The following is a 72,089-nucleotide window of genomic DNA, read 5'->3' as shown; positions in this document are numbered from 1 at the left end:
ATACCCTGAATTCCTGAAATGTGTCCTTGGTCTGACAAATTATCAGCACTCAGATCCAGGGAAGGGCAGTAATTAACTTCTGTTCCATATGCCTGAGGTGGGGTGGGAAACAACTGATGATCATTAATGTTTAACCCATACATCTGGTCCATTCTTAAAAATAGCCAGAGGACAGGAGAAAGTGTGGCAACTTAATTGGATTAAGATAAACCATAAAGATGTTAAGTTAAAAATAGTAACCTTTAAGGTGATTTGTTAGAAGTGATGTATTTTAAGAACAGGAGCCAGCCAAAAGTTTACAGATCAATACTAGGAAGGATATAAACTGCTGTAAATTCTGCCTTGTCAGGGACTCTCTATCCCCTCCCAGTGTCTATGATGAGAGCTTCATACTCTCCTTTCCTCTAAAATAAATGCTATTTGCTTATTACCATGAGTGTAGGTGTGTCTGTGAAGTTCATTCTTCAGGTGTGCAAACAAGAACTTGGATTCCCATTTCAGTTTCCTTGTGATATTAAAAAAAAAAAAAAAAAAAGAAGAAGAAGAAGAAGAAGAAAGAAAAGAAAAGAAAAGAAAACTTAACTTCCCAGCAAAAGAATCCCTAAACTACATACAGAGTAAAATTTTTGACTCCAGTCTCACCTGTAATATCTGCATTGGTCTCATCTGTAATATATGCATTATTTCATTTGTCTCTTTTATACCAGTTTCTTTTCATGAAGTCAAGCATAGATGTAATTATAAATTAGTATTTCCCTTTCTGAACTTGTATTAGAAATTCTAGTGCCCTGCAACCAGAAGATTATTTCAGTATCTTAACAAATAAAGGTCAAACATTTCCTCTTTGATATGCAAATACACATACACCAACACCCTAATGCACATATACACATACAGCCACTAGAAGCTTATATAGTTTAGTTTAAGATTTTTTTTTTAATGAAAGGAGAAAATAATGTCATATGTTGTATCTGTTTTCTTATTTATCAATGTTCTATATTAGAAACTCCAAGTCTGTCTACCCCAGTTTATGTGTATAGACCCAAGAAACAATATATATAAATATATATATATATATATATATATATATATAAAATCTTAAACTTTTTAGACACATAAAATTTCTTGAAGATCAACAAACATAGACTAAAATGTAATAAATAGTCAGTTTTATTTTATTATATAAGCCTATAAAGTTAAAAGTCTGTAGAAGCTGACATCTCAATGTTCCATAGTCTTTACTGAGCATAGCAAAAAATACACAGAATGTCAAAAATATTTGGACATATTCAAAAAATGATCAATATGACTTCATTTCCAAGCATAAACCAAAGAAAAAGACAGGGTGTCACCAGGAAAATAATCCAGTATGGTTTTCTCTTGCTCACTGAGTGGCTCCTCACACATACAAATTGCACATTTAGTTGGAGGCTAATTATTTTACTATATTGTAGTGGTTTTTGTCATACATTGACATGAATCAGCCATGGATTTACATGTGTTCCCCATCCCGATCCCCCCTCCCCCCTCCCTCTCCACCCAATCCCTCTGGGTCTTCCCAGTGCACCAGGCCTGAATAAATGGAAAAAAAAAATTTTACATTTGGTACTTTTATTGCTTTCACTTTTAAGATAAAAGTGATAAAAGTAAAATTTCAAATTGCCCTGGCTCCTGAGAGCATTCAACCCAGAACACACCTTGCCTCCCCAAAACCCTCCCTCAAATCACCTAGGACAACCTTAGACACCACACAGAATGGTTGTACATAGGGTGTGGTGTTCAGGATGAAGCAGTTGATAAATCCTATTTTATTAGATTATAAATATGTTCCTGTTTTCAGGGATTTATCAATCATATGCATTGAGTGGTAATGAATATAAACTGTTGTCCTCTATAATGAACCAGATTTATTATAAATTAATAATTTAGTGAGAAATTCTAGCCACTTCAGTGGCAGCAATTAGTAGCCCATTAGAAGCACCTGGGTATTGTAACTGTTGGGTAAGGCTTGTTGATGTCATATTTCAACAATTTCTCAGGTGATACTGATATACAGAAAATCTGAGTGTAAACTTGTTTAAGGGGACGCTTCAAGTTTAATTTAAGTCATTCCCCCACCAGATCTGCACTTTAGCTCCGTACCTGCCAAGGCATTTCTTGCTGGGATGCAAGATTCTTGTTGCCAGACTTGTTTGCTAAATGCAGAGTTCTTTGCCTGTAAAAACATCTGCAAATCATTTTGAAGGAGTCTTTGTGGACTGAGTCTCTATCAGATAGTTTCTGTAGAAGCTTTGGCTTCTGTCAATATTTTCTTTGAACTTCTGAATGCCAACTTTAATAAAATTACAGAACTGTCTCTTCATCTTAATAAATCTGTCTTTACATTGTTGGCTGCAGCATTGCAAATGGCTCTGCATTCTCCATGCCCTCCAGACAAAGGAGGAGAATTTTTACCCCAATTTGTGTGAAGAATAATTTCCTGAAAATATTTCTTTTCCTGTTTGGGCCCATTTAACTCCCCTATGTTCAGCCATTAAACATCTCCCAGAACCAGCAGTTCAGAGGGCTTGCTGTTTAATGAGCTGATACCTGATGGATTTTGCTCTGGGGATATTCTTCAGTTTACTGTTACTGGGTGTATTACAGCAGGTTCAGATTTTTGGCTTTCATGTCCAGTATAATCAGAGGGGACAAAATAGGAAACTGACACTTTACTTCCTTGTAAAAAATATTTTTTCATTAAAATATAATCTATTTTATTTTGTTTTTCTCATTTTCTGCCATCTCCCAATACATAAATATTTTACCAGCGAGTGGTGGCTCGGGCGGTAAAAAATACCCCTGCAGTGCCAGAGACCTGGGTTTGATCCCTGGATTGGGAAGATTCCATGACAACCCACTTAGGAGAATCCCTAAGGACAGTAGCCCATCATCAGGCTCCTCTGGCCATGGGGTTGCAAAGAGTCAGGCATGACTGACTGACTAGGCACAATATTGACTAGTATTTATAACTCACATATATATGTGATACTATAGCAGTCAACTCACAATTATAAAACAAACATGAGTATGGAAAACAGGTTCATTAACTGAATTTTTATTATTCAGTTGATTGTACCACCATAACTTTAATACAGCGACAGGTTAAATACACAAATTATATTTATATATCAAACTTATTCAAGTGAAAAATATTTCTAGAGTAATATTAAACCAAACTTCCAAACTTATGCTTGAATCTCTAAATTTGATGCCAATGTCCTCAAAGTCTTCCACTAGAAAGTCATTAAATTCTAATAATACTGCGATTTTTTTTTTCTACCCAACAGATGGAATAAAAGTGGTCCTTTGGAAGTTCATCTGTTGAAAGTAAAACATCCAACGTTATTGTGAATGCTACTGTAAGTCTAGTTTAACACTTCAACATTGAGGATAAGATGATGTTTTTACAGAGACAATGCAAATATATATATATATATATATATATATATATATATATATATATATATATATATATATATATATATAATGGAGCATTTTGAAAAAAAAATAATGCCCTTTAAATTAAAAAAAATCTACTTAAAATTTGCAAACTGGAAATTTTTATAGTATTAACTTATCAATTATTTCTTTATACAAGTAAGGATCAATTAAAATTAGAAGTTGTGTGGTATGCAAAGTTTAATTATGAATTTCAAAACTTCAAGTATTTCAACTTGTAGGAATTTTTATTAATATTCTGTATTAATTGGATAAATATATATTCAACACTGATGAACCATAAGCTGAAAAAAAGCAATCAAAGTGCCAAACCAATCAATAATGATTTGACTTGTAGAACATTTTTTTTTAAATGAATATCCTGATTGAAGGCAAAAGAAAAAAAAAAAAAAAACCTTATCTGTGAAAATACTTTGAACTACTTACATATTTCCATATAAAAATAAATAGATTTGCCTGTTTTCATTTATATGTTCATTTACATGCTTCAGTACGAAAAATAAGTAGAAATGAGAATAACTTTCCCTTAGCAGAACTAGTTCTAGGCTTCCTAGGCATTGATAGCTCTAGAAATATTGGCTTCTCAATTCAAAAACTCATAAACTTAGGGAAATTTATATAAAGAGAAAAATTATTTAGACCAAATTTTAGTTTCATTTTCACTGCAGTATATAATTTGAAAGAAAATTACTGTTTATTAAAAAATAAAAAGCCATTACTAGTAAGACAGCACTGGGAAAACAACCTTAGAAAATACTATTAAATGTATATTAAAGCTTGATTTGACTGAATATTGAAGTATATGAATATATATCAAAAATAATTTTAAGTATTTACCTAATAATTTGTTCATTTCATGTACATGAATATAGAATTTTTAAAATAATAACTTTATGTTTTAAAAATGCCTTTTGAGGGAAATATACATATACTATTGATAATGGAAAACAAATCTCTTGGTCAATAATGTACTTTACAAATTGTATATGAATTCAATTATATTTTGTATCCCCTTTCACTGTTAAAACTGTTGCTGTTTGGAAGTAATTTACCATGTGATTACCCATCTCATGATTTGAAATTTTATGAGCAACTTAGGAAGTGCATTGGCTGTGGTGTTGATGAAGACTGGTTACTCCCAATTTATTCTTCCTCCCTCCCTCAGATTTCCAGCCCCAAAAGGCAGTGCTTGAACAAATGCCTGGTACCTAGCTTCTTTTTATCTGCTTTCAGAGGGATCATCTTGCTGCATTCTCATATTTTCTTAGATTTTGGTGTTCTTAGACACTCACTATCTTTTTAGCTTCTTGATTCTTTTCAAAAGACATAATTTAACATATATGTGTATATTTATTTTCCTTTTTTCTTTCAAGCCAATGTTTTCTTTGAAGCTATTGTTCAGATTTCATGAGATACTTAGGCATTGAACTGGAAACCAAATCTACTAAAACTACACACGTGCTACCAAAACTCTTCCCATAATTTGAGTAATATTGTGGCATAATTTAAGCGAGGTCTGTCTCAGATCTTTTACTTTATATTTTTTATTTTTTTTGCTTCAAGGTAATGTTTTAGTCACCAGCAATTTTATCTTTAATTGGATATTCCTTAGGAAAGTATAGCAATCAAATATTCACTCCTAATTGCATTTATTCCACATAAGTTACATGCCAGTGAATTAATATTCTTGAAGTGTGCAGAAATAGGTAGAAATGGCACATGGCTTTTCTTATTAAAGTGTAAAAATTCTATACATCTGAGTCTCTTTTTCTGTTTTGCATATAGGGTTATCGTATAGAACAGACTTGTGGACTCTGGGAGAAGGCGAGGGTAGGATGTTTCAAGAGAACAGCATCGAAACATGTATATTATCTAGGGTGAAACAGATCACCAGCCCAGGTTGGGTGCATGAGAAAAGTGCTCGGGCCTGGTGTACTAGGAAGACCCAGAGGGAACGGGTGGAGAGGGAGGTGGGAGGGGGGACCGGGATGGGGAATACATGTAAATCCATGGCTAATTCATTTCAATGTATGACAAAAACCACTGCAATGATGTAAAGTAATTAGCCTCCAACTAATAAAAATAAATGGAAAAAAAATAAAAATAAAAAAATAAAATTTAAAAGAACATAAGAACTCAGGAAATCACAGCTGGAAAAAAAAAGTGTAAAAAATGTATGAATAAATACTTTTATTTATACATTTCATTAAAATTAACCCAATTTAATCTAAATCATTTGGTGGCAAGATAAAAGAGAATGACACCAATGTGACCATGTAGAACCCTGCAAAATGGCTAATTTACCAAAATAACAGAGTTTATAGAGTCATCCAATTAATTTCAAATATACTGCTCTTCTTACCTACTCAGAGACATTTTAGTGAAGTAATGTATAATGACAAAGTCGTTTTAAAATCAGTTAAGTACTAGAAACTACATTAAAAATTCCTTAGTTATGTTTTTTGTTTCTCTCAATAACCTAATTTAGCATTTATCAAATGAAAGTTGTGCATAATGCAACATGTTCCTTCTCAAGTTCTATGCTGAAATAAGCCTGGAACACGCTACTTGAAGATAGTTAAATATATTTCTGGGTGGTGAAATTTTTAATCACTTCAATATGACCACATACCACACTAATCTTCAAAAAGAGAAATAGAATAGGCACAGGTGCAAAAATTTATTTGACATCAATCAATTTTTCTTTTTGTCAAAGGTATAAGAATTTCTGACTCGATTCCCTACTTAGATTATCTGAAATGTAGTGAATAATTGAGAGTCTTGGAAAGAAGCTAGAATTTCACCCATATTAAAAATAGTACTGGATCAATAGAAAAACAAAACAAATAAAAAAAAACCTCAGAGGTAGATCAGATGTTCAAATCGAAGGGATCAAAGACTATACAATATTTATTAAAATATTTTAAATAATTTAGTTCATGAAAAGTAAGTATGCACAATTAGACCTGAAATTAGTGTAGAGATGTAAACTATATAAACATTGACTTTGAAGACATCACGTTGGAAAGTATTCCAACGAAGACTCAAATAGAAATCAGTATAAAAAATGTTACACACAAAATTTCTATTGAGAGGAGATATAACATATGCTTAGTTGTAGTCCTAGAAGTAAAGAATTGAGCGACAGGAGAAAAGAAACTTAGGAAAAGATAATTCCAAAAGCTTTCTAAAATAGATGAAAAACAAAAGCTAGCAGGTCAAAATGTTGAGAGAAACTGAAATAAGATACAAAGAAAGTTCTGTCTAAGTATGTCAGGGTAAAATTGTTAAAAGCAAAGGAAAAAAAAAAAACTGTCAGAGAAAAAGACACATTACATATAGAGGAATGATGACTTCCAAAATATCCTTGGGGTATTATTAAAGAAGAAAAATCAATCTAAAATAAAATACAAAGTAAAAATTCAGTCAGAATATATGTAAAATAAAGACTTTTCAGACTAGTGAAAGCAAAGATAATTTACCTTTAGGAAACCTGTGCTACAAGAAATGCTAAAAGAAAAATATTTGAATGAAAGAGAAACCATATGACATGGAATTCTGTATGTACAGAAAGAGATGAAGAGCATCAGAAAAAAAAATAAACACGTGGGCAAAAGTAAAGTAAATAAAGTCATCATTGTCTAATCTTTCTCTTCCTCACTCTCTCTCTCTCTGAGAAGGAATCAAGGCAAAAAATGTCAGACACCATATTTTTCTATTTGAATGAGGTATCCAGTGTAATCAGAACACACAGACTGTTCATGGCTAGAATCTAGGGAGAGGGAGAGAATGGGGAGAAACTGCTTATAATGCGTAAGGTGGGTTTTCTGAATGATAGAAATATTTTAGAACTAGATAGAGATGATAGTGTGCACTACATTGTGAATGCAATTGATATTACTGACTGTACATTTAAAAACTGTTAAAATGAAAAGTGTGTATTATTTATATATATGCATATATATAGTTATTAAATACATATATTATATATATATATATACACACATATATAGATAGTTATGTATAGCAGCCAAGTCATGTGCAACTCTTCACAACCCCATGGACTGCAGCATTCCAAACTTTTCTGCATATACTTATATATCTACAATACAAAGGAAAATTTATCTTAAATAGAAAGGAAATAGTGAAATATAAAGGTTTAGGAAAGAATATACCATAAAAACACTAATAAGGAAGTGTACGACTCTATTTACAACAAAAGCAACAAAAAAGAATATGAGACAATTGTTACCAGAGTTAAAGAAAGGTTTACACATGAATCAAGGGAAAGTCATCAAGGAGATAAGGCAGGTCTAGATACAGATGCACATAAAAACAGATCTTTACATGACATAAAGATACAACTCAAATAAGAAATTGACAGATATATAAACTGTTTGGATTTTTTTTAATTCTACTATCTCAGAAGTTGATGAAAAAAACTAAAACTGGCCTTTAAGAGAATAGATTTGGTGAGCACTATTAGGGAAAACACTATAAGTAAAAGTGATGGAATACACTTTATTTTCAATGGCACACAGTTGCAGAAATAAAATTCAATAACTGGACAACAAAATTAGCATCAATAAATTCCTAAGACCAATATTCTATTATATGTTTTCTTATTATAATAGTTTAAGAGAGGAATCTAAAAAAAAATTTTTAAAATTTTAAAAAATTTAAAAAAAAGAGGAATCTATAAAGATGATAATTTTAAAAACTCAAGAACATTTGGAAATTATGCAATTCCTCACCTTCTCTCTTAGTTAATGAGAGATCCTATGATAAGTTAAAAGAGAAACATAAAATTATTTTCCATTGAATGGAAATAAAAACAAAACATCACAGTTTGCTGTTTGATTTCATACTGTTGTTTATGGGATATTTTTAAGGTGAAAAGCTTACTTTAGAAAAGAAGAAAAATGAAAGACCAATGTTCTAAGCTTCAGCCGTAAGAAATAGAACATAAAAAGCAAATTAAGTGTAAGTAAATAGAAGAAATTAGTAAATAAAACTCTGAAGGTTATAATATAGGCATGAGTAATTGAAGAGTGAAATCAACAGTCAATGTCTCTTCTTAGAGAATATTAAGAAAATCAGTTACTGAATTTTGTTTCTGCAACTGTGTGCCATTGAAAACAAAGTGTATTCCCTCACTTTTACTTATAGTGTTTTGCTCAATAGTGTTCTGCAATCTTCTCTTAAAGGCTGATTTTATCTTTTTTCATCAACTTCTGAGATAGTAGAATTTTAAAAGATCCAGTTTATATATCTGTCAACTTCATATTTGAGTTTTATTTTTAATGTCATGTAAAGACCTGTTTTTATGTGCATCTATATCTAGAACTGTCTTATCTCCTTGATGACTTTCCCTTGATTCATGTGAAAATCTTTCTTTCACAAATTCCTTCTTCTGTCTTAACTCCACTCAGGGTTTCAGTGGACCAAACAACCTCCAACCACAGGTGAAGGGCCATGCACTTTACTAAGCCCACTAATTCAAACTCTGATCTCATTCAGAAACACCCTCACAGACAAACTTAGAAATAGTGTTTAATTTGGGTAATATACAGCCAGTCTATTTAATTGACACATAAAATTACCTATCACAGTGCTACCATTTTTTCCTTCAAATATTTGGTAAAATTAAATGGTGAAGTTATTTGTCTATTTTTTTTTTCTTTCTGGAAGAAGTTATTTTATAGGTTGTGCTTTTTAAAAAGTGTCAGCTTTATTTTACTTGCAAAATTATTGATATAAATGTGTTCTTACTATACTCATCCTTCCAAAAACTGTAAGATTTATAGTCATATTTACAATTTCTGAATTTCTGATTTAAATATTAATATTTATGTGTTTTTCCCCTTGATTATCCAATTAACAGGCAAATTTGGCTTTGGAGTACAAAATGAAGCAGGGCAAAGGCTAACAGGGTTTTGCAAGAGACCACGCTGGTCATAGCAAACATCCTGGACTAACAGCAAAAGACTCTACTCATGGACATCACCACATGTTCAATCCTGAAACTAGACTGATTATATTCTTTGGAGCCAAAGATGGAGAAGCTCCATCCAGTCAGTGAAACAAGACCAGGAGCTGACTGTGTCTCAGGTCATTAACTCACTGCAAAATTCAGACTTAAATTGAAGAACATAGGGAAAACCATTAGGCCAGTCATGTATGACCTAAATCAAAGCCCTTATGATTATGCAGTGGAAGTGACAAATAGATTCAAGGGATTAAATCTGATAAACAAAGTGCCTGAGGAACTATAGACAGAGGTTCAAGACATTATACAGGAGGTGGTGATCAAACCATTGCCAAGAAAAAGACATGAAAAGAGGCAAAATTGTTGTCTGAGGAGGCCTTCCAAATAGCTGAGAAGAGAAGAGAAGCTAAAGACAAAGGAGAAAAGGAAAGATATACTCTGAATGCAGAGTTTCAAAGAATCACTAGGAGACATAAGAAAGCCTTATTCAGTGGTGAATTCAAAGAAATAGAGAAAAACAATAGAATGGGAAAGACTGGGAATCTCCTTTAAAAAATTAGAGAAACCAAGGAAAATTGTATGCAAATATTGGCTCAATAGTGGATAGAAATGGTGTGAACCTAACAGAAGCAGAGAATATTAAGAAGAAGTTGGCTGCAGTGGTGCATGTGAGCCAACAATAGGTGTGACCTGTGCAGCATGCAGGGATAAGAAATCAGATCACGGTTTAATGGAGAAGTGCCAGTGGGAACAATTGAGCCAGAGAGCATGCTCTTTACCAATGACCATCAGGGAGCTATCCCTGGCATATTTATTTCAACAGGGAAGAAAAGTGAGAAAGATGAACCCTTGAGGCTTTGGAGTTGGAGAACTGACTCCAAGACCCGTGAGTAACAAATAATGATAACTCACACAAAGGAAACCACTTGAACAAGACCCAGTTCAGTTAAGTCACTCAGTCATGTCCGACTCTTTGGGACGCCATGAATCGCAGCACACCAGGCCTCCCTGCCCATCACCAACTCCCAGAGTCTACTCAAACTCATGTACATCGAGTCGGTGATGCCATCCAACCATCTCACCTTCTTGTAGAATTTTTTTGCCAACAAAGTTTTCCAGTAGTCATGTATGGATGTGAGACGTGGAGTATAAAGAAAGTTGAATGCCAATGAATTGATGCTTTTGAACTGTGGTGTTGGAGAAGACTCTTGAGTCTTCTGAAAGAAGATCCAACCAGTCCATCCTAAAGGAAATCAGTCCTGAATGTTCATTGGAAAGACTGATGTTGAAGCTGAAACTCCAATACTTTGGCCACCTGATGTGAAGAACTGACTCATTGGAAAAGATCCTGATGCTGGGAAAGATTGAAGGCAAGAAGAAAAGGTGATGACAGAGGGTGAGGTGCTTGGATGACATCACCAACTTGATGGACATGAGTTTGAGCAAGCTCCAGGAGTTGATCATGGACAGGGAATCCTGCCATGCTGCAGTCCATCAGTTCACAAAACGTTGGGCACTACTGAGCAACTGAACAGAACTGAATTCTTGGAGATAGGAAAGTGAAATAAAACAAAACCTCCACAGATACAAATTCAAAATAATTACTCAGAATATAGCAAGAAGAATGCTGGGAAACATTTCACTTTGAATGTTGTGATAAATACATTATGAGAAAATCACTTGTTTTGTTACATAGTAAGTAAAAGGAAAATATGAGAAAGTGAAACAAAGCTTCTATCCAGTTATAAATGACTTATTCTTCAGAAGCCTCTAAAATGTTTAAAAAGTGTCTTTAAATCTAGAACATCTACTGGAAGATGGAAATGTCCAATTAAGAAAGGATAAAGAAAGTGGAATGGCTAAGTTCACTATCAAATCTTCAGAGGGTTTTGCACAGCAGAAGGGCATAGGAAGAGTGAGTCTGTGAGTAATTGGAATTCCAAGTATTACTCTTTATAACCTAGGAGAAAGGGTAGAATATAATTTAATAAGCACAGAGCTGTCATTCAAAATGTCAATTAAATTAAAACATGTAAAGAATTTGTCTCATTCATGTCAACTCACATATTCATGCCTCAGAACAGTAGGTTTATAGATTAATACTTGACATATATCAACAGAGGTTATTAACAGGGAAACAGACAATCAGAATGGACCAACATCATTTGGAAACAGGGAAACAGGGCAAATGAAGAACTCAGTGAGAAACAACTCTCTCCTAGATTTCACAATCCCCAGAGATGTTGCATATTTTTTTCCAATGATAACTATATAAAATTAGAGTGGTCCTCTGTTAGATGGAGCAAATGCATTAATAAAAATTGTTCAATAAATGCTGCATACTATTATCACTACTGTTTGCAGAAATACTACTTCTATTAATACCACTGTAGCTGCCACCTGTGACACCTCTGACAGTTACAATGGTGATAACAGAAGCAATAATGCAGATTTGTGACAGATTCTTACAGGCTAAAAGTAATTAAATCACATAGCATGGCAGCACTCCTTGTCTTTCTGCTAGGTAGACGATAGTTGCAGAACATAACATGTAATCACTTAAGAAGACAAATGTACAGAAACTCATTTTTAGTTATATTTGAAACAATTTTCTATGAGTTTTGCACTTAAATGATGTTAAGTGGGTAACAAAGTCATTATTTTCTCTCATTTTCTTTTTCTCCTCTTTCTATATATCCAATTTATTTTTTTCATCCTTAACTTTCACTCTTCTTTTTCTATTGTGATATTTTAAAACTTTGTTCCTGTTTACTTTTTGAAATTTTTCATTTTTATTCTCCACTTTTATTCACTGGTCACTGTATCTACAATTCTAAACATTTCATTCAAGAGGAACTAATTTAAATTATGAACAAGCACTTTAGAGAAGAAACTATTCAAATACAATGCAGAAATATATGAGGATGACCAAAATTTGATAAGGCTTGGTATTTTGTATCTCTGAAGCCCATATTCCTACAGAGAAAACAGTACAAAATCCAATACTGATAAAGCTAATCATTTTACCCTAGTTAGGGCAGCAAAATGACTAATAATACAGTATTTTGAAGTGCCACTGAGTGTGTTCTCCCTCAAATAAGCATGGTTTTATTGTGAATCTTGGCTCTAATAGTTTGACTTCAGAGACTTTCTTTAATTGCCCAGACCTCAAAAAATATCATTTACAAGAACTGGAAATACAATATTCCCCTACTGATATCATAATATTGTTTTTGTAATGATTAGAAAAGCTGCATAGGAAAGTATTTTCCAATTTGTAAAGAGATAAAAGGAAAAATATACCCATTTGAATGTAGAGTCCAAAAGAAGAACAAGGAGAGATAAGACAACCTTCCTCAGCAATCAATGAAAAGAAAAAGAGGAAAACAATAGAATGGGAAAGACTAGAAATCTCTTCAAGAAAATTAGAGATACAAAGGGAACATTTCATGCAAAGATGGGTTCAATAAAGGACAGAAATGGTAGGGGCCTAACAGAAGCAGAAGATATTAAGAAGGGGTGCCAAGAATACACAGAACTGTACAAAAAAGATCTTCATAACCCAGATACTCACAATGATGTGATCATTCACCTAGAGCCAGACATCCTGGAATGTGAAGTCAAGTGGGCCTTAGGAAGCATCACTATGAACAAAGCTAGTGTAGATGATGGAATTCCAGTTGAGCTATTTCAAATCCTGAAAGATGATTCTGTGAAAGTGCTGCACTCAATATGCCAGCAAATTTGGAAAACTCAGTAGTCACCACAGGACTGGAAAAGGTCAGGTTTCATTCCAACCCCAAAGAAAGGCAATACCAAAGAATGCTCAAACTACAGCACAATTGCACTCATCTCACATGTTAGTAAAGTAATGCTCAAAATTCTCCAGGCCAGGCCTCAGCAATATATGAACCGTGAACTTCCAGATGGTCAAGCTGGGTTTAGAAAAGGCAGAGGAACCAGAGATCAAATTGCCAACATCTGCTGGATCATTGAAAAAGCAAGAGAGCTCCAGAAAAACATATATTTCTGCTTTATTGACTATGCCAAAGCCTTTGACTGTGTGGATCACAATAAACTACGGAAAATTCTGAAAGAGATGGGAATACCAGATGACCTGACCTGCCTCTTGAGAAACCTGTTTGCAGGTCAGAAAGCAACAGAAGTGGACATGGAACAACAGACTGGTTCCAAAGAGGTAAGGGATTACATCAAGGCTGTATATTGTCATCCTGCTTATTTAACTTATATGCAGAGTACATCATGAGAAATGCTGGGCTGGAGGAAGCACAAGCTGAAATCAAGATTGTGGGGATAAATATCAATAACCTCTGATATACAGATAACACCACCCTTATGACAGGAAGTGAAGAAGAACTAAGGAGCCTCTTGATGAAAGTGAAAGAGGAGAGTGAAAAAGTTTGCTTAAAACTCAACATTCAGAAAATTAAGATCATGGCATCTGGTTCCATCACTTCATGGGAAATAGATGGGGAAACAGTGGAAACAATGACTGACTTTATTTTCCTGGGTTCCAAAATCACTGCAGGTGGTGACTGTAACTGTGAAATTAGAAGACACTTACTCCTTAGAAGGAAAGTTATGACTAACCTAGACAGCATATTAAAAATCAGAGCCATTACTTTGCCAACAAAAGTTCATCTAGTCAAGGCAATCGTTTTTCCAGTGGTCATGTATGGATGTGAGAGTTGGACTGTGAAGAAAGCTGAGTGCCAAATAATTTATGCTTTTGAACTGTGGTATTGGAGAAGACTTTTGAGAGTCCCTTGGACTGCAAGGTGATCCAACTAGCCCATCCTAAAGGTGATCAGTCCTGGGTGTTCATTGAAAGGACAGATATTGAAGCTGAAACTCCAATACTTGGCCACCTGATGTGAAGAGCTGACACATTTGAAATGACTCTGATGCTGGTAAAGATTGAAGGCAGGAAGAGAAGGGGACAACAGAGGATGAAATGGTTGGATGCCATCACCAACTCAATGGACATGGGTTTGGGTAGACTCCAGGAGTTGGTGATGGACAGTGAGGCCTGGCATGCTGGGGTTCATGGAGTCGCTGAGTCGGACATGACCGAGCGACTGAATTGAACTGACTGAATGATTAGAAAAGCTGCATAGGAAAGTATTTTCTAATTTGTAAAGATCTCCACCAATGCAAAATAATAAGGTAGAGAGAAGTAAAGCATTTTACGTTCTTTGGTGCTCTCCACACACTTTCCCAGATAAATATAGAGTAATGTATTACTTGAACTGCCTTGTATATTGTTGGGCTTATAATGTTTAAAACTGAGTCAAATTTATTTTCAATAAAAGTAGAGTTTTGAATTAGAGAATGACATTCTATTGGATTTTTGTTTATTTAATATCAAATACCCTACTTACCATAATTGTTGTTGCCACTGTTGCTAAGTCACTTCAGTCATGTTCGAGTCTGTGCGATACCATAGATGGCAACCCACCAGGCTCCCCCATCCCTGGGATTCTCCAAGCAAGAACACTAGAGTGGGTTGCCATTTCCTTCTCCAATGCATGAAAGAGAAAAGATTAAGTGAAGTTGCTCAGTCGTGTCCAACTCTTCCAGAGCCCATGAACTGCAGCCTACCAGACTCCTCCAAACATGGGATTTTCCAGGCAAGAGCATTTGGAGTGGGTTGCCATCACCATAATTGAGTTCGTTTTAAATTTGAGAATCTATCTTTTTGACAGCATACTGAACCTTTTCAGATGCACACATGAACACACACACGATGCACAATTAACCCAATATGATCTTATGTAAATCTAGATATATAAATAGTGTATGGAATATTTTGATATGCTGGGAGAAATGCAATATTCATATATAATTTTTGTTGTCCAGTAGTAATAATGGGTTAAAAAGACATTTATTTTGGAATGACCCATTTGCAAGATTGTAAACTAATCTGTAGATTGAAACAGAATTTTCTCCCATTTTAGATGAGAGTTGATTTGTTTACATATTAAAATCATGATCTTCAATTTCTAAAGTTCTCTGTATCATAAAAATTTCAGGAACATAATCGCATTGGAATTGTGAAAAAGAGATACATCAATTGGTATTAGTTCTTCAAGTTTTAGCTTTTTCTATGTTGGCTGAATATTTTTGTGCAGGGGCCTGATCACTGTCCTCTAGGAGGACACATGGGTGTAGTCTTCCTTTCTTCTTCCCAGGCGCTCCTTTCATGTCTCTTCACAGTGCCTTATGTCTCCTTAGATCACACGAGGCTTCCCAGGTGGCGCTAGTGGTAAAGAACCCGCCTGCCAGTGCAGGAGACATGATAGAAAAGGTTTCGATCTCTGGATGGGAAGATCTCCTGGAGGAGGCCATGGCAACCCACTACAGTATTCATGCCTGGACAATTCCATGGACAGAGGAGCCTGGCAGGCTACAGTTCACAGAGTAGCAAAGTGTTAGACATGACTGAAGCAACTTAGCATTAGCATTAGAACATGTGATCAAGGAAGGCCTCTTTATTCACAAGAAAAGTATAACAGTGCTAAGCAGTCACACATCTCAAAGGGAAGGCAATTTCACAGTTTTGCTTTGTTTTTTTTTTTCCCAAATTAAAATGTGAAAAAAAAAAATTAAGACAACTCTTGTTTCTACTATTTGAATACAGGAAACTTTACTATGGCCAGGGAATGTTGATAATACACCATGAGAAAGTTCTAACCTCCTCTTTTACAGTATTAAAACTAATAATAAGAGACAGGGATAATAATTACATTAATATAAGGAAGCTCAGCACTGCACCCTATTTCAGACCAGAGTAAATTTATTCATAAATCCACTTATCTATGTTTGTATGTATAATTGCTTTCCTCCAAGGGATTCAGAGTCCCATGCTTAACTCTCTCATTGGTTTCCAAATGAGCCTTTAAAAAGATATCATGCTTAGAAGTGAAAATTTAAAAAAAAAAAGAGAAAGAAAGAAAGAAAGTTTACACATCAGCTTTGGTGTCTGCGGTAAGGAATCTTCCTGCCAATGCCAAAACAGAAGAGACTGGGGTTCAATCCCTGGGTCGCGAAGATCCCCTGGAGGAGGGCATGACAACGCACTCCAGTACTCTTGGCTTGAGAATCCCATGAAAAAGGCACCTGGCAGGATATAGTCCATGGGGTCCCAAACAGTTGCATACAACTGAAATGACTTAGCATGCATGCAGCTAAATTAAATGTATTAACACACAGTTGGCTACAAGCCACCCTATTGCTTTTCTGTAGTTGGGAATGGTGGTTTATTTGCTAAATTGTGTCTGACCTTAATCCCTCGGTCCTGTTTGACTCTTTGCAACCCCATGGACTGTGTAATCTGCCAGGCTCCTCTTTCCATGGGATTTCCCAGACAAAAATACTGGAGGGCAGAGTCATTCCCTTCTCCAGGAGATCTTCTCTATTCAGGGATCAAACCTGGCTCTCCTGCTTTGCAGGCTGATTCTTTACCATCTCAGCCATCAGGGAAGTACCTATCCTCTAATCTGTTATTGGTGATGTTTGCATTGTCACACAATTAAATAAATGGAAGCAGCACACTAAATGTAAAGTGACTGTGAAATAAACAATAGCACACCACTAGGAGGGGCTTCCTATGTGGCACTAGTGGTAAGGAACCTGCCTGCCGATGCAGAAGATGCAAGCGACATAGGTTCGATCTCTGGGTCAGGAAGATCCGCCGCAGGAGAGCAAGGCAACCCACTCCAGTATTCTTGCCCAGAGAATCCCGTGGACAGAGTTATATGGCTGTCTACAGTCCATAGGATCACAGAGTCGGACATGACGAGTGACTTAGCACACACAGACACACCACTAGGAATCGCTACAAGATTAAAAATAGTATCTGGGTATTTGAACATAGGTAATCAGTTTGTGACTGCCATTCTTATTTCTGCCACTTTCATGTTATATAATATATAGCCTTTGTGGTTCAAAACCAGCAAAATGTCAAAAATATGAGTTATAATAATATTTAATTTCTTTAGTATATAAGCACTCAGGAGTCTTTAGATAGACTGATCAAGGGCAGAGTTGGTGGCAGAGTTTTGTCTGATTTAGAAGTTTGCATTTTTTTTTCTGTATGCATTCAATAAAAAAAAATAGATTAAGTGACTGAACTTCCAGAGGCATTTCTATAGAATTGAAATAAGTTTCTGACTCCCTCCCAGATCCTTCTGTGGTCAGTAGAGTCTCCCTTGCTAATATATCTAGATATTGGCTGATATCTGCCAGGAGAGTAGTTAAACTCTTGGAGCAGTTTCTCAGTGGGTCTATGATTTTTAAGTTACTGTGTAATGAAGTGTATTACCATTTACCATATGAGGAGATAGCCTGTCTGTCAGCCAGGGAGCTATTTAAAGTTATATATAGGTCAAATGAGCCAAAAAGAGCAAAGGAAGATCAAGAATATTGAATATATCAAACACAAAAAATCAAGTATTTTAGGTATCAGATTATTTCCTCCAATGTTTGTTTTTAATCTATTGATGAAATTTATTATGAATCATTCAAGGTATTAAGAAAAGTGTAGTTCAATGGCATGCATTCTCCCTCTTGAAGCAACCATATGGTGTACAGATCTTATTTCTACAAATTATTTTATATATTACAAGCCATATTTACAATGAAAGGAGTAAATTCCAATTTCTACTTCTAGAATCAAATTTCTACTTCTACTTATGTTTTCATATCCTGAAAATCAGTAATTCAGAATTATTTTAGTAGCTAAAGCTAGCATTCATCTAATAGTCACCGTTTAAAGATGATACATAATTATGTTAAATGATGAAAACATATTTCATCTATCTTTTCAAAGGTATCTTTACTATTACGAGCTCTGTACTAGCTGGCAATATATGTTATAGAAGTGACTGAAGGATTTGAAACAGGAAATGCTTTATTTATCTTATTCTATGATTAAGTAGTCTGAAAATGAGGAACAAGTAATTACATTTTAAAATTATTTAAATAACTTTAAATTCAGACCAGATTAACATTGATATTTAAGATATTATGAATATATCTCTAATTAGAGATTCTCTATTACCTTGAAATAATTTATCAAAGCCAAATATTATTTAATGTTCTTTTTATATTCAATTATAGAACTTACCTATTGTTAATAATTTTATTAAAATAATTTCAAGACTGAATGTTTTATAGGAGAAAAACTAGTAAATATTTAAAATAAAAAATTAAGACTCCACATAAGATAGGTACTGAATGCTTAACAAGTTTTACACAAAATCTGTCACTCTAAGAATAAGACCCCTTCCCAATAAAAGGTGCCATATTATGCATGAGGGGAATGCCGATCTTATATCCAGCATTTTGAAGATCAGTTTAAACAAGCTGTTTACTCTTCTAGTCTCATTTTTTTTCCCTACTATCTCCACTTATAGGTAAAATGCTTTCAAATTATTAATAGAAACATAATACAACCTGCAGAAAATTATACAACTCTTCATGACATGTCAAGGAAGACCACATTTCTACTAACCCTGAGCTCACTGTCATATATTCTGTAAAATGGTGTTCTACACACGCTTTAATCACGAGGGGAGAAACAAGTCTAATTTCAAATTTCATATCATATTTGATATTTGGATGCTTATAATAGCACCAGGTTAGAAATAATTTATTAATTGGTAAAAGATCTAAATTAACTTCTATTTATAATATTGGATAAACCTAGCTTTTCAAAAAACGACTGATACTGGTAACTTAGAAAGCTCATATTTGTATAGTGAGGCAGAATAATGTGAGTGTGTATATAATATAATTTAATACATATGTAGCATATTTATGTATATGTAGATATAAATAAATTTGAATGTATGCTATAACACTACACTATAATAGGGGAACAGTACTTTCATCTTTCACAGTTGATTCTTAAATATGGATTTTTTGTATATTTAATAAAATATAAAAGAAAACATAGAAATAAATCAACTGATAGCAATATTAAAGTCAACTTTTTGTATAAACAGTATGTAAATATTTAATCCAGTATGCTTTTAATTTTAAAAAAGTTAAAAGACACTTTAATTTATTAAAGTGTTAAACTGTATGTTAGTAATTAAAATTAAAAAAATGAAAAAAATATAAACAAATCTACACATTATGATATCAGATAATCATTTAAGGGTCTCAGTTTGAGTTGAAATTTTCAGACTAAGTAAGATAGATACATAGATAACATCGGTTGAAGGATCCCAGGTAAAGGAGACAGAACAAAACAAGACATTAAATGAAGACAAGCAGAAAAATAATTGATATTTGTTTTTGAATGCTTTACTTAAAATGTGCTGTTGAACAAGTCATTTGACTGTATTTTTTATTTATTTATTTTTTGTCATTTGACTTTTTTTTCTTTTGATTTTAAACCTGTTTTCCCCTTGAAAAAGAAGTATAAAACTGCCTATCTTAAAGGGATAGTGTAGGATTGAAAACTAGTATACGAGCAAAGAATCTGTAAACTATAAATCCCCATATATATGCTAATGTTTTGTTATTATTAAGATTATACACACACACACACAGAAATAGCTAACTCAAACTGACTAGACTAAAAGAATTACTCTGACAATAAATAGAAAATTGTGCTGATATATAGGATACACCAGATTTTAGAGTTATCAATATTTGGAAAACACATAAATTGTGGATTTGAAATATTGGTTCAAAAGTTATAGTTCAAATATAATTTGATGATCATGTCTAACAATCTAATATTTTGAAATATATTATTCATATGACATCCTCCTGTGTGCTTTAGATATACTGATTTCTTTCATTGTGAGAAAGTATTAAGAAAGTCTATCATTATCCTAGAGTTATTAAATATAAATTTAAAAACTGGTGCTTCTGAGTCACAAAAGGTTAAATGCCTTGACCAAGGAATCATTCAGTGAGTATTAGATCTGAGACAGGAGCACACACAGCCACACTCAACCCCTTTACATGCAGTAGTTCCCCTTAGATAATGGATACAAAAAAGAAAACTGGGGCTATGCAAACATGTCTTGACCAGAAGGCAAGAGAAAAAGAATGACTTAAATTACAGGAAAACAGTTCATCAAGCATGAGTTAGGAATTAAATGAACTATAGAGCAGAAGAGGTAGGTGATGTCCCCTAACACCTTCCTCCTCCACTTATGTCCCCTAGTGGAGAAACCACATTAGATATCAGGGACTTCTCAGGTGGTGCTACTGCATGCCAATGCAGGAGACAAGATGTAGGAGAAGCAGGTTTGATCCCTGGGTGGTGAAGATGCTCTGGAGGGGAGCAGGGCAACCCACTTCAGTATTCTTGCCTGGAGAATTACATGGACAGAGGAAGCTGGCAGGCTGCAGTCCATAGTGTAGCACAGAGTTGAACACAACTGAAGAGATTTAACACACACGTGTGCAAGGGTCGGAGTCCAGACTAGAAAGTTTTAATGGTAACAGGGCTTTTTACCAATAGAAATTCTCTCCATCATCTTTTCTCCTTCAAGAATAGCTTCTTGGGGTCAAAACTTGGGGAAAATAGAATATATTTCTGGAATATAGGGTTCCTTGTTTCTTACAACGAAAGATAAATAAAAATAAAGCACACATGTTTTGATGTTTAGAGAAGACTCCTAATGGAGTAGGGCAAATGAAACACCAAGTTTTTCTCACATGTAATTCTACTCCAGGAATATGGATGTGAAGTCCTTGTTGGGAATTAGAAATGCAAAAAATTTCCTCTCTTAAAAATTGGTACACAAGAATGGGCAACTAAGCTGCAGATATAATGCATGAAGGGGACCCCTATAAAGATGGGAAAAAGAAAATTAAAATAAATAAAGGACAATAAGTATTTATATAGCTGAGTCAAAAGTAAGACCACACTCAAAAAAAAAAAATTAGGTGGAAATGTACTGAACACTGGAAATAGGTCATTTTATTCAGGAGATGTTTATGTTTTTAGCAATATTGGAAACAATTTTTAATTATACTAACAGGATAAAACCAGTAGAAGTATCTATTAAAATAAAGAGTCTAAGTCTAAAAGGGAAATTGTTTATGATAGAAAACCATTCAGGTTTCATAGGAACTCAGTTTGAAAATATAGACACTATACTAATGAATTTATCATTAAGTGTGTGGGAAAACAGAAAGAAGAATCATGTACCTGGAACAAGAAATGATTTCAATATGCAGAATTAGAAGCATGAGCAGCCTTGGAAAGGCTAAAAGAGCAAAGGTTGGGAAGATAATTTTGAACTTCAAGGAACTTTAGAAGTAAAGTCATGGAAAGAAAGCCGTTGACATGACCTCTGTTGCCAATAGCACTTAAATGGGTTATTCTCAGAGCAGGATGATCTGAAGCTGTTAGTAATGTTCCATGTCATCACTGGCTCTTGCATGAGTGCTTCTCATTATATGAACTTTAGCAGAAGGAGACTCTGGGAAATATAGCCTGAGAACTACAAGGGTAAAGAAGGACACAGATATGGTGATGAACTAATCACAGACAATCCAGGGCATATAGTGAGAACGGTGCAAAGGCTAGAGGCAACACTCTTGTTAGCTGTAATTCAAGAGCGAGCTTATGAAAACATGGAGTAGGGTAGAGATGTTGGAAGTTGAGAAGATGAACAAATCACAATATATACAGCTATTCTTTTTTTTAATTGAAGGATAATTCCTTTACAGAATTTAGTTCTTTTCTGTCAAACCTAAACATGAATCAACCATAGGGATACATATATGCCCTCCCTTTTGAACCTCCCTCCCATCTCCCTTTATATGCCACCCTCTAGGTTGATACGGAGCCCCTGTTTGAGTTTTCTGAGCCATACAGACCATTTCTGTAGGCTGTATATTTACATATGGTAGCATAAGTTTCCATTTTATTCTTCCCATACATCTCACCATCTCCTCCCCTCTTCACATGTCCATAAGTCTATTATCTATCTCTGTTTCTCCAGTGTTGCCCTGTAAATAAATTCTTCAGTACCATTTTTTCGAGATTCTGTATATGTGCATTAGAATATGATATTTATCTTTCTCTTTCTGACATTTCACTCTATATATTACATTCTAGGTTCATTCACCTCATTAGAACTGACTCAAATATGTTCCTTTCTATGATTGAGTAATATTCCCACATGTATATGGACCAGAATTATTTATCCATGCATCTGATGATGGACATCTGTGTTGCCTCCATGTTCTAGCTGTTGTAAATACTGCTGCAATGAAGAGTGGGATACATGTGTATTTTTCAATTTTTTTTCCCTCAGGGTATATGCCTAAGAGTGGGATTTCTCTGTCATATGACGGTTTTACTCCTGGTTTTTTAAGGAACCTCCATATCATCTTCCATAGTGGCTGTATCAATTTAAATTCCCACCAATAGGACAAAAGGGTTCCTTTTTATCCACATACTTTTCCACATGTATTATTTGTATACATTTTGATGATGGCCATCAAGGTCAGGAGGGGCGGCCATGAGAAGATACCCCTCATCCAAGGTAAGGAGTAGTGACTGAGCTTTGCTGGAGGAGCCGTGAAGAGATACTCCACGTCCAAGGTATGAGAAACCCAAGTAAGACTGTAAGTGTTTCGAGAGGGCATCAGAGGGCAAACACACTGAAACCATAATCGCAGGAAACTAGCCAATCTGACCACACGGACCACAGTCTTGTCTAACTCAATGAAACTAAGCCATGCTGTGTGGGGCCACCCAAGATGGAAGGGTCATGGTGGAGAGGTCTGACAGAATGTGGTCCACTGGAGAAGGGAATGGCAAACACTGGAGAAGGGAATGGCAAACCACTTTGTATTCTTGCCTTGAGAACCCCATGAACAGTATGAGGAGGCAAAATGATAGGATACTGAAAGAGGAACTCCACAGGTTGGTAGGTGCCAAATATGCTACTGGAGATCAGTGGAGAAATAACTCCATAAAGAATGAAGGGATGGAGCCAAAGCAAAAACAATGTCCAGTTGTGGATGGGACTGGTGATAGAAGCAAGGATCGATGCTGTAAAGAGCAATATTGCATAGGAACCTGGGATGTTAGGTCCATGAATCAAAGCAAATTGGAAGTGGTCAAACAGGAGATGGCAAGAGTGAATGTCGACATTCTAGGAATCAGCGAACTAAAATGGACTGGAATGGGTGAATTTAAGTCAGATGACCATTATATATACTGTGGGCAGGAATCCCTTAGAAGAAATGGAATAGCCATTATGGTCAACAAAAGAGTCCAAAATGCAGTTCAGTTCAGTCTCTCAGTCATGTCCGACTTTTTGCGACCCCATGAATCGCAGCACGCCAGGCCTCCCTGTCCTTCTCAAACTCCCGGAATTTACTCAAACTCGTGTCCATCGAGTCAGTGATGCCATCCAGCCATTTCATCCTCGGTCGTCGCCTTCTCCTCCTGCCCCCAATCCCTCCCAGCATCAGGGACTTTTCCAATGAGTCAACTCTTCGCATGATGTGGCCAAAGTATTGGAGTTTCAGCTTTAGCATCAGTCCATCCAATGAACACTCAGGACTGATCTCCTTTAGGATGGACTGGTTGGATCTCCTTGCAGTTCAAGGACTCTCAAGAGTCTTCTCCAACACCACAGTTCAAAAGCATCAGTTTCTCCATTCTTAGCTTTCTTCACAGTCCAACACTCACATCTATACATGACCACTGGAAAAACCATAGCCTTGACCAGATGGACCTGCTGTACTTGGATGCAATCTCAAAAACAACAGAATGATCTCTGTTCATTCCAAGGCAAACCATTCAATATCATGATAATCCATTGGATCATCCAAAAGGCAAAAGAGTTCCAGAAAAACATTTATTTCTGCCTTATTGACTATGCCAAAGCCTTCGACTGTGTGGATCACAATAAACTGTGGAAAATTCTGAAAGAGATGAGACTACCAGACCACCTGACCTGCCTCTTGAGAAATCTGTATGCTGATCAGACAGTTAGAACTTTACATGGAACAATAGACTGGTTCCAAATAGGAAAAGGAGTATGTCAAGACTGTATATTGTCACCCTGTTTATTTAACTTATATGCAGAGTACATCCTGAGCAACACTAGGCTGAATGAAGCCCAAGCTGGAATCAAGATTTCCAGGAGAAATATTAATAACCTCAGATATGCAGATGGCACCACCCTTAAGGCAGAAAGTGAAGAACTAAAGTGTCTCTTGATGAAAGTAGAAGAGGAGAGTGAAAAAGTTGTCTTAAAACTCAACATTCAGAAAACTAAGATCACAGCATCTGATCCCATCACCTCATGGGAAATAGATGGTAAACAGTGGAAACAGTAGTTGACTTTATTTTTTTTTTTGGGGGGGGGGGCTCCAAAATCACTGCAGATATTTATTGCAGCCATGAACTTAAAAGACACTTACTACTTGGAAGGAAAGTTATGACCAACCTAGACAGCATAATAAACATAGACATTACTTTGTCAAAAAAAGTCTATCCAGTCAAGGCTATGACTTTTCCAGTAATCATGTATGGATATGAGAGTTGGAGTATAAAGAGAGCTGAGCACTGAAGAATTGATGCTTTTGAACTGTGGGGTTGGAGAACACTTTTGAGAGTCCCTTGAACTGCAAGGAGATCTAACCAGCCCATCCTAGAGGAGATCAGTCCTGGGTGTTCACTGGAAGGACTGATGTTGAAGCTGAAGCTCCAATACCTCACTGGAAAAGATCCTGGTGCTAGGAAAGATTGAGGGCAGGAGGAGAAGGGGACGGCAGAGGATGAGATGGTTGGATGGCATCAGAAACTCAATGGACATGAGTTTGGGTAAACTCTTGGAGTTGGTGATGCACAGGGAGGTCTGGCATGCTGCAGTTCTTGGGGTTGCAGAGAACCGGACACGCCTGAGTGACTGAACTGAACTGAACTGAGCAAATATCCCCTCACTTGGAATCTCAACTGTGCCCCCTGCTGTGGAAGCACACTCCTAACCACTGAACCACCAGAGAGGTCCAACATTCATTTTGTACAGCTACTTACTACAATTGTACATGTTAACTTATATATATGTACCATAGTATTGTATAGTTACTCTACCTCCTGTGATATTTTCCAAAATTTGGAATTACAAATAATGTTCTATCCATGTACATTATTTTTGTATTATTAGAATTATATTGTAAAGATGCTTTACTCTAAGTGGAATTTCTGAGTAGAAAGGTAATGGATATTCCAAAGCTTAGTTTTGCTAGATATTGCCAGATTCTTTTCTGAAAGGATGGATGTCTGTCTTATCACAGCCTTGCCAGGTCTCAAGCTTTTGCTGTTTTGCTAATGTAGTGGGTGAGAAACAAAATTTCAGCATACTTTTTATGACATTTTTCTCATGAAAGAATTTGAATGTTATTTCATATCTTAAAGATTGTTTCTTGATTTTTTCCTTATTTTCTAGATTTTTGAATATTTTAATATCATTTTTACAATATTTTCTATATATTAGTGATAGTATTCATGTAGCTGTGATAGTTGTTGCAAATATTTTCTTTTTTTTTTTTCCCTTGTCTTTTGATGTTGCTTCTGGTGCTTTTTGCCATAGAAATCACATATTTTTAAAAATTTATTTTTGGTTACTGAAATTAATTAATCTTTTCATCACAATTTAGCAATAGTTAGAAAGTCTTTCATTTTTGTACATCCTTTTCCTTTTTATATACCCTCTTAGGTACCTATATATAAAAGGTGTATACCTTTTATACACCCTTTTCCGTTTTTTTTTTCCATTTATTTTTATTAGTTGGGTACATATACACTATGGAATATTGCCCTTTTCCTTTTTATATACCCTGCTCATAGTATAAGAAGTTCACATCACTGATTCCTGTGACATGTTTTTGTTGTTGTATGGTGAAATATGTTTAAATTTTTCCAAAAATATTCATCATTTCCAACATTATTAGGTTTCAAAAATACTATCTTTGTTCTAATCATTAGAAATATAATCTGTTATAGTATATCAAAGAAAAATTGGTAGTTGGCTCTATTTCTAGACTTTCTTTTCTACTCCATTAAACTTTCTATCTATTCATGCTCCTGTTTTAATTGTGGTGAAAGTGTAGCATATATTGTTACCTCTTAGGACTGATTCTCCTTCATAGCTCCTCCTGTATATTGTTTTCCTATGGGACATCACCAATTTTTACACTTGAAAAATAAACATTACTTTTATTTACAGCATCTCATTGTTTAAACACCTCATGGTTTCCATGATCTGTCAATCTAAACTATACCTGAAATATTTACTATTTTACTGTCTTTTTTTTTTTTCCATTCACATTATGTGTCAGCAAACATTTGTGTTGGAGAGCATTTACTCACTGTCTAATTTCTTGCGCACTATTGTGTCCCTTGGTGATGGCCATCATGCTGGAGGAAAGACAGCACAGAAGGCAGCACATGGAAGGTGCCATACACAGAGCAGCAAACTCGCTTATTAGCAGATATAAAAAATCTACATGACAGTCCAATAAGAACTTCATGTGTTTGTGGAGGTAAGGGGATTTCACAGTAACAAATAAGGGAAAGGGTCAATGAAACTTGCAAAAAGATTTACAGAACTGAATTTCCTGTCACTTACATGCAATAACACATTCACACAGGAAGAGTGGAGAATGGGGTCAGAGGCCCTCCTGAGTTGATGAAAATATAGGAAGTCAGACAGTGGACAGCATGGGGAGTGAAATGAGGTGTGAATTTTTCAGTTATTGGCATCATCAGGAATCGTCAAAGCAGCTTTACACTGTTTGTGTCCTTTCCAAATTCTACATGGTCACTGCCCCTGATAGAGTATAGGAATGCAGTATTGCAGAACAAAGCACAGTTTCCAATATCACAGAAAATCCAAATAACAAAATTATAGTAGGTATAGGGGAAATAAGTCAAATATAAAACATTGATTTTTGAAGGAACATATTAAAACAATATAAATATGTGTCTGATGATCATTGATACACAAGTATCAGCATTGGTTTATATGATATGGACTTCACTATTGTGCAGGCATGAATGCTAAATTGACTCTTTTTTTTTTTATTAGTTGGAGGCTAATCACTTTACAACATTGCAGTGGTCCTTGTCCACTAAATTGACTCTTTTGTGACCCAATGAACTGTAGCTCACCAGGCTCCTCTGTCCATGGAGTTTTTCAGGCAAAAATACTCAAGTGGTTTGCCATTCCCTCCTCTAGGGCATCTTCCAGACCCAGGGATCAAATTCCTGTCTTTTATGTCTCCTGAATTGGCAGGCGGGTTTATTACCACTAGTGCTACCTGAGAAGCCCCTCACTATTGTATTTATATTAACTTCTCAGATCTTAACTGAAAGACATTTTCTTTGAAAATTATCAGAATATTATTTGTTTTTGAAATGCATTAGAAGTCATTTTTCAGATTAGCCAGGAATAGAATATTGCTCACCCTTAATTGGCACTACCAAATTCTATTTAATGACTTTCATTATTGGAGAAAATTAAATCTTGATTTCTGTAATACAAGAAAGTAAGTCAATATGCATTTTAATACTTAAATTTCACAAAAAATATATCAATAACTGATCAATCAGCACAAAACATTATTAGAAATTAACCATAACCAGCTTTTTTTTTTTTTAATGCCAATGTCCTGATCTCTTCAAAATATTTTCTGACAAGTATTACTGGCATGAAATATTTATGGATTATGTCAAATAGTGATGTTTATATTTTTTAAGTTCTTTAAATTCTTGAAAGAGAAGTTGCTAAATTTTTCTTCCAGTTAATTATAATAAATGTGGTACACTATTCACACTTTCTAAATAAGTTGCCTTGAAAAAGAGAATAAAAAGTAACAGATGGCAATTTCTTTAACTGAAAGTATAAAAAGTATATGCACAATTAAGCTTTAATTAGAAAAAAATCAATTAGAAAAGAGAAATGATTTGAGATCTTAAACAGCATATGAAAATTCAAGACTTGGGATTTCTACTCTTCCACTGAGAGAAGTTGGAGTTAAACATGGTGAAAGATAAAGTCACTATATTGCAAACTTTCCTAGGTTCACAGTACAATCTTGAGAAATCACACAAATAAAATAATTTAGAATTTGATTGACTATGTCAGTATACTGATATGTGAAGAGATTTTAAAAATGTTTATTTTATTTTAGATTCTTAACTCAGACAGGATATGTGACATTAGCAATTATAATCAATTAATAAATGTTTAGCATTAATCTGTGCATAGCATAGGAATAAGTATGTAAATACATTAAATAATTTAGACTGTTCACCCTGCATATTTCAAATCTTGCATTTCAGAGAAGAAACACTTAAACTTGACTTTAAGCCAGTATGAGTTCTATAGGAAAGAGACATTAAATTTGTGTGCATGAGTATGTAATATTTTATCTTTTTGAAATAGCATCACATTGGTGAGAGCTGTTTCTCTGAATGTTATCTAGTAATTTAAAGGCCATGCAGGTTTTAAAAAATGAATAACAAAATAGGATAGTATTTTAAGTGATATTGAGTTATAATTTCTAAAGTTACCTATAACTATATCCACTTATGGGACTTCCCTGGTGGTTCAGTGATAAGGAATCTGCCTGACAACGCGGGAGACATAGGCTCGATCCCTGGGTCAGGAAGAACCCCTGGAGAAACATCCCACCCCAGTGTCCTTGCTTGGGAAATCCCATGGACAGACGATCCTGACTACCATCCATGGCATCACAAAGAGTAGGACAGGACTTAGCAACTGAATTACAACAAACAGGTTTTGGGCTTAAATTTATCTTTTTCTCAGATAATTTCCTCTTTTCCTCATAGATGAACAGAGAAAACTAGAAATATATATTTAATTACTTGTTAAAATAATCCACAAAATAGCCTGATTGATGTAACTGTTTTGCACAGGGGAAATCATTTAGTAATTGCAAATTAAAGATTTAGGAATTACCTTAAAACATAATACTGAATATATAGATATATTGTAGTTTTATTTGACTGAAAGAACCAGAAATAGAGCAATTGAACAGACTGTTATGGAAATCCATGGGCACATTTAAAATAACCAAAGTAAACAATACCTACAGTGACCACGGAGCAGGTAACAGAAGCAATGTATAAGTAGATAGACTGTGATCACATATACTAGGAAAATGAAGAAACACATTTGATAAATTAAACTGCATTTTGGTTGTTTCAGCTAGTATATCTGACATTTGCTCTAAGGAGTAAAGTGTACATTGGGAAAATCAGGCTCGATGACTGTTAAATACTTTGGGGTATAAAATTTCTGGTGCTTCATTCCTTATGACAAAATTTAATAAAGGACAGAAATTATCACATCATTAATCTATTCTAGTGACAAAGTTTGAAATATAAATGAGAAGGGAAAAATTTTCCTACAACTTGTTACTGACTTCAGAATATATTTAATATTACACTCATTTTTTTTCCTTTATTTTTTATTAGTAGGAAGCTAATTACTTCACAATATTGTAATGGTTTTTGCCATACATTGACATGAATCAGCCATGGATTTACATGTGTTCCCCATCCTGAACCCCTCTCCCACATCATTCTTATTACACTCATTTTTATGTGTTTAAATATAAAGTCATATACCATGGATTTTTATAACATTGTGTTTGCATGTTTGCATATTTATTCTTACATTTATTTATTAAACTTTCTTAGGAATAAATTTATTTCTAAAAACTCAAGGCACCATGGGTAAAACATTATTAAGCAGATAAGAATATAAAATTGAAAATGAGCAAAACAGGAAGACAAAGTATTAGAAGTTAATAAAAATTAACACTGCTTCAGGATAATTAAATGAAGATTAACTCAGAAAAGTGTTGGAATAAAAGTCCCTGACAGATCCCATAGTGTCCTAATGATACAAGCCTGTTCAAGTTCTTAAGAGATTTCCAAAAATTTTGGGATGAGGACTTTCCTAGAATTTCTTTTGTCTTGTCTTCCAAATGATTAAAATGCATTTAAACACATATGAAATTAAAGAAGTGGCTTCAAATCTGTAGCTCAGCAGAGAAATCTGGGATTAGATAGAAAGTGTTAAAAATAAAGAATTATTGGTATAGAAATAACTTTAGTAATATAAGTAAATTTATTAATTATTATGCCCTGCTACCATGGATAAAATCTAAATCAATACTATTTACTGCTATGAATGTTCAAATTAATCCTTCAAAAATTTTGATTTGAAAATCAACTATATTTTCTAGGTTGTCCTATGATAGCTATAAATTTAAATGTTTTCAGTTAATTATGATCACTTTATGTAAGCATAATAATTTCCTTATAATGTAACTCACTTTAATAAAATTACTTGAATTTTTTCTTAAATAATTTACATTGAATGCATACCAGAAAACCAAAATTTTCAAGGTTATTCTAGTTCAGAACTGGCAGAATTCTGCTAAGTGTGCAGTATTTTAATCCAATTTGATCAGAGCAAGGTATGTCTCTGAAATCTTATATCATTAAGTCAGACTTGGATTACTACCAATTACTAATGCATTTTTTATTTCCCCAAAACTTTTAAGTGTGCAGTCTTTCAGAGATCTTCCTATATTCTCAGGCACAAGAGAGATAATTTAATCTAAAACTCAAATTCTCAAGACAAGAAAAAATACGGTCATTAAGAATATTTCTTATCCTCTGAGAAATACTGGTTCAGAAATGCATTTATGCATTAAGATGCAAAAAAAAAGGCACATAAAAGTAATAGAATAATAATAAGATAAATCGGCACTGATGTGAAATACCTAATCCTGTTTAGATTGTGAAGGAAAGATAAGACTGGTACTCACAGCTGTTTTGGCCTTTTAATATGTACAGCAAATTGAGAGACTTGACATTATACATTGAAATACACAGGAAGAGGAGAGTATGAAAATCTTAGCTTTTCTTTGAGAACTTTTCAGTCTATATCATGTCTCAGTTCAATTCAGTCGCTCAGTCGTGTGTGACTCTTTGCGACCCCATGAATCGCAGCACACCAGGCCTCTCTGTCCATCACCAACTCCCAGAGTTTACTCAAACTCATGTCCATCGAGTCGGTGATGCCATCCAGGCATTTCATTCTCTGTCGTCCCCTTCTCTTCCTGCCCCCAATCCCTCCCAGCATCAAGGTCTTTTCCAATGAGTCAACTCTTTTCTTGAGGTGGCCAAAGTATTGGAGTTTCAGCTTCAGCATCAGTCCTTCCAATGAACACCCAGGACTGATCACCTTTAGGGTGGACTGGTTGGATCTCCTTGCAGTCCAAGGGACTCTCAAGAGGCTCCTCCAACACCACAGTTCAAAAGCATCAATTTTTTAGCTGTCAGCTTTCTTCACAGTCCAACTCTCACATCCATACATGACCATTAGAAAAACCATAGCTTTGACTAGATGGACCTTTGTTGGCAAAGTAATGGCTCTGCTTTTTAATATGCTATCTAGGTTGGTCATAACTTTCCTTCCAAGGAGTAAATGTCTTTTAATTTCATGGCTGCAATCACCATATGCAGTGATTTTGGAGCCCCAAAACATAAAGTCAGCCACTGTTCCACTGTTTCCCTATCTATTTCCCATGAAGTGATGGGACCAGATGCCATGATCTTGGTTTTCTGAATGTTGAGATTTAAGCCAACTTTTTCACTCTCCTTTTACACTTTCATCAAGATGCTTTTTAGTTCCTCTTCAATTTCTGCCATAAGGGTGGTGTCATCTGCATATCTGAGGTTATTGATATTTCTCCCAGCAATCTTGATTCAAGCTCGTGTTTCTTCCAGCCCAGAGTTTCTCATGATGTACTCTGCATATATGTTAAACAAGCAAGGTGATAACATACAGCCTTGACATAGTCATTTTCCTATTTGGAACCAGTCTGTTGTTCCATGTCCAGTTCTAACTGTTGCTTCCTGACCTGCATACAGGTTTCTCAAGAGGCAGGTCAGGTGGTCTGATAGTCCCATCTCTTTAAGAATTTTCCCCAGTTTGTTGTGATCCACACAGTCAAAGGCTTTGACATAATAAAGCAGAATAGGTGCTTTTCTGGAACTCTCTTGCTTTTTCGATGATCCAGCGAATGTTGGCAATTTGATCTCTGGTTCCTCTGCCTTTTCTAAAATCAGCTTGAACATCTGGAAGTTCATGGTTCACGTATTGCTGAAGCCTGTCTTGGAGAATTTTGAGCATTAATTTACTCGTGTGTGAGATGAGTGCGATTTTGTGGTAGTGTGGGCATTCTTTGGTATTGCCTTTCTTTGGGATTGGAATTAAATAGAAGTATATTTAACCAGCTTGACTAAATAAGGCTTTTAATAGAGGAAACCATTTTAATAGTTATCTCATTGCCTCTGTAATGAACTCTATAACTGGTATTTCAGGGTTGACTCCTCATGATGACCTCTTAGTCACTTTTCTAACACATCTCTTCCTACATAAGTCCCCCACCAACCTCAAGACACACTGTTGAATACACTGCTTCTCCTATTACTCATGGTATCTTTTTCAACCTGAAATATTTTTCTTTTCTGCCTTGCTTATAATTATTCTTTTGCCACAAAGTTAGATTAGTTATTCAACCAATTATCACATTTTAGCCCCAGATCTCAAACAGAAAATTAACCTCTCTTAATCTAAAATGCTATATTTTGCACCTTTATTATGATGCCTATTTCATTTGCCTTGATGTATAGTTACATTGGGGCTTCCTCAGTGGTTCAAAGGTTAAGAATCCACCTTGCAGTGCAAGAGACATGGGTTCTAGTCCAGCATTAAGACAATTCCCTGGAGAAGAAAATGGCAACCTACTCCTGTATTCTTGACTGGGAAATCTCATGGACAGAGGAGTCTGTGGACTACAGTCCATACGGTCACAAAAGAGTCAAACACAACTTAACTTCTAACATAATAGCTAGTTTTATAAGGACAATTATTTTCTATTTGGCTTTGAGTTTGAAATACATTAAATTCTCCATTTAAAATGTCACTGATATTATCCTCATCTTTCCGTGGCTCACAACACTTAATACCACACAATAGCTATGAAAACCAATGACAGTACCATCTAACTCTTATATAGCATTTACACAGTTCCAGGCACTGTTATAAGGCCTTGCATGTGTCATCTCATTTAAAACTCATTTAATGAAATTTAACAATATTAGTAGTTGACCACATTAAACCACATTAGCCATTTGACTTAAAGTATAAAGTGAAGTTGAGTTTTTATTTGACTGTTGTGAAGAATCAACTCTTACTAAGATAATAGGGTGCCCATCTTCAAGGTGGCTCAGAATGTGGCCTTTGGGAAGGGACAAGGAATGTCTTGGCCACAAACTGTGTGATTGAACTAATTTGATTTAAACTCTGAGAAGTTATTTAATTCATAATTGACTCAGTTGTTAAATGTGAAACATAACATTTTTCTCATGGGCCTATAAAGAAGAGAAAGTAAGATAATGATATAATTCTTTCAAATATGTTAGATAAAACTATGTGTTCCCCCTTTTTTTGTTGGGGATGGTGTTATTTTAAATCATTCTTTGTTTGAGAAGGAACTGAGGGCAACTCCAAGGATGACAGTGAAGGAAAATATATGAAGCCATGTTTTTCATGCAGAATCATGCTTTTATATATAAAAATATTTATATGTTTTTAACTGAGAAATTTTATTTATTTTTTTTTTTTAATTTTTATTAGTTGGAGGCTAATTACTTTACATCATTACAGTAGTTTTTGTTATACATTGATATGAATTAGCCATGGATTTACATGTATTCCCCATCCCAGTCCCCCCTCCCACCTCCCTCTCCACCCGATCCCTCTGGGTCTTCCCAGTGCACCAGGCCCGAGCACTTGTCTCATGTACCCAACCTGAGCTGGTTATCCGTTTCACCCTAGATAATACACATGTTTCAATGCTGTTCTCCTGAAACATCCCACCCTCGCCTTCTCCCAGAGTCCACAAGTCTGTTCCATACATCTGAGTCTCTTTTTCTGTTTTGCATATAGGGTTATCGTTACCATCTTTCTAAAGTCCATATATATGTGTTAGTATACTGTAATGGTCTTTATCTTTCTGGCTTACTTCGCTCTGTATAATGGGCTCCAGTTTCATCCATCTCATTAGAAGTGATTCAAATGAATTCTTTTTAATGGCTGAGTAATATTCCATGGTGTATATGTACCACAGCTTCCTCATCCATTCGTCTGCTGATGGGCATCTGGGTTGCTTCCATGTCCTGGCTATTATAAACAGTGCTGCGATGAACATTGGGGTGCATGTGGCTCTTTCAGATCTGGTTTCCTTGGTGTGTATGCCCAGAAGTGGGATTGCTGGGTCATATGGCAGTTCTATTTCCAGCTTTTTAAGAAATCTCCACACTGTTTTCCATAGTGGCTGTACTAATTTGCATTCCCACCAACAGTGTAAGAGGGTTCCCTTTTCTCCACACCCTCTCCAGCATTTATTGCTTGTAGACTTTTGGATAGCAGCCATCCTGACTGGCGTATAATGGTACCTCATTGTGGTTTTGATTTGCATTTCTCTGATAATGAGTGATGTTGAGCATCTTTTCATGTGTTTGTTAGCCATCTGTATGTCTTCCTTGGAGAAATGTCTGTTGAGTTCTTTGGCCCATTTTTTGATTGGGTCATTTATTTTTCTGGAGTTGAGCTGGAGGAGTTGCTTGTATATTTTTGAGATTAATCCTTTGTCTGTTGCTTCATTTGCTATTATTTTCTCCCAATCTGAGGGCTGTCTTTTCACCTTGCTTATAGTTTCCTTTGTTGTGCAAAAGCTTTTAAGTTTCATTAGGTCCCATTTGTTTATTTTTGCTTTTATTTCTGAAATTCTGGGATGTGGGTCATAGAGGATCCTGCTGTGATTTATGTCGGAGAGTGTTTTGCCTATGTTCTCCTCTAGGAGTTTGATAGTTTCTGGTCTTACATTTAGATCTTTAATCCATTTTGAGTTTATTTTTGTGTATGGTGTTAGAAAGTGTTCTAGTTTCATTCTTTTACAGGTGGTTGACCAGTTTTCCCAGCACCACTTGTTAAAGAGGTTATCTTTTTTCCACTGTATATCCTTGCCTCCTTTGTCGAAGATAAGGTGACCATAGGTTCGTGGACTTATCTCTGGGCTTTCTATTCTGTTCCATTGATCTATATTTCTGTCTTTGTGCCAGTACCATACTGTCTTGATGACTGTGGCTTTGTAGTAGAGTCTGAAGTCAGGCAGATTGATTCCTCCAGTTCCATTCTTCTTTCTCAGGATTACTTTGGCTATTCGAGGTTTTTTGTATTTCCATACAAATTGTGAAATTATTTGTTCTAGTTCTGTGAAAAATACTGTTGGTAGTTTGATAGGGATTGCATTGAATCTATAGATTACTTTGGGTAGTATAGCCATTTTGACAATATTGATTCTTCCAATCCATGAACATGGTATATTTCTCCATCTATTTGTGTCCTCTTTGATTTCTTTCATCAGTGTTTTATAGTTTTCTATGTATAGGTCTTTTGTTTCTTTAGGTAGATATACTCCTAAATATTTTATTCTTTTTGTTGCAATGGTGAACGGTATTGTTTCCTTAATTTCTCTTTCTGTTTTCTCATTGTTAGTGTATAGGAATGCAAGAGATTTCTGTGTGTTAATTTTATAACCTGCAACTTGACTGTATTCGTTGATTAGCTCTAGTAATTTTCTGGTAGAGTCTTTAGGGTTTTCTATGTAGAGGATCATGTCATCTGCAAACAGCGAGAGTTTCACTTCTTCTTTTCCTATCTGGATTCCTTTTACTTCTTTTTCTGCCCTGATTGCTGTGGCCAAAACTTCCAAAACTATGTTGAATAGTAGTGGTGAGAGTGGGCACCCTTGTCTTGTTCCTGATTTCAGGGGAAATGCTTTCAATTTTTCACCATTGAGGGTGATGCTTGCTGTGGGTTTATCATATATAGCTTTTATTATGTTGAGGTATGTTCCTTCTATTCCTGCTTTCTGGAGAGTTTTAATCATAAATGGATGTTGAATTTTGTCAAAGGCTTTTTCTGCATCTATTGAGATAATCATATGGTTTTTATCTTTCAATTTGTTAATGTGGTGTATTACATTGATTGATTTGCGGATATTAAAGAATCCTTGCATTCCTGGGATAAAGCCCACTTGGTCATGATGAATGATTTTTTTAATATGTTGTTGGATTCTGTTTGCTAGAATTTTGTTAAGGATTTTTGCATCTATGTTCATCAGCGATATTGGCCTGTAGTTTTCTTTTTTTGTGGCATCTTTGTCTGGTTTTGGAATTAGGGTGATGGTGGCCTCATAGAATGAGTTTGGGAGCGGAGACCAAAAGAAAGCAGGAGTCGCAATACTCATATCAGATAAAATAGACTTTCAAATTAAGTCTGTGAAAAGAGACAAAGATGGACACTACATAATGATCAAAGGATCAATCCAAGAAGAAGATATAACAATTATAAATATATATGCACCCAACATAGGAGCACCACAATATGTAAGGCAAACACTAACGAGTATGAAAGAGGAAATTAATAGTAACACAATAATAGTAGGAGACTTTAATACCCCACTCACAACTATGGATAGATCAACTAAACAGAAAATGAACAAGGAAACACAAACTTTAACGGACACAATGGACCAGCTAGACCTAATTGACATCTATAGGACGTTTCACCCCAAAACAATCAACTTCAACTTTTTCTCAAGTGCACACGGAACCTTCTCCAGAATAGATCACATCCTGGGCCATAAATCTAGTCTTGGTAAATTCAAAAAGACTGAAATCATTCCAGTCATCTTTTCTGACCACAGTGCAGTAAGATTAGATCTCAATTACAGGAAAAAAATTATTAAAAATTCAAACATATGGAGGCTAAACAACACGCTTCTGAATAACCAACAAATCATAGAAGAAATCAAAAAAGAAATCAAAATATGCATAGAAATGAATGAAAATGATAACACAACAACCCAAAACCTATGGGACACTGTAAAAGCAGTGCTAAGGGGAAGATTCATAGCATTACAGGCCTACCTCAAGAAACAAGAGAAAAGTCAAATAAATAACCTAACTCTACACCTAAAGCAACTAGAGGAAGAAGAAATGAAGAACCCCAGGGTTAGTAGAAGGAAAGAAATCTTAAAAATTAGGGCAGAAATAAATGCAAAAGAAACTAAAGAGACCATAGCAAAAATTAACAAAGCTAAAAGCTGGTTTTTTGAAAAAATTAACAAAATTGACAAACCATTAGCAAGACTCATTAAGAAACAAAGGGAGAAGAACCAAATTAACAAAATTAGAAATGAAAATGGAGAGATCACAACAGACAACACTGAAATACAAAGGATCATAAGAGACTACTACCAGCAGCTCTATGCCAATAAAATGGACAACTTGGAAGAAATGGACAAGTTCTTAGAGAAGTATAACTTTCCAAAACTGAACCAGGAAGAAATAGAAGATCTTAACAAAATGATCACAAGCAAGGAAATCGAAACTGTAATCAGAAATCTTCCAGCAAACAAAAGCCCAGGACCAGATGGCTTCACAGCTGAACTGAGAAATTTTAAACATGCAGACAAGTATACAAATAATGTAAGATGTGTCTCTAAATGTCTCTCCTGGATTACTCACTTTGCCACACTTAATTCTGGTAACTATCATAAAGAAGACACTAAGGTTAAAGATGTTTTAAGGTTCAAGATGCTTTTGAAGCCTCAGCAAACCTATTCCTATCTGTCCCAGAAGTAACTCTCTATATAAGTTTGTATTTATCCTATTTCCATTTTCTTTTTTTGTTACATATATAAATATGTATGATGCATTTAAATATATGCACAATAAAATCCAATGGTTTATGGTTTTAAAATATCTATTTAAGATCAGAAGTAAAAGGGGTGTATCACAAAACTGACTACATATCCTCAATCGGTCTTCCAAAATAAGTGTAATTACACATACTCCTCTGTCAGTGTATAAAGATTCTTAATTTTTTGTATTATACAACATTTGGTAATGGATACTTTACATTTTGCCAATCTATTTTATATAAATGTCATCTCATTGTGACAGTCATTTGAATTTCTCTTAGATAGCATTTCAGATTCCTTTTGCCTTTTGTATATCCTCTCTGTAATTGTCTGTTGATATCTCTTCCCAGTTGTTTCATTTTGCATATATTTAAATAATTTTAATCTTTATTAATATGCTATCTTTGTGAGTTTTTTTTCATTTATTTTTTTTATTTTATTTCTTTATTTATTTTTTTTATTAGTTGGAGGCTAATTACTTTACATCATTACAGTAGTTTTTGTTATACATTGAAATGAATTAGCCATGGATTTACATGTATTCCCCATCCCAGTCCCCCCTCCCACCTCCCTCTCCACCCGATCCCTCTGGGTCTTCCCAGTGCACCAGGCCCGAGCACTTGTCTCATGTACCCAACCTGGGCTGGTTATCTCTTTCACCCTAGATAATATACATGTTTCAATGCTGTTCTTTTGAAATATCCCACCCTCGCCTTCTCCCAGAGTTCACAAGTCTGTTCTATACATCTGAGTCTCTTTTTCTGTTTTGCATATAGAAGAGACTCATTTATTTTTATTAGTTGGAGGCTAATTACTTCACAACATTGCAGTGGGTTTTGTCATACATTGACATGAATCAGCCATTTGTGAGTTTTATATGCACATCTTTTCATAGTCTCTAGCTTGTGTTTTAATTTCATTTAGAACGTAAACTGCCTTAGATTTATTTTTAAGTTTGAGGAACTCAAATTCACCAACAGCTTTCTCTATATCTTTTGCCTTTTTAGAACTTATTTTTAGACAATGGGGCGGACTTCCCTGATGGCTCAGACGGTAAAGTGTCTGTCTACAATGCGGGAGACCCGGTTTTGATCCCTGGGTCGAAGATCCCCTGGAGAAGGAAATGACAACCCACTCCAGCTCTTACCTGGAAAATCCCATGGACAGAGGAGCCTGCTAGACGATGGAGGAAGGGCTATGAAATATTTTTAAAATAAGACAAATATTAGCACCATGACGTAAAACAACCAACACACAGTTGCAAATAATTTTCTATGCACACAGGTAAACCAAGAAACATAACTTTTCTAAATAATTTTAAGATTAGAATAGTGAGGGGCATTTACATTTAACACTTACAATGAGGACTTAATGATAATAATGTGAAAGGAAATAAACTAGATAAGGATAATCTCAAAATCAAGTGTAAAGGAAACATATATATAATACATATGCAGGCAACATGCAAGAAGAAAACCTTCAAGAGCTGTAGTTGCCACAGAATGGATAACAAATCACTACAGAAAATAGCACTGCAACCTTTGTGACTTTAAGATTGTGTATTCTGTAATAGTCTTTCAATTAAGATATTTTCTTGAACATAGCTTCTTCTTGGCTTATTTATAACTTCTCCAAATGGAAAGTCTTTTGAGAGGGAGCTAGCTGCAGTCTTCCACATCTGCATCATTTTGCTGTCTCTTCAGTAAGCTGGTGGATGATAAGACCTTGCTCATCAAAAACCTCTGGTACTTACAAGTTGCCAGAGGGCTTTGCTGCTAGCCATAAAGTGGTATTTTTGTACCAGAAAAATTTTAAGTTATGAATAAGCTCATTAAAAAAAAATCCTGTGAAATGAGCAACAATGCTTAGATTAGCATAATAAAAATTCAAGTGGGATGTTGATAAATTGAGATAGTATTATTAAAAAAAGGAAGTGACACTGAAGTTGGAAGTTCATGAAATAGAGTAAGGTTCATGAAGATCCATGACTAGGAACAAGAAGATACTAGTTGAACAGAGCCTTAGGGAAGTGCAATGTGAAGTAGATATTAAGAGAGATCGACAAATGAGAAGCAGGTGTACAAGACTGAGATTAATTACAAACACTTATTTTCAGGTTGCCACCATTTCCAGAGACATAATCATTCAAAGTGTATCTGCCATGCAACAGTTTTTTTTTTTTGATTTTTTTGTGGTTGTATCTTTTTACTATTTGTGTGTTTACACCAAAATTTTATTATTGAAATCAGACTAAATGAGCTAAGTTAATTTTCATAATTTACCATTCCAGGTTAAAAAAAAATATTTTCAAAGAATTTGAGTGAAATTATCTTTGAAGAAACTAGGATAATGGGTGAAAAAAATCATTTTTTATGATGATTGGACTGATAGCATAATAATAAACATTATGAAAGTGTATTTCTATTAAAAGTGAAAAGAAATAGTATTTATATGAATATAATATATTTCTGCAATATGTTTTGCAATTTTAATTTTTAAAATTATTTCAGTTGTAAATGTTTGATGCAAGCTTTTACTGAGAAAAGGCAAATTATGGTGATAGAAATCACAAAAGGTGATTTCTAATAAAATAATTAAAAGCATATGAAAAAAATATATATGTAAGAGCTGGGCAATCAGTTTTGAGTTACAGGAAAAAATCTACAGAAAATGCACATGGATTTGTGCCACATATGCATTTTAACATTTTAAAATACAAAGCCCTTTTAATAAAAGGTTTATCTTTCATTCTGAAATTGCTTCTCTATTTATTAAGTTGAGCTTCTTTTCATTCTTATTGCCATCTAAAACTCTTTTCAAGGTCTTTTTTAACAATAATGACAACTTACTGAGCTAACCTCTGCTTTTTCCTTTGCTTCAGTTAGACTTAACTTCAAATTTTTCCAACCCATTCTGTGCCTTCCTTCCACTATGCTTTTTTCTCCAGTAATAACCATCTTTTCTTCTATTGATTAAACCTTACTCGATTTTACCTTAATTAGCTAGAAAACAGAGACAAGTAATTTATTCTCATTGCAAAACCCTCCAAATAGTAGAAGTAAAAATAAAATTATGATTATAATAAAAATGAGTGGCAGTAGAATTACTAGTAGAAATATGGTAAAAACAATGGGATCTGCAAGAATTATAACTGTTTATTTTTTTGAACTGATGGAACACTTTATCTTTTTCTGTTCTAGAGTATTCGTTATGCGTTGATATATATCTTTGCTATTTGCATGTTAATAAAAACTCTTCCCAGATAGATTTTACATTGCTTGAGAACAAGAAGGAAAGGTGTTGACTTTGTCATATTTGTGTCATCATAGCACCATAAAAAAGTTCAATAAAATAAATTTTAATTGCTTGAGCACATTTTACTGCTTATGTACTATGAATATTTATTTTTGTAATTTTGAATATATAGAGTGTGTATAATGTCAATGAATACCAACACTTATTATCATACTTACAATCACATGTGTTTCTGTCATTTTTCTCCTTTAAACCGCATGTTATAACTCTGGTATGTGATCATATGCTAGAGGTTGTTTGGAAATAATGTTATCAACAGCATGTCTTTAGAGTATTGTCAGGGCTTTTTTTTTACTTAGAATTTTAACAGACTTTAAAAACAATGAGTAGTTCCACTAAAAATTATAGCCAGTGACACCACCTGTAAAGGCTGAAGAGAAAATTTTATCTTATTTTAATATTTTATCTTTACCATATCATTCTCCATACATTCTTTAGTCCTTCTAGGCACCAATATGATTTAAGTGGCATGGATGCAAAGGATGGAGGTCTCCTGAGTGGAGACATTTGCTGACTTTTACCCTCCCAGCTAGAATTTATATGATGCACTTTGCAATTCCCAGTTAGACCAGGTATTCAAACATAAGCATGCACATTGTTCATAGAACAACTTAAATTCTACAACACAAAGATAACTCCTAGTTGATCTGATTATCTAATCATACCGGGTTTAAAAAGTTTTGAAACATTTTAAAGACAGAATTTCTTACTTAATTTAAGAGGGTTTATGATTCTTTTTCATGAAATAGCATGCATTGTAGGCTTCATTTTGCAAGGCTTTCAGTATAGAAACAATGCATATGCTATGCATAATTTGGTAGTACATCATGAATTCTGAGTGACTTAAAAGTACTTATTTTAAGAACTTAAAAGAGTACTCAATACTCTTTTAACTATTTTAAAACACTTAAAAATTAAGTGTTTTTAAACAGCTTGTGTCTAAAGAAGCAAAAAAATGTGAAGAAAATAATAAAATGTAATATTTTTATAATGATTAATGTGATCAAAGTACATTTTGGTCAAAATACAGGTAGAAAGCATTTATGTGTATTTATTTATTTTATACTTATATATTTATGTGTGTGTATGTATATATATACACATACACACACATATACAGTCAGTCACTCAGTCATGTCTGACTCATTGTAACCCCATGAAACACAGTATGCCAGGCCTCCCTGTCTATCACCAACACCCAGAGTCCACCCAAACCCATGTCCATCGAGTCAATGATGCCATCCAGGCATCTAATCCTCTGTCGTCCCCTTCTCCTCCTACTCTCAATCTTTCCAGGCATCACAGTCTTTTCAAATGAGTCAGCTCTTCACATCAGGTGGCCGAAGTATTGGAGTTTCAGCTTCAGCATCAGTCCTTCCAATGAACACCCAGGACTGATCACCTTTAGGATGGACTGGTTGGATCTCCTTGCAGTCCAAGGGACTCTCAAGAGGCTCCTCCAACACCACAGTTCAAAAGCATCAATCGTTCTGCACTCAGCTTTCTTTATATTCCAACTCTCACATCCATAAATGACCACTTGAAAAACCATAGCCTTGACTAAACAGACCTTTGTTGGCAAAGTAATGTCTCTGCTTTTTAATATGCTGTCTAGGTTGGTCATAACTTTCCTTCCAAGGAGTAAGCATCTTTTAATTTCATGGCTGCAATCACCATCTGCAGTGATTTTGGAGCCCCCCAAAATAAAATCAGCCACTGCTTCCACTGTTTCCCCATCTATTTACCATGAAGTGATGGGACCGGATGCCATCATCTTAGTTTTCTGAATATTGAGTTTTAAGCAAACTTTTTCACTCTCCTCTTTCAGTTTCATCAAGAGTCTCTAGTTCTTCTTCACTTTCTGCCATGAGTGTGGTGTCATCTGCATATCTGAGGTTATTGATATTTTCCCCAGCAATCTTGATTCCAGCTTGTGCTTCTTCCAGCTCAGCGTTTCTCTTGATGTATTCTGCATATAAGTTAAATAAACAGGGTGACAATATGCAGCCATGACATATTCATTTTCCTATTTGGAACCAGCCTGTTGTTTCATGTTCATTTCTAAGTGTTGCTGCCTGACCTGCATACAGGTTTCTCAGGAGGCAGGTCAGGTGGTCTGGTATTCCCATCTCTTTAAGATTTTTCTAGATTTATTGTGATCCACACAGTCAAAGGCTTTGGTATAGTCACTAAAGCAGAAATAGGTGCTTTTCTGGAACTCTCTTGTTATTTTGATGATCCAGCGGATGTTGGCAATTTGATCTCTGGTTCCTCTGCCTTTTCTAAAACCAGTTTGAACATCTCGAAGTTCACAGATTACGTACTGTTGAAGCCTGTCTTGGAGAATTTTGAGCATTACTTTAATAGTGTGTGAGATGAGTTCAATTGTGTGGTAGTTTGAGCATTTTTTGGCATTGCCTTTCTTTGGGATTGGAATGAACACTGACCTTTTCCAGTCATGTGGCCACTGCCGAGTTTTCCAAATTTGCTGACATATTGCTTTTCACAGCACATTCACAGCATCATCTTCCAGGAATGAAATAGCTCAACTGGAATTCTCCCACCTTAACTAGCTTTGTTCATAGTTATTCTTCCTAAGGCCCACTTCACATCACATACCAAGATATCTGGCTCTAGGTGAGTGATCACACCATCGTGATTATCTGGGTCATAAAGATCTTTTTTTGTACAGTTCTTCTGTGTATTCCTGCCACCTCTTCTTAGTATCTTCTGCTTCTGTTAGGTCCGTACCATTTCTGTCCTTTATTGAGCCCATCTTTGCATGAAATGTTCCTTTGGTAACTCTAATTTTCTTGAAGAAATCTCTATTCTTTCCCATTCTACTGCTTTCCTCTCTTTCTTTGCCTTGATCGCTGAGGAAGTCTTTCTTATCTCTCCTGGCTATTCTTTGGAACTCTGCATTCAAATGGGTATATCTTTCCTTTTCTCCTTTTCTTTTTGCTTCCCTTTTTTCACAGCTATTTGTAAGGCCTCCTCAGAAAGTCATTTTGCTTTCTTTGTTTTTCTTTTTCTTGGGATGGTCTTGATCCCTGTCTCCTGTACAATGTCAAGAATCTCTGTCCATAGATAATCAGGTGCTCTCTCTGTCAGATCTAGTCCCTTAAATCTACTTCTCACTTCCCCTGTATAGTCATAGGGATTTGATTTAGTTCATACATGAATGGTCTAGTGGTTTTCTCCACTTTCAATTTCTGTCTGAATTTGGCAATAAAGAGCTCATGATCTGAGTCACAGTCAGCTCCTGGTCTTGTTTTTGCTGACTGTATAGAGCTCCTCCACCTTTGGCTGCAAATAATATAGTCAGTCTGATTTTGGTGTTGGCCATCTGGTGATGTCCATGTGTAGAGTCTTATCTTGTGTTGTTGGAAGAGGGTGTTTGGTATTACCAGTGCATTCTCTTTGTAGAACTCTATTTGCCTTTGCCCTGCTTCATTCTGTACTCCAAGGCCAAATTTGCCTGTTATTCCAGGTGTTTCTTGATTTCCTTAGGTATGACAATATATGCAAAATATATATAATATCTCTCTTTAAAATTTAACCTTCACAAGCTATAACATTATATGGGAGGGAATGATATATATAAAACTTTTGTAAATATGTCATATACTATACACACATTTTAACAGAGGAGAAATTTTGCCCTCATTTCCTCTCATATTTGTTATTTCTGTCTAAACTTATGTGATAATTTCTTGACTAGGCATCAGGTAAGAACTTTTTGGAGCAATGACAGTTTTATACCCATACTGAAACTGAAGCTCCAATACTTTGGAGATCTGATGCAAAGAACTGATGCAAACAAAAGACCATGATGCTGCAGAAAAATGAAGGCAAGAGGAGAAGGGGAGGGCAGAGGATGAGATAGTTGGATAGCATTACTGACTCAACGGACATGAATTTGAGCAAGCTCAAGAGCTGGTGGTGCACAAGTAAGCCTGGCATGCTGCAGTCCATGGGGTCGCAAAGAGTTGGATATGACTAAGTGACTGAACTGAACTGATGTCCTTCATACTTTGCCATGTTTTGCCTTTTGCTTTTATACTACTTCCCAGTTTGGGGGAAGCACAAAACAAATGCAGAGAGGTTAATTCCTTTAAAAATAACAACAGTCTGCATAAGAACGTCCTTCAGATTTTAGAGCTGTAGAGGATTAGTTTTCTGTATTCCAGATGTTTTTCCTTGAATGTATTTATTTTCTCATGTTTGCATAATTGTACTTTTGTTATTATAATCCTCTTTAGCTTTCAAATAGAAAAATGAAAATAAGTAAAAATAAAGAACAAATATGAATGTGAGCAAGCTCCGGGAGTCAGTGCTGGGCAGGGGAGCCTGGCATCCTGCAGTCCATAGGGTCTCAAAGATTTGGACATGACTGAGTGACTGACCTGAACTGATGTACTTTAGGCTTAGCCATTTGGAATCTTTCTCATTCATCTCTGCATTCTCTGCAAAGCACCTTACTCCTTCCTGTAGTTGAACATTATCACACAGAACATACTTACCCTTCTTACTTCCATCACATAATGCTTCTATACTACTTACCAAATAGGACACTGAAAGATGAACTCCCCAGGTCAGTAGGTGCCCAATATGTTACTGCAGATCAGTGAAGAAATAACCCCAGAAAGAATGAAGAGATTGAGCCAAAGCAAAAACAACACCCAGTTGTGGATGTGACTGGTGATAAAATTAAAGTCCAATGCTGTAAAGAGCAATATTGCATAGGAACCTGGACTGTTAAGTCCAAGAATCAAAGTAAATTGGAAGTGGTCAAACAGAAGATAGCAACAGTGAAGGTTGATGTTTTAGGAATCAGTGAACCAAAATGGACTGGAATGGGTGAATTTAATTCAGATGACCATTATATCTACTACTGTGGACAAGAATCCCTTAGAAGAATTGGAGTAGCCATCATAGTCAACAAAAGAGAGAGCCCAAGATGCAGTACCCAGGTGCAATCTCAAAAAAGACAGAATAATCTATGTCCGTTTCCAAGGCAAACCATTCAATATTACAGTAATCTAAGTCTATACCATGACCAGTAATGCTGAAGTCGAATGCTCCTGTGAAGACCTCCAAGACCTTCTAGAACTAATACCTAGAAAAGATGCCCTTTTCATTATAGGGGACTGGAGTGCAAAAGTAGGAAGTCAAGAAACAGTTGGAATAACTGGCTAATATGGCCTTGGATTACAGAATGAAGCAGGGCAAAGGCTAATAGAGTTCTGTCAAGAGAATGCACTGGTCATAGCAAGCACCCACTACCAACAACACAAGAGAAGACTCCACATATGGACATCACCAGATGGTCAATAATGACATCAGATTGATCATATTCTTTGCATCCAAAGGGGGAGAAGCTCTACACAGTCAGCAAAAACAAGACTGGGGACGGACTGTGGCTCAGACCGAGTTCCTTACTGGCAAATTCAGACTGAAATTGAAGACAGGAGGGAAAACCACTAGGTGGAAAACCATACCATTCACGTATGACCTAAAACAAATCCCTTACAAGTATACAATGGAAGTGAGAAACAGATTCAAGGATTAGATCTGATAGACAGAGTGCCTGATGAACTGTGGATGAAGGTTTGTAACTCAGTACTGGAGACAGGGATCAAGACCAACCCCAAGAAAATTAAATGCTAAAAAGCAAAACAGCTGTCTGAGGAGGCCTTACAAATAGCTGAGAAAAGAAGTGAAGGGCAAAGGAGAAAAGGGAAGATATTCAAATATAGCCATTTGAATGCAGAGTTTGAAAGAAGAGCAGGAGAGCTAAGAAAGTCTTCCTCAGTGATCAGTACAAAGAAGTAGAAGAAAACAATAGAATGAAAAGACTAGAGATGTCTTCAAGAAAATTAGAGATACCAAAGTAATATTTCATGCAAAGGTGGACTCAATAAAGGATAGCAATGTTATGGCTCTAACAGAAGCAGAAGATATTAAGAAGAAGTGGCAAGAATACATAGAAGAACTATCAAAAAAAAAAAAAAAATACTTCACGACCCTGATAAGCACAATGGTATGATCACTCACCTAGATCCAGACATCCTAGAATGCGAAGTCAAGTGGACCTTAGGAAAAATCACGATGAACAAAGCTAGTGGAGGTGATGGAATTCCAGAGGAGCTATTTCAAATCCTGGAAGATGATGTTGTTAAAGTGCTGCACTCAATATGCCAGCAAATTTGGAAACCTCAGCAGTGGCCACAGGACTAGAAAAGGTCAGTTTTCATTCCAATCCCAAAGAAAGGCAATGCTAAATAATTCTCAAACTGCCACACAATTGCATTCATCTCACATGCTAATAAGTGAATGCTCAAAATTCTCCAAGCCAGGCTTCAACAGTACGTGAACTTCCAGATATTCAAGCTGGTTTTAGAAATGGCAGAAGAACCAGAGAGCAAATTTCCAACATCAGTTAGATCATCAAAAAAGCAAGAGAGTTCCAGAAAAACACCTATTTCTGCTTTATTGACTATACCAAGACTTTGACTGTGTGGATCGCAACAAGCTCTGGAAAATTCTTAAAGAGATGGGAATACCAGACCACCTGGCCTGCCTCTTGAGAAATCTGTATGCAGGTCAGGAAGCAACAGCTAGAATTGGACATGGAACAACAGACTGGTTAAAAATTGGGAAAGTAGTATGTCAAGGTTGTATACCGTCATCCTCCTTATTTAACTTATATGTAGAGTACATCATGAGAAGCACTGGATTAGATGAATCACAAGCCAGAATCAAGATTTCCAGGAGAAATATCAATAACCTCAGATAGGTAGATGATACCACCATTATGGCAGGAAGTGAAGAAGAACTAAGAACTAAAGAGCCTCTTGATGAATGTGAAAGAGGAAAATGCAAAAGTTGGCTTAAAACTCAACATTCAGAAAACTAAGATCATGACTCTTCATGGCAAATAAATGGGAAAACAGCGGAAACATTGGCAGACTTTATTTTTTGGGGGGCTCCCAAATCACTGCAGATGGTGACTGTAGCTGTGGAATTAAAAGACACTTGCTCCCTGGAAGAAAAGTTATGACCAACCTAGACAGTATATTAAAAAGCAGAGATATTACATTGCCAACAAAGGTCCATCTAGTCAAGACTATGGTTTTTCCAGTGGTCATGTATGGATGTGAGAGTTGGACTATAAAGAAAGCTGAGCGCTGAAGAATTGATGCTTTTGAGCTGTGATGTTGGAGAATACTCTTGAGAGTTCCTTGCACTGAGGGATATCCAACAAGTCAATCCTAAAGGAAATAAGTCCTGAATAGTTATTGGAAGGACTGATGCTGAAGCTGAAACTCCAGTACTTTGGCCACCAGATGTGAAGAACTGACTCATTTTAAAAAGACCCTGAGACTGGGAAAGGTTGAAGGCAGCAGGAAAAGGGGACGACAGAGGTTGAGATGATTGGATGGTATCACTGACTCAATGTTGATGAGTTTGAGTAAATTCCAGTAGTTGGTGATGACAGGGAGGCCTGGCATGCTGTAGTCCATGGAGTCACAAAGAGTCTGACATAACTGAGTGACTGAACTGAACTGAACTGACTGAAAGAACAAAGATCTCTTTGGATATTAGTTAAAGTCACAGTTTGTTCTTCTAGTAGACTCAATAGAACTTTGAAAGAAAAAAGAATAGCTTGATATTCACTGGTAACTAAGTTAAAGTATAAGTCACTGGAATAAGTTTTATTCCATATAGAAATAAGATAATCTGAATAAATGTTATTAATTTGCTTTTCCTCAACATTTACCTGTCATGTCCCTGGAAACACCAAGTTTAACCATAAGCTGTACTTATCTTTAGTGTATTGATTCCTTGGGTAATGATAAAGGTAATTTTATCTGGTAGGGATGGTCAAGGAGCACCCTTCCTCATGGGCCCTGGTTCTTGGTAAGGCCACAGAGAAGAATCCGAGATATTACCCATGGCAAAAACAAGTTCATTAAAAAAAGAGCAGAAAGAAAAGAAAAGGAGGGATGGGCCAAGTCAAGAGAGGCTCTGGGCCCAAATGATGAGGTATGGGTGTTTTAAAGACAGGGCTGTTACATATTCATTTAGAAGGTTGTGCACTGACAGTTTTGATTCACAGTTGCAAGTTGATTGACATAGAAACAGATCCCATTGCATATTTTTTTTATTTCCCACAATTCAGCCTGTTTTAATCAGATGCATATATGTATAGAAAATTTATGAACTCTTAACAGACTCCTGACTGCCTAAGATCACTGAGGACACAGTTGAGCATCAAAGGCACCTGTGCCACAGTTGGAGAAGCCCCTGTGGTTAGTTTGTATTCACTGTGTGCCTAGGCCACATGCACCAGAGTTGGAAAAGTCTCTGGTTGTTTTATAGCATATCTGTTAGCTTTTCTGGGCAGCACTGGGGTGTGTCTGAGGAGGGATTTAGAGATCAGCGTGAATCTTATTCAGCTAGGCCATTACTCATTGTTCATGCCTAACTTCCTACCTAACAGTAATAAAATACTAATGTTTTGAGAACTATCAGAATAAAGCCCAAGGAAAAATCTCTGGAAGGATTCAAATAAATCTAAAGACTGTATAACTTTAAAATTGCTGATATAACAAATGATGAAATTTATTTCCAAATGTATTAAAAATCACATTATAGTACTCACTAAATGCAGAGATGGAAAGTTTAGATGTGACATCTTTAGGTGTAAGTATCAAATGACCTCAATCCTTCTCTCTGCATTGTTCCTTCAAAGGTCTTAATTTGACAGCGAAGGATATAATGATATGTGTGGAGGCTTTTTAAAAAATATATATATATATAGATTCGGAATAAATTTTCCCTGCATCTACTTCTTTGAAGCTTTTTGCTCCTATGATATTCATGGTTTTTTTGCTCAAATTTGGTAACTTTATTCAATAAGCAACTTTACTTGAACACTGATTTTGCCCTTCACTGGAAAATAGTAGACAGCCTGTGATGCTCTTCAAGATTCTGTCTGTAAGATCACAGCATTTCAATTACTACTCATCATGTTTAAAATGGACTCATTGCCAATGATGTAAAAGAATCCCCATATACATTATCCCATTTAGTCTTTGTACCCTCAAGGTAGCTAATGTTATTTTTTATTTTTAACTTAATAGGAGTCATTTAATATTTAGAAAAGCTAAGCAACACATTCTCCAAGTCTGCAACTAGTGACTTGAAGAATTGAAATTTGAACTGGGGCACTTGGATATTAAAGCTTCCATTTTCAAAGGTCAACCTGTAGAGCCAAATATATACTAAATTAGTAAATAATTCAAATTAAAAAAAAATTTCTGCAGCATCTCTTATTTCTTTGTTAGACATTTAATGCATATTGATCTATTGCAAAAAAAAATTTTGTCAGGAGACAACATGAACTGGTGGGGCAGAAAGGAACATATTGGATAATTATGTTAAGGACTGTGTAAATGTCAGTGAGAGAGTTGTTGCTAATTTTAAAATAAAAATAAAATTCATTTTACTTCCCATCTGAAATTGCATTTGTGAACCAAATATGGACAAGGTTAATATGAATCTAAAAAATCTGATCTTTATTGCTGTATATGAAAGAGGTTTGACTTTGAAATCAGATATAGGTTGAACACATTTCTCTGATAATGTTTAATTGGATTAAAGATTATCTTTGTTCATAACACAAATGGAAATAACAATCTTGACTCTATAGTTTTAGAAATTAAATGATAAATATAGTAGAAGCTGGAACACTCTGCTTTATGTTCAGTAAATACAACTTTTTTTTCAATATTTCTTCCTTGTCTCCATGTTCTAAACAGAATACACTCAGGTCAAGGTATCTGGATCAATGCACAAAATTGTCCATTTTTTACATTAATTTGACAATAAAGTCATTCATTTAACAAATATTTATTGAAAATACCTCACTCCTCATCTACTGAAGCTATATTTCTATTCACAAGAAGATGGATATTTGATATTAAATAACAAATTTTTCAAGGTGATTTTAAAAGATTTGAATAAATTTAAGCTATACAAAGTTGTTTATGAGGACACTCAACTGAAAATATGAGACTTTTCTCAGTATTTTATGAAAATAAATTTAAGTTTCATTTTATTAAAAAGTCAAAGTCAAAACTCTCCTTTATAGAGTGTTACTTGGAAAATAATGAAGATTAAGCATAAAGAACAGTTAGAAAAAATATTACAAGCATTATTATTTTCTAAAATAAAACAATGAAAGCAATAAATACTATAAAAGTGAATAAAGTTAGTATTTGATATGGACAGGGTATTTCTTAACTACTCACAAAAATATTGATTCAAATTCTAATTTTTTTTCCAAGCAAAAAAATATAAGCAACATTTAAAATTGATGGACAAATTGCACACACACACACACACACACACACACATATCATGTGTATATATATATATATATATATATATACACACACACACATACATATACATATTTGGTTAGTTAATTCGGAAGTAAATGAATATTTAAATATAAAAATGTGCATAGGATTTGAACAGGCATCCCCCAGGGGTACAAGACATCAATAAATATGTAAGATATTAAATATTCTGGTAATATTTGCAGAGACTTCAAAGCACTATCCTGAAACAAAGCTTGTTCTTATATGAACAAGCAATATAAACACAGTCTAGAGGATGATAACTTATATGCAGTGTACATCATGAGAAACGCTGGGCTGGAGGAAGCATAAGCTGGAATCAAGATTGCCAGGAGAAATATCAATAAACTCAGATAAATAGATGACACCACCCTAAGGCAGAAAGTGAAGAACTAAAGGGCCTCTTGATGAAACTAAAAGAAGAGAGTGAAAAAGTTGGCTTAAAGCTCAACATTCAGAAGACTAAGATGATGGCATCCAGTCCCATCACTTCATGGCAAACAGATGGGGAGACAGTGGAAACAGTAACTGCCTTTATTTTTCTGGGCTCCAAAATCACTGCAAATGGTGATTGCATCCATGATATTAAAAGACGCTTACTCCTTGGAAGGAAAATTATGACCAACACAGACAGCATATTAAAAAGCAGAGACATTAATTTGCCAACAAAGGTCTGTCTAGTCAAAGCTATGGTTTTTCTGATGGCCATGTATGGATGTGAGAATTGGACTGTGAAGAAAGCTGAGCGCCGAAGAATTGATGCTTTTGAACCGTGGAATTGGAGAAGACTCTTGAGAGTCCCTTAGACTGCAAGGAGATCCAACTAGTCCATTCTCAAGGATATCAGTTCTGGGTGTTCATTGGAAGGACTGATGCTGAAACTGAAACTCCAATACTTTGGCCACCTGATTCGAAGGGTTGACTCATTCGAAAAGACCCTAATGCTGGGAAAGATGGAGGGCAGGAGGAGTAAGGGACGATAGAGGATGAAATTGTTGGATGGCATCACCAACTCGATGGACATGGGCTTGGGTGGACTCCAGGAGTTGGTGATGGACAGGGAGGCCTGGCGTCTGCAGTTCATAAGGTCGCAAAGAGTTGGACACAACTGAGCAACTGAGCTGAACTAAACATGCTGTTTTCCTTGCTGTAGTTTTGTAGTATGGACAAATGTAGTTTGTGTATTGTGTATCCTGAATATTTACTGAATTAATGAATTAGTTCTAACAGTTTTTTTTTATGCTGTTGTTAGTGTTTCCTAGATATAGTATTATTTTCTGTAAACAGTGAAGTTTTACTATCCCCTTCCAATTTTGATGCCTTTTATTTATTTTTTATTTGATTGCGAAAGCTGGAATTTCCAGCAGCATGTTAAATAGAAGTGACAAGAGTGGTCATCTTTGTCTTCTTTCACATCTTGGAAGATGAGCTTTTCACCTTTGAGTATAATGTTAGTGGTAATTTGGTAATAAATAAGTGTATTAACTTAATGTTTGTTTCTTCTATGCTAACTTTGTTGACAGGTTTTATCATGTATAGATGCTGAATTTGCTCAAATGTTTTCTCTGTATTTGTTGAGATGATCATGTGATCATTATCTTTTGTTTTCCTAAATGAATTTATCACTTTGATTAATTTGACAATATTGAGTCATCCTTGCCTCCTTGAAACAAATTCCACATAATCATGATGTATAATTTTTATGTATTGTCAAATTTGTTTTGCTAATGTTTTGTTGAGGATTTTTGCATCTATATTTGTCAGGGATATTGGCTGCTATGTTCTTTTTTGGTGCTATCTTTATCTAGCTTAGGTATCAGGATAATGCTGGCTTCATAGAATGAGTTTGGCAGTATTACTTTTTCAATATTTTAGAATATCCTGAGAAAAAGTTATTGATAATTTAAATATTCAATATAATTCATCTGTGGAGATATCATGTCCTGAGCTTTATTTGTTGGGAGTTTTATTATTATTATCAATAATGATTCAATGTCATTATGGGTACTTTGTTCATATTTTCTATTTCTTCTTAATTAAGTCTTGGGAGATTGTACATTTTTAAGGATGTGTCCCTTTCTTCTTCACTGTTCATTTTATTGGTATATAATTTGATATGTTTCTTAGTATTTCTGTGATTGGTTGTAGCATTGCATTTTTATTTCTTATTTTATTTATGTAGACTCTTTTTATTTTTTTGCCCTGAGGAGGCTAATTAAAGTCTGATAAATTTTGTTTATATTTCAAAGAATCAGTTCTATATTTCAAAGATCAGTTTCATTGATCTTCTCATTGCTTTTTTTAGTGCTTATTTTGTCAATTTCTGCTCTTATTTTTACTACATTTCTACTAATTTTGGATCTTCTTTCTTATTTTTCTAGCTTGCTTAGATATAATATTAGGTTATGTATTTGATATTTTTCTTGTTTCCTGAGGTAAGCTTGTATCACTCTAACCTTTCTTTCAGAATTGCTTTTGCTGTGTACCATAAATTTTGAATTGTTTTAATTTTTATTCATGTCCAGATACTTTATTTCCTTTTTTATTTCTTCAGGGACCCTTTAATTATTCAGGAGTATATTGTTTATCCTCCATGTGGTTGTGATTTTTGTAGTTTTGTTTTTCTTGTACTTGATGTAGCCTCATAGCATTGTGGTCAGAAAAGATGCTTGATTTGATTTCAATTTTCATAAATTTGCTATGACTTACTTTGTGGCTGAGAATATGATCTATCCTTGATCATGTCCCATGGGAACTTAAAAAAAGAATTCTGCTGCTTTCTGAAGGTCATGAATTTAAAGGACTCTTGCTCCTTTGAAGAAAAGCTATGATGAACCTAGACAGTGTATTAAAAAGCAAAGACATCACTTTGATAACAGAAGTTCATATAGTCAAAGCTATGGATTTTCCAGAAGTCATGTATGGCTATGAGTTGGCTGAACATCAAATAATTGATGCTTACAAACTGTGGTGTTGGAGAAGGCTTTGAGAGTTCCTTGGACAGTAAGGAGATCAAACAAATCAATCCTAAAGGAAATTAATTCTTAATATTCATTGGAAGGGCTGAAGCTGAAGCTGAAGCTCCAATACTTTGGCTACCTGATGTGAAGCTCCAACTCACTGGTACAGGTGCTGATGGTGGGAACAATTGAAGGCAGGCAGAGAAGTGGATGACAGAGGATGAGATGGTTGGATAACACTACCAACTCAATGGACATAAGTTTGAGCAAACTCTGGGAGATGGTGGAAGACAGGGAAATCTGTCATGCTGCTTTCCATGGGGTCACAAAGAGTCGGACATGACTGAGTGGTTTAACGACATGTATCTATCAGGTTGGTCTGATCTAAACTCTTATTTAAGACCAGTCTGTTTTCTGTCTGGATGATCAGTCCTTTGGTGTCAGGTGTTAAAATCCCTTACTGCTAGTGTACCACTCTCATTTTTCTCCTTTATATTTAATAATATGTGCTTCATGTATTTAGGTTCTCCTATGATTTGCTCACTCACTTCACTCATATCCAACTCTTTGTGAAACCATGAGCTATAGCTTACCAGGCTCTTTTGTCCATAGGATATTCCCAGCCAGAATATTAGAGTGGGTTTCCCTGCCCTCCTCCAGGAGATATTCCCAACCCAGGAACTGAACCCCTGTCTCCTGTATTTCTTGCATTAGAGGCAGATTCTTTACCTGCTGAGCGATTGGGGAAGATCTCTCCTACATTGCAGGCATATATCTTTACAATTGTCATATCTTTTCAATCATTTTATCTTCTTAATTTTGTCTCTTGTCATTATGTAATGACCTTCCTTTTCTTTCATTGTAGCCCTTGTTTTAAAGTCTATTTTGTCTGATATGATTATTAATATCACACTTCTCTTTGTCTTTCCATTTGCATAAACAGTCTTTTGTTACCCACCCCCTCAATTTAGTTGCCTGATTTTTTTTTTTTTTTAGATCTGAACTGAGTCTCTTGTAGGCAGCATAAATATGAGTCTTTGTATCCATTCAGCCACTCTATGTTTTTAGATTAAAGCATTTAATCCATTTACATTTAAAGTATTTATTGATTATGTACCTATAGCCATTTTGTCACTTTGTTGTATCTGTTTGTTTGTTTGTTTTGTTTTGTTTTGTTTTGTTTTGTTTTTGCTTCTTACTTCTGTCTTCTTTTGATAGCTTTCTTTGTGATTTGAAATATTGGTGATTTGAAAATGACCTGAACACAATGTCTGGACTCCTTGCTCTTATTTGTGTGTGCATCTATTGTAGATTTATGGTTTCTGTTTACCATGAGTTTGATGTATATGTTGATGATGATGCTACTTTTGTCTTTAAGCTTCCCTAGTAATTTTATAAATAGTTGGTCTACTACATTTACTCTATATTTCCCTTTACCAGTAACACTTTCCTTTCATAATTTTTATATTTCTAGTTGTGGTCTTTTCTGCTTAGAGAAGTCCTTTTAATATTTCTCATGAATCCAATTTAGTGGTGTTGAACACTTTTAGACTGTATTTGTCTATAAAACTTTTTGTCTGTCCTTCAAATCAGAATGATATCAGCATTCCAGGTAGAGTAGTCCTCATTGTAGTTTTTTTTTTTTTTAATCACTTTAAATATATCAGTCTACTAACTACTCACCTGCAAAATTTAGGTTGAAAAAAATGTCTAATAGTTTTATATGTTCCCCTTGCATAAAATTATTTGCTCTCCCCTTGTTGTGTTTATTATTTATCTTTAATATTATAAAATATATTTTTTAAAAATTTTGTCATTTTAATTACAATGTCTTGGTTGGACCTCTTTGAGTTTATCTTCTTTGGAACTCTGTGCTTTCTAGACCTGAATGGGATATCTGTTTCTTTCCTCAGGTTTGGGGATTTTGCAGTTATTTCTCCAAATAAGTTCTTTATTCTCTTTTCTCTTCTCCTTCTGTGACCCTTTAATGCAGACGTCTGTATGATTGATATTATCCCAGAAGTCTCTTAAACTATCCTCATTTTTTAAATTATTCTTTTTTTTTCCTGTTCAGCTTAAGTAAATTGATTATTTTGTTCAGTAGTTAGAATAGGAAAAGGAGTCCAGAATGCTGATGGCTAAAAGACAAGGAAGGGAAAAGTCCGCAAAAATAGAACAGAGGAAGGTCCAAGGACCAGAGTGGGGACCTCAGGTGAGACAAACGGTTCTCCTGGCTAGCCCAATTTACATAAGGCAGGCTCAAGGGAGGAGAGAAAACATAAAATGAGGAGCCAAAATTGAGTTTTTTCTTTCTTTCTCCTCTTTGCATCGTTTGGGTTGGTCCACCCTCATGCCTCTAGGATGTATTTTCCTTTGCTTGCCAAATAAAACTGAGCTGTAACATTAGTCTGTACATCACTTCAAATCTTTGCTGTGGTGAGACAGAACCAGAGAAATTACACACTCCCCTGACATATATGGTGTCATTTCTCAGATTTAACTTGGCTGAAACAACCTCAGCTCAGGCCCCATGAGGTGGAGGCCAAGCACAGTCGAAGCTCAACTCAGTGAAAGCTCCCGTGGTGGAAGTGGGATTCGAAGAAAACCCAGTGTAATGGAAGTGACAAGAAGCCCAGCATGTTGGAAACCAGGACAGCTAAAACACACTCTGCCAAAAGCTCACGTGGCTCAGTTTCAGATTCGAGAAGACCTCTGGTTAAGGTAGGAACTAGGTCCTTGATCGTATGACTGGAAGGACATACAACTAACAAAATCTTAATTCCTTTACAATTTCTTATTTCCTCAACCCCCTCCGTGAACAGGGAAGTGACAGTGGGAGCAATTGAGGGACTCAGGCAGGGGCTACTTAGGAGCTGTTGCCCAAATGAGTGTTGATTCTTTTGTCCTTAATCTTCTTGTGCCAAGGATCAGGCATATGAGAACTGTGAGTGCAGGTCAGGTATTTAGCAGATTTTCTGACAGGTTATGAAGGGGATTCCTCAGCACGTTTTTCCCACTACTTTTTCTTCCCAAACTTCAGATCCTCTCTCCAAGGACTTGAGCCTGGCCAAAACCCACGGTGCCTAGTTTGAGGACCTAAAGAAGCTCAGTCTCTTGATGTCTCCTTGCAAAACATTCAGTGAGAGACACAGCAATAAGTAAGAGGTAGATTTGCTTGGACTGAGAGAGAAGCACAACTCCAAGAGTGTGGGCCATCACAGAGGGCAAGTGCTGTGAGCATGGAATGTGGGCTGGTTACTTTCCAGGAGCTGACTGATTTCATACGCTAGTGAGTGGGAGGATCATTCCAACAACTGGGGAACCACCCGCTGCTCAGGCTTTTGCCAGTGCCTTAGGACAGTCCTGGCACCTCTGGGTGTGTCATTTTGCTTGCAGATTGAGGATCAAGACTTAGTTGAATTTGACTTGTCATCTTGGACCCATTTAATTTTAATCAGTTTATGTTATGCCCTGGGGCTATGCCATTCTTTCAAATGTTGTTCCCTGACCCCCTTCCCTCCTGTTTCATGCTCTTCCCCTGAGACCCATCTGGGCCCACAAGGTTGCCTCTACAATCTTCTGGAGGGACAACCATAAAACAGCTAGCTCTTGGGAGGGAAATACTGTATAATATCCAATCCCTCTAGAGGTCCAGGCCTTCATCTTCTACGTTTCCTACAACATGTGCAAGAACAGCACCTTTCAGTGAACCCATTAGCGTGAGTGACAAGCACACGAAGCCTGCTAGAAGTCCATCTGTTGGTGGCATCCCTTCAGGGACAATTGGATTTCCAGGGATAATGTTTGCCACTTTGGAAGTTTTCCCTGCAAGCTGTTTGGGCCCAAACCTTGCCACTCTTCTCCTAAAGTTATAAACATACCCCTGGATCAAACCTCAACAGACAAACATTTTGTCTGTTGCCTCTGATCAATTTGTTCTTAAGCCACTTACTAACACCTACAACCAGGACACTGCCCCCATGTAGGCAATATCACTACACTCTGCTTATTTTTAAAAAATTATTAATGCCCCTAACAAGACCAGATAGCCCACTCCTTTGTCATTACTTCTGTTATTGCCTAAAGTGGGTCTATGACAGTGAAATGTTTACCATTGGAGACACCCTAAACTACTCTTATGGAGGACTAGAAGAGGAAATCAGTGACTTACATTTCCTCAGAGCAATAAGGCGATAAGGCTTATGGCTATTTCACCAGGTTCCCTGTCTCAGGGTACAGGCTCAGATTGCTTTACATCATGATATCTATTCCCATCTGTGGTGGACAAACCAGCAATGAGTTAAGATTGCAACACCTTAATCCTATCCAGCATTGGTCATGCTGGAGGCCATGAGGATGGCCAACTCCAGCCTGGGGGTCCCAGAAGGTAGACTTGCCTTGACCTGCCTAGAGATTTTGTCCTCAGAAGGTTGTCACACCTCAACCTGCTTGGGATCCACCAGTCCAGGGGTCCCAGGTGGTCGACATGCCTCAACTTGCCCAGGGACCCAAATCTTGGGAGGCCAAACTGCCTTTACCTATCTGGGGATTTGATCTCTAGCAGGCTGTCATGCTTCAGCCTGCCTGGGAATATGCACCCTGACCCAGGGATGCAGGCTCTCAGGTTGCTACAGTACAGGACAGGATAAGATTCAGAAAGACTCACCCCTAAGGAAGTACACCCATGAAAGTAGAAGGAAACCTATTAGCTGTGGGACTGTGCCCAGTCTCAGCAATAACTCAGGAGTCCAGTGAGAACTCCATTACCTTTCTGGAAAGGATAAAAAAGGCCCTCCAAAGTTTACCAATCTGGACTTAGACTCTTATGAGGGACAGGCTATTTTAAAGGACAAATTCCTATCTCAATGTGCATGAGACATCAGGATAAAGTTACCACAGCTACATCAGCAGGACCCTGCTGCCTCTCTAGATGATACGGTCCAGACAGCCACTGATACCTTTTATAACAGAAAACGGGAGAGGTAGGCCAAGGCTCAGGAAAGGAAGTAAAGGAAAGAGAAAAGACATGGCCAGATGCTGGCTACCCTCCAGGGAAGTCCTATGGCAAACCCCGAGTCCTTGAAATGCAAGGCAGGAGGCAAATGCCTAATCTGTAGACAGGCTGGACCTAAGACCCTTTGGGTCCAAAGAGTGTCCAAAATGTGACAAGTCTCCTAAAACAGCTTGATACAAATGTCACCAATTGGGACATTGGGCAGTACTCTGACCTCAGGACCAGAGATCCTGAAGGTCAAGTGCCAAACCTTCCCTCATAATGGTTCAACAGGACTGGAGCAGCCCACACCAGCCAGCCCACCTGCCACAGATAATGATCATGGGGCTGGAGCCAAGGCTGAACCTGGATGTGGCAGGTAGGTCTGAGAATTTCCAGGTTGACACAGGGGCTGGCTACTCTCTCCTGACCTTCTACTCCAGAGAATTCTCCTCCCAAACCTGTACCATTTTGGGTGCTACAGGAAAGACAATTACAAAAAGATTAACCCGAGTACTTTGTTACTGAGATAGATAAATATTTTCCCACCAGTTTCTGGTGGTCCCTGAGTGTCCTACTCCCTTTTTTTGGAAGAGATTTTTCCTTGCCTTTGAAAGCTTGCAGCTACTGCAGTCCTAATAGAAGATGCTTTAAAACTCTCTCTTGGAGACAAATTAGCTATTTTTACCAGCCACCAAGTGAAACAACTCCTGAATGGGAAAGGCCATTTATGGAAGTCTGATCAATGAGTCTTCAGATATCGAGTAGTGCTGATGGAAAATCCAGGCCTGGCTATATCCTCTTGTGAGCTTCTTAACCCAGCTACCCTCCTACCTACCCCTGAGGACTCTCTCCCCTTTCACTCTTGCCTAGAAACTTTGAAACCCTGGACAAAATTGCGAGAGGGATTGTCAGAAGATCCTCTGATCAATCCCGAGGAAATCTGGTACATTGATGGAATCAACTTTGATGGAAAAATAAGAGCCAGATCTGCAGTAGTCTCCAATTTTGAGACCATAGAGGCTAAACCTTTGCCACCAGATACTTCAGCCCAATTAACTGAGCTCATAGCCCTGACTTGAGCTTTAGAGCTGGGAAAAGGAAAAAGAGTATCATTTGCACTGACTCAAAGTATGCCTTTCTGGGGCTACATGCACATGCTGCTATTTGGAAAGAAAGATGCCACTTGACCACTCCAGTGTCCTCAATCAAATATGGTGATCAAATTCTTAGGCTCCTGGAAACAGCCCATCTACCAGCTTAGGTTTCAGTCTCCCATTGCAAAGGACACCAAAAAGGCAACACGGAAGTGGCACAATGGAACCAAGCAGCTGATCATGCAAATAAGAGAGCAGCATTACAGAACAGTGACCTAATAGGGGTTGCCACCTTAGTCCCACAGATTAACCTGCCATAAACTCCTTCATATACTGAAGGTGAGACTCATAAAGCTAAAAGTGAGGGCTTTCAAGAAGATCATATGGGGTGGTTCCAAAAGGAGGGACTCCTTTCTCTGCCTGGGAACCTCCAGTGGAGGATTGTTAACTCCACATATATGCCACCACTCATATAGGGGAAAATGCCCTCCAAACGTCTCTAGAAAGGTCCTTCAGAGGAACAGGCCTCCAAACGAGTATAAGACAAATGGTCTCTTCTTGTCCCACTTGCCAATTAAACAATCCCCAAAGAGCTTAAAATTCCAGAAAAAAAAATACATTTCTCTTTTATTGACTACACCAAAACCTTTGACTGTGCGGGTCACAATAAAATGTGGAAAATTCTGAAAGTGATGGGAATACCAGACCACCTGACATGCCTCTTGAGAAACCTGTATGCAGGTCAGGAAGGAACAGTTAGAACTGGACATGGAACAACAGACTGGTTCCAAATAGGAAAATGAGTACGTCAAGGCTGTATATTGTCACCCTGCTAATTTAACTTCTATGCAGAGTACATCATGAGAAACGCTGGACTGGAAGAAGCACAAGCTGGAATCAAGATTGTCGGGAGAAATATCAATAACCTCAGATATGCAGGTGACACCATCCTTATGGCAGACAGTGAAGAGGAACTAAAAAGCCTCTTAATGAAAGTGAAAGAGGAGAGTGAAAATGTAACTTAAAGTTTAACATTCAGAACACTAAGATCATGGAATCTGGTCCCATCATTTCATGGGAAATAGATGGGGAGAGAGTGGAAACAGTGTCAGACTTTATTTTTGGGGGCTCCAAAATCACTGCAGATGGTGATTGCAGCCATGAAATTAAAAGACATTTACTCCTTGGAAGGAAAGTTATGACCAACCTAGATAGCATATTAAAATCAGAGACATTGCTTTGCCAACAAAGGTCTGTCTTGTCAAGGCCATGGTTTTTCCGGTGGTCGTGTATGGATGTGAGAGTTGGACTGTGAAGAAAGCTGAGCCCCGAAGAATTGATGCTTTTGAACTGTGGTGTTGGAGAAGACTCTTGAGAGTCCCTTGGACTGCAAGGAGATCCAACCAGTCCATCCTGAAGGAGATCAGTCCTGGGTGTTCATTGGAAGGACTGATGATGAAGCTGAAACTCCAGTACTTTGGCCACCTTATGTGAAGAGTTGACTCATTGGAAAAGACCTTGATGCTGGGAGAGATTGGGGGCAGGAGAAGGGTATGACAGAGGATGAGATGGCTGGATGGCATCACCGACTCGATGGGCACGAGTTTGAGTAAACTCCGGGAGTTGGTGATGGACAGGGAGGCCTGGCATGCTGCGATTCATGGGGTCACAAAGAGTCAGACATGACTGAGCGACTGAACTGAACTGAATGCCCCTACTAATCCCTGTTGATTAATTAATCCCATATTGATGCTGCTTATGATTGTTACATGCATTATCAATTATCTAACCCATTTTGTCTCTGCCCAGATCAAAAAGCTAGAACATGCAGTGCCAGTTCAACAAGAATATATAAACCTATACTTGACCACAGAAAATATCACTCACCTTTAGATGGACACTGCTATAAAGACTCTTATGCTTGAGACTAGCAAATTGGGGAGGCCCTATGACCCTTTCTGTCCCAGTTCAGTAGGAAGTAGCCAGAGAGACCTCAACACCCCTCTTCCCAGATAATTGGGCTTCTCATCTCTTGGGAGGGGAGTATTAAGTAGTTAGAATAGGAAAAAAGTCCATAATTGTGGTGTCTAAAGAAAAAGAAGGGACAAACCCACAGAAAAAGAACAAATGATGGTCCGAGAACTGGACTGAAAACCTCAGGTGAAATGAACAGCCCTCCTGTTTAGCCCAATATACATAGGGCAGGCACAGGGGGAGGAGAAAATACATGTAAGAAGGGGAGCCAAAATTGATCTTTTTCTCTCTCTTCTCTTCATGTCTTTTGGGTCAGCCCACCCTCATGCCTTGAGGATGTATTTTCCTTTGCTTGTCAAACAAAACTGAGGTGTAACACTGGTCCACCCGTTTCTTCAAATTTTTGCTGCAGCAAGACAGAACAGAGGAACTTATACACTCCCCCAACACTTTGTTTTCCAGTTCACTGATCTATTTCTCTGTATCATCTAACATTTTGTTGATTCCTTCTAACACATTTTTTTTTTCATTTTATTTATTTTTATCTTCAGCTCTGTTTTGCTCTTCTTTTTATATTATCTAATTCTTTGATAAGCAAGTGTGTTCATCTATTCTCCTCTCAAGTATGTTGAGTAACCTTTGTGATTATTACCTTGAACTCCTCCTGCAGTAAATTTCTAACCTGCACTTAGCTCTTCTGTGGTCTTGTGTTGTTCCTTCTCTTGCAATATGTGTACCTGTCTCCCACTTTGCCTAGTACTCTGTTTGTTTCTAACTTTTAGGTTGATTGTGTTATTCCCCAATTTTGGGGAAGTAGCTTTATGTAGGAAGTATCCTATCCATCTCAAGATCACACTCCCTTCTTGCGACCTGAGGTATATGCTCTATGGTGACCCATATGTGAGCCCTTCTGTTGAGGCAGGCTGACGATCATGGACATACTTGTAGATGACACTGATAATTGTAGATGATACTATAGATGATACTGATCTCTGACTTATTTGGCTGTGATAACCTGTTTCATTCAGTGGTTACTCGTTGGATGGTCTAGGTTAGATCCTAGTGTGGCTTGCTGCACACATGAATTAAGAAGAATAGTAGATTTCTTTATAATGTCAAGGGAAAACAAATGGGTTTACCTGCTCCATAGCTATATTTATATAAAAATATCCTACTCTAAGATAAAATATTTCATGCAGAAGTTTGTCAGAGAGTCCTCTAGGAGACTATATGACTGTGAATGCTTGTGGACAGCAGTAGTATGAAGTGCTGTAAGAGGTTACACACGAGGCTGACAATCACACAGAATGCTTTGGAGTTTGGTACGCCACTCAGAGTTGTTCCAAATAGAAGTAAGCCTGCTTGCCTTTGAATTTCTAGATCACTGAACACTACTTGATTGGTGAGTGGGGATGTATCTTTTGGTTTAGTTTTGACCAAAGCATTTCTCATGATATTTTTTTTTTTATGTTGGACACCTAAATTCCACAGTATTTTTCTTTTTTTTTTTTTCCATTTATTTTTATTAGTTGGAGGCTAATTACTTTACAACATTGCAGTGGTTTTTGTCATACATTGAAATGAATTAGCCATGGATTCTCATGATATTTGAAACCATAATCAATATGCAGCTGAAATTTCTAGTAGCTAGGCAATGAGTATCTTACTGTACCTGAAGACATATTAGGTAGAACACTGCAGTATTCTCTGAAGGAATGAGGTATGTTAAAAAGTGACAAGTATTTCAGAGAGAAAAAAAGAGAAGCAAGAAGTCTCTTGTGATCAGAAAGATCAGGTTGAGACAGAATGAGGTTGAGTGGAAGATGATTTTGTGACACATGCACTTTTTAAACGCTAGGCATAATTTTTTGTTCAAAGAGAAATTAACATTACATTATGCATCAAGGAAATTTTCAGTATACAAGTTGAAATTACTTACATGCCATATATACTTTATAATGTTTATTAACACTCTCATGACTCAAAACATGACCTAATAAAATATTCAAGGCACAGCTTCTTCAGTTGGACATGGCATTTTCTTTTTTCACTTTTTGTTAATAGCATTTCTGAGAGAAGTATGAATTTCTTTGTTTCTAACTCAATTCTTGCTTTCTCTCATAATAAATTTCCACAAGTAATTGTCTGAAAAAGAAGTGTAACACTATGTTAAAAACATACATTTTGGAATTTAGGCTTGTTTTGTATTCCAAATTTGGCAGGAATTTAAACCCTGAAACTTTTTCCACTAAAACAAAACAAACAACAAAAAAGGCAATGCTTATGGCACAGAATAGCTTTACTGATAAAACAAGAACATGTAAGATGCTTAACACACATACATCACATACAGTAAGCATTGAATAGCTTACTTATTTATAGTAGCAGTGGTGGTGGTTTACATAAGAATAGCTATAGAAGCAGCAACAAGGTTGCCCTGATTTACTTGTAAGCAGTCTCTCCTAGCAGACATCATTTTTACTACTTTACTGTATGTTAATGAATTTGCCACAACAGAAGTTAATTAAACCAATGAAAGATACATATTTTTAAAAGTTTGCCACCTCATACTACAGTATGCAGTGTTAATTGCTTTTTTTCTCAAGTATATTTCTATGATCTCAGTAAATTCTTATGAATACATGTTTGCAAGTCAATTAACTTAACTATTGAATTTAGCTGTAATCTACACTTGATGAATACTGCCCAAATGTAGCAAATGTTATATAAACCTTAAAAAGAAAACACACATATGGAAGATATTAGGAAACAAATTCTAATGTGAGCAGGACAAATGATGCATGCATGTTACCATGACAACCCTGTAAGAAGACTTTATTACTGTACTTAGCATCACATCAAAGAAAATTTCCCTTTCAAACTAACAATATATGAAGAAGCACACACAGAGCCTATCATTTTAATTTAAGAAATCAGAAAAGAATTTGATTTTGTCTTCTCTGGTAAAATTCCTACCTTATTCCTTATTCACTTTGAAGAAAAATAAAGTGGTTCTTATTAATGATTTATTTTGAACAAGTAACTGCAATATAAATGGAATAATCTTTAGAAATGAAGAGACCCTGGGCAGCAATTTGTTGAAGTAAAAAAGAGCAAATGTAAGTAGGCCTTTTTTCTATAGTACATTAGGGGTAGGGAAACAAATGTGTGTAATATATTAAACTAATTAAACTAATGTAATATATTAAAAAGTCTGTATAGTCAAAGCTAGAGTTTTTCCAGTAGCTATGTATGGATGTGAGAGTTGGACCATAAAGAAGGCAGAACACTGAAGAATTGATGCTTTTGAACTATGGTGCTGGAGAAGACTCTTGAGAGTCACTTGGACAGCAAGGAGATCAAACCAGTCAATTCTAAAGGAAATAAACCCTGAATATTCATTGGAAGGACTGACACTGAAGCTCCAATACTTTGGTCACCAGATGCAAAGAGCTGACTCATTGGCAAAGGCCTAAATGCTGGGAAAGTTTGAAGGCAAGAGGAGGAAGGGGTGACAGATGGAGAAAGGAGGATGAGTTGGTTGGATGACATCACTGACTCAGTGGACATCAGGTCAGTTGCTCAGTCGTGTCTGACTCTTCACAACCGCATGGACTGCAGCACACCAGGTTTCCCTGTCCACCACAAACTCCTGGAGCTTGCTCAAACTCATGTCCATTAAGCCAGTGATTCCATTCAACCATCTCATCCTCTGTTGTCCCTTTCTCCTCCTGCCTTCCATCTTGGACATGAGTCAACTCTCAAGAATGTTCTTCAACATCATAGTTCAAAAATTCAGGATGGCACATTATGTTTAATAGTCATGTCTCCCTAGGTCCTCTTGGTTGAGGCCATATGTCCAAGATTGAGGCAATATGTCAACCATGCCTTGTCTTTAATGACCTTGGCAATTTTGAAGGTAACTGATCAGCTTTCCTTAAAGGATTCCAGAACACCTTACAAGTGCTTGAGGAACAGTGATAAAGATAGGCATGAAGCCTTCCTCTCACAGCTGCTTGTGTAGTTACTGTCAAAGCAATGTCTACCTAATTTGACAGTCTTGGTGTGTTAAAGCAATTTTGAGTTTGAAAATAAGTGTATTAAGTCTATTGAGCAGCCTTTGAGAAGTGAACAGTGATTTGAGGACCCTGATCCTGGAGGCAAATCCCAAGATGCAGAAGCCAGAAAGAAAACAGAATTAGAACAAAAGTTGTCTAAAATGATCCACAATGCTTTGGCGGACATCAATGTGATTGGCCAAGGCTTGAAGCATCTCTTCCAGCCCTGGTACAGGAGGCTGTCCGAGTTTCTACATGATGTGCAAGATTCAGGCCGTCCCAAAGCCTGAAATGGATCTAGAAACCAGAACACCTGTACTGATACTGATGGTGTCCCCAACCACCCCAAAGCTCTGAATCGTGTTCTGCAGCAGATCTGTATGCCACTCAAGATGAAGAGAAGAATGAACCCGCACAATAGGCAGGGCAAGCCAGAGACCCAAGAGGAAGTCCCCAAATCACTAGGAAATCTGGCCAGGAGATGGCAACTGTTATACAGTCCAGCCAACCAAGGTCTTCATCCACTACTGATACTCCTTCCTGCTCTACGGCGATGGAAATAGCTTTTGCTGCTGCTGCTGCTGATCTGCCGGGGGATGAGGCATCTACAGGTTGGGAACTACCACAGGACCAGTGATGGGCACTGGTCTTGACCGCCTGGATGACAAGGGTTGCACTTATGAAAGATTGTCGATCAAAATTGGACCCAGAGAAGAAGACTAACTAAACTGATCATATGGACCATACCCATGTCTAACTAATGAAACAATAATCCATGCCATGTAGGGTTACCAAAGACTGATGGGTCATAGTGGAGAGTTCTGAAAAAATGTGGTCCACTGGAGAAGAGAATGACAAACCACTTCAGTATTCTTGCCTTGAGAACCCTATGAGCAGTCATTAAAAAAGAAAAAGAAGAAAGGAAACAGGATTTGATACTGAAAGATGAACTCTCTAGGTGCCCAATATAGTACTGGAGAAAAGTGGAGATATAACTCCAGAAAGAATGAAGAGATGGAGCCAAAGTGAAAACTACACTCAGTTGTGGATCTTTTACACAATACAACTATATTATATTTTCAAGACAAATTATGGGCACAAGATTTTGCTTTTAAAGATTTTTAAGGGATACAAAAGAAACACAAATATGCCCCTAGGCTGAAATAATGAAAGTTGAGAAATTATAAGTCTTTCAGGGGGCAACTTCCCTATGGAGCTGAAAAGAGTTTGTCCTCTGGAGTAATTTGTGGATTATATTCACAAGGCAGGAAACCTAACTTTGATTTTTTTTTAATTCAAATTAAGGATCAACCATTTATTTGGTGGTAGAATTTCAAAAAATATGTATTTTAGGAAGGAAGAAGATATTTCACACCTATACAAGCTATTCTGATACATTTTTATGACCAATGTCACACAATTATATAACAATGAATTCTATTAACAGCACATAATGGACCAAATGGACCTCTCTAATTCTCAACTCTCTTTCCACTCCAAGTTGGAGCTATTTAGTTTCACAAGTGTGACTACCTTTTAGTCTGACACACATTCTTGATGACTTAGCTTAAGTGTTTAGATGTCAAGTGTTACATGTTGGTTTCAATAATAAAAGATGTGAGTGTGTGTTCACACATGTGTCTGCCTGAGTGTACATGTTCTCCAAGAAATCCAGAATTTTAGTTTCATTATGCACATTCTATGTAAAAATAGGGGAGCTGTCATGTTTTGTCATGAACTGTCCATGTAAAACTTGTCATAGAATACTACTAAAGTGCAGCCAAGAAATTAAAAGACACTTACTCCTTGGAAGGAAACTTATGACCAACCTAGACAGCATATTCAAAAACAGAGACATTACTTTACCAACAAAGATCCGTCTGGTCAAGGCTATGGTTTTTCCAGTGGTCATGTATGGATGTGAGAGTTGGACTGTGAAGAAAACTGAGCACCGAAAAATTGATGCTTTTGAACTGTGGTGTTGAAGAAGACTCTTGAGAGTCCCTTGGACTGCAAGGAGATCCAACCAGTCCATCCTGAAGGAGATCAGTCCTTGGTGTTCATTGGAAGGACTGATGCTGAAGCTGAAACTCCAATACTTTGGCCACCTCATGCAAAGTGTTGACTCGTTAGAAAAGACCCTGATGCTGGGAGGGATTGGGGGCAGGAGGAGAAGGGGATGACAGAAGATGAGATGGCTAGATGGCATCACTGACTTGATGGGTTTGAGTCTGAGTAAACTCTGAGTGTTAGTGATGGACAGGGAGGCCCGGCGTGCTGCGATTCATGGGGTTACAAAGAGTCAGACCTGACTGAGTGACTGAACTGAACTGATGTGCATCAGTCTAATCTTGAAAAAATTGCTCATCATCATTTTCTCCTAGAAATCAAACTAATATTAGAACTGATTATAAAATCCCAAATGTTGTCCCAATTTTGAAGACAATTAAATCTTTAATTCAGTTTTTAAAATAATTTTATTATCAGATGAGATGTTTTCAAGCCATATTAGTAGTATCATCTTCAGAATACTTAAATGGTGTATGTTCTATTGCAAGTTTGAACAAATGCATCTATTTCTGTTGTGTATAAAGTTTCCTACGCTGTGTTTTATACTCTTATTTATAATTTCTGTACACCATTCAGATTTCTGTGAGATGATGTTGTGGAAGACGGGTAAAGCAGCTTGGTCAAAGAAAGAAATTAAACTGCTATGTAGCCTGATTGAAACATCAGGCAACCTGGCAGAGAGCTCCAGAATAAGAATTATTCTTCAGGGTCATCCCCTCTTAGTCTAAAATATTCAGCCTATTAAGCCTCCACCTTCCTCAGTCTCAGAATGTGGACATCCCTAGAAAGACATTTATTGGATGTGCTGGCTCTCTGAGGCAGATTCTGAAAGGGCTGACAGGTATATGCTTTCTGCTGACCACAGTACTTACAACTGACAAAATAGCCTTCCTTAATGGAGAAAGTAAGAAGCACATCATTCAGTATATATATATATATATATATATATACATATATATATATATATATACTGATGATTCAGTTGGATCATCAGAAAAGCAAGAGAGTTCCAGAAAAAAACATCTATTTTTGCTTTATTGACTATGTCAAAGACTTTGACTGTGTGGACCACAACAAACTATGGAAAATTCTTAAAGAGATGGGAATACTAGACCACCTGACCTGTCTCCTGAGAAACCTGTATTCAGGTCAGGAAGCAACAGTTAGAACTGGACATCGAACAGCAGACTGACTCCAAATCGGGAAAGGAGTATGTCAAGGCTGTATATTGTCACCCTGTTTATTTAACTTATATGCAGAGTACATCATAAGACACACTGGATTGGATGAAGGACAAGCTGGAATCAAGATTCCCAGGAGAAATAATAACCTCATATATGCAGATGACACCATCCTTATGGCAGAGAGTGAAGAAGAACTAAAGAGCCTCTTGATGAGGGTGAAAGAGGAGAGTGAAAACGTTGGCTTAAAACTCAACATTCATAAAAATTATCATGGCATCTGGTCTTATCACTTCATGGCAACTAGATGGGGAAACAATGGGAACAGTGACAGACTTTAGTTTGGTGGGCTCCAAAATCACTGTAGATGGTGACTGCAGCCATGAAATTAAAAGATGCTTACTCCTTGGAAGGAAAGTTATGACCAACCTAGATAGCATATTAAAAAGCAGAGACATCACTTTGCCAACAAAGTTCTGTCCAGTCAAAGCTATGTCTTTCTATATTTGTGTATGGATGTGAGGGTTGGACTAACAGAAAGCTGAGCACTGAAGAATTGATGCTTTTGAACTGTGGTGTTGGAGGAGACTCTTGAGCGTCCCTTGGACTGCGGAGATCCAACCAGTCCATCCTAAAGGAAGTCAGTCCTGAATATTCATTGGAAGGACTGATGCTGAAGCTGAAACTCCAATACTTTGGCCACTTGATGTGAAGAACTGACTCATTTGAAAAGAACCTGATGCTGCAAAAGATTAAAGGTGGGAGGAGAAGGGGACAACAGAGTATCAGATGTTTGGATGGCATAACTGACCCAATGGACATGAGTTTTAGTAAACTCTGGTAGTTGGTGATGGACAGAGAGGCCCGGTGTGCTGTAGTCCATGAGGTTGCAAAGAGTGAGACACGACTGAGCAACTGAGTTGAAGTGATATACAAAGACAGTTCTTGGAGTTTGAGAGGTCTTTCATTACATGGATTACTTAGAAGCAAGATGTTAACTGCACAGACTAGAGTTTTATCCTATAAGATAGACTTCAACTCAATGCTACAATTGATATTACTGATCTCTCCTTCCTAGTATTTATTCTAAGTTCCCCTTGCCCTCCCATGACATGGTTTTAACTAATGATAGAACCCAAATCCTCATCACCAGTGATCTAAATCTATGCCAGCTTGCTCTCTGAAGCTGTGTTTAATAAGCTTGTGAAACACAACATGGAGTAAGGAGTTATCGAGATGCACCTAATTAAATGCCTTTTTATTTTTTTTCTGGGTCCCGCACATATTATTCTTCTCTTGTTTAACAGCATCTCTGCTGATGGCTGAAGACAGTCATGATATGATAAAGACTTGTTTCTGCCTCTTTCTTTGGTACTAGTAGCCAAAAATACCAGGAAGAAGCCATAGTTCATAATTCACTGACATTCTTGCTATGACACTTAGCAAAAGTGGATGAGTTTATAGGAGTCAGAGTATACACACCTGTAGCTTTCAAAGTTTTAAAGACAGTTTTAATGACTTCCAGGTCACTGGAAGTGATAATAAGTGAATATATTCTTCCTTCTATCTTTTGTATGATGATTAATTTTATGTATCAGTTTTGCTGGACCATGGTGCCCAGA

Source organism: Odocoileus virginianus, chromosome 19 (assembly GCF_023699985.2).
Source record: "Odocoileus virginianus isolate 20LAN1187 ecotype Illinois chromosome 19, Ovbor_1.2, whole genome shotgun sequence".
Classification (NCBI taxonomy): Eukaryota; Metazoa; Chordata; class Mammalia; order Artiodactyla; family Cervidae; genus Odocoileus; species Odocoileus virginianus.
The sequence above is the reverse complement of the archived record's forward strand: the minus strand, read 5'-3'. Positions refer to the sequence as shown.